General features: G+C 39.7%; 2 non-coding genes across 2 annotated transcripts; both read right to left on the minus strand.

Moving 5' to 3' along the window:
* Positions 1–30,537: 30,537 nt before the first annotated feature.
* TRNAM-CAU lies at positions 30,538–30,622 on the minus strand. Its single transcript is given in 2 exon segments — positions 30,538–30,573; positions 30,585–30,622. It is a non-coding gene; the product is annotated as a tRNA-Met (tRNA).
* Positions 30,623–40,338: 9,716 nt separating this feature from the next.
* TRNAM-CAU lies at positions 40,339–40,423 on the minus strand. Its single transcript is given in 2 exon segments — positions 40,339–40,374; positions 40,386–40,423. It is a non-coding gene; the product is annotated as a tRNA-Met (tRNA).
* Positions 40,424–72,089: the final 31,666 nt, after the last annotated feature.

Consider the following 72,089-nt stretch of genomic DNA (forward strand, 5'->3'; position numbering starts at 1 on the left):
GAAGATTATGTTGACCGAGCTGCCTGTATCAATAAAGATGCGGTGAATAGTGTAGTTAGCTATTACCGCTCGGATGATGAGGGCGTCATCATGCGGGACTTCGATTCCTTTGAGGTCCCTAGGCCTAAAGCTGATCTCTGGCTCATTCGCCTGCTCCTGACTGCATCCCACCATATGGATCATAAGCTGCCTTGCATGCGCCTTCCTCGCCCTGTTGGAATCTCCTCCGGTCGGCCCTCCGACGATGATGTTGATTTCACCCCTCAACGCATTGCCTCTATTCTCCTCCTCCCGAGCGGATGGTCGGGGCCGTTCATACGATGCTCGAGGAATGGCCCTGTGCTGCTGGTTATGTTGCCGCTCGGGAGATCTCCTTTCTGTACGCCGGGCAGGACTTTGGTGTTGATGTTGTCGATTTGGCAAAGGTGATCGACGGCGATAGCTCCTCAGCGTAGGATGAACAATTGGGGGGAGGCTCCGATAGTCGCGGGTGTTGTGAGTTGCTGACTGATGGAGCGAACAAAACATGGGAGTCCATACCTTCCCCTTGGGCTTGGGTCAATCGGTTGCCACCTGCTGGACGGCGTGCAGCCTTGTGTTCTGATGAGGACGGGCTACTTCTGCCCGTGGTCCTCTGGGTGGCTTTCGCTTGGCTGAGGATGGTGGCTCGGAGGGTATTTCTTTTTTCCTTGCCATCTGAGCTTCCTCCACATTGATGTACTCATTGGCTTTGTTCAGCATGTGGTCGTAGCTGCGAGGCAGCTTTCGGATAAGCGATCGGAAGAACTCACCATCCACAAGCCCCTGTGTGAACGCGTTCATCATAGTTTCTGAGGTGACCATCGGGATGTCCAATGCCACCCCGTTGAAGCGTTGGATGTAAGCTCGGAGCGACTCCCTCGATCCTTGCTTGATGGCGAATAGACTGACGCTGGTTTTCTGATAGCGTCTACTGCTTACGAAGTGGTGGAGAAAGGTCGTGCAGAACTCTTTGAAGCTTGTTATTGATCCGTCTAGCAGCCTCCGAAACCACCGTTGCGCCGACCTAGAAAGGGTGGTGAGGAACACTCGACACTTCACCCCATCTGTATATTGATGTAAAGTGGCGGTGTTGTCGAATTTACCCAGATGGTCGTCCGGGTTAGTGGTCCCATTGTATTCCCCGATCGCCGGAGGCGCGTAATGCCTTGGTAGTGGGTCGCGCAGGATGGCCTCGGAGAATTGTCTATTGATCCACTCGAGGGACGAGTCTGTCCGTGGTTCCTTGCCCTTCCTTGCGTCGCGAAGAGGCGCCTCATCGGACGAAGAGCCCCGGTCGAGGTTGGCCTGCACGACTTCTGAGGGCGTTTGGAACAAAGCCTGATGGAACAGTATCGGGGCGGGCGGGGCTTCCACCTGAGTGCCTGTCGGTCCTTTGTTCTTGCCTCATATTGAGAGCTGTTCCGGCCGGTCGTCCGATGCCGCCCGACCGCCTGATGCCGACATTGCCTGTTGCGCTATCCAATCGGCTTGAGCCTTTTGTTGTTGCTCGACTATCTTGGCTGTTCGCGCTTGGATGAGTGCGTCGAGCTCTTCGGGGGAGAGTGTCACCATGAGTTGGCATCCAGCTTCTTCCATCTTCTTTGCTCGGATTCAGGTGCGTTCCCATAGACGGCGCCAATTTGATCCTGTCTGAGCGCTGAGTTGATGGACACTAGGGACGTGGCACTCTCCGCTGTCTTCGACTGGTGATGTGGATCTTCGCCGAACCTGCAAAGAAGCCGAGCCGGGAGGGGTTTCCCGGCAACGACCCTCCGACGCTCAAGTCAGACAGTGAAGAAGAAGGGAAACGAAGTAACGCTAGTGTGGCTACAGTGATCAGAATTGCATACCTCCGTTGAAGTTTGGGGGTCCTTATATAGGACCCCGGGGAGGTGCGGGCATGCTTCTCGATGCGTGCACACTTCCCCAAACATACCTCAGTAGGGTTGTGTCAGAAAAGCATGCCTGACGCCATTCCTCAATCGTCCGAGCATATCCCGGATGTGACGGTGGAAACTTCCACCGTACGATACTCTGTCTACTCCGGCCGCCGACCATGCTGTTTGTCGGCGGCAGGTGTCTCGAGGATGAAGTTATCAGCTGTCCTTTTTGTCTCCTAGCGCTCTTACCTACTCCCGGGCCGAGTGGACCAGCCGCTCGGCGCTCATAGCCTCCGGGAATGTGCCTACCTCGGCCTGGGCGAGGAAGCCCTCCTCATGTGCTCGGATGGAATTGTGCCTTATTGTCATGCGGCTCGGCCGAGCGGTCCGCTCGGCCCATAGACTCTACTTGAGCATCGGAAACCCGGCCCCTGGTCGGGCTGTCTTTCGTCCGGTCCGAGAGACCCCTGGCCGGATGTCCGGTCAGCCCGCTACTCCGCTCGGCACGACCTCTGTCCACTCGGCACGACCTTGGGGTTGACCTTCTTGACCATTGACCTCCACGTGTCGTTGACCTCCCGCCGACGAGGGTCCCCCGTCCTTACCACCGGATCATAGTTCTTGATACTTTTTAAAATTTAAAATAGCAACATTCGAATATGCAGAATTCTTTAGATTTTCTATTTCTACTTTTCATTTTTCATTTTTAGTTTATCGAAATCTTTCAATCGACAAGATATTGCTAAAGTTTCTTTTAACTCATTATTTTCTTTTAATAATTTTTTATTTTCATTTTCTAATTGATAGGAAGTTTTAGACAAGATTTTTATAAACTTGTACAATTTGTCAGGAGGCAGAGACCGTACTTGACTTACCTCATCATTCCCTTTATCTAAAGTTCCCCCTGTAGTGATGCTTCCTTTTGATGTTGCTCCTCCTTCTTCAATGCTTTTGATGCTCATCTTAGATGAGCTCGCTTCATCTTCTTCTTCTTGGTGACTTGCCATTAAAACAAGTCCAGTGTGGGCTTCGATCTCCAACTCTGACAACATTTCATCCCACGTCACCTTTAGGTTTCTGTGCTTTGTCTGGGTCGGCTTCTTGTCCTTTTCTTTATTCTTTAATTTGGGCAGTTGTCTTTGACGTGCCCTTCTTCATTGCATTCATAGAATCTTACTTTTCTTCTCCTTTTCTTGACCTGCACTTGATTGAATTTTTGAGTTTTAATAAACTTTTTAAACTTTCTTACCATAAAAATTATTTCGTCATCGTCGAGAGACGTTTCGGATTCTAGTTCGTCCATTTTGGCCTTCAAGGCAATGTTGTGCTTCGACTCCTTCTTTAGATCTGCGCATTTAGACTCGTGAATTTCAAAAGTGAAGAATAACTCTTCTAAATTACTTACCTCTAAATCTCTAGAGATATAATATACATCTACTAGAGTTGACCATTCAGGAGTTCTAGGGAAAACGTTAAGTGCATATCTTAGCGAATCTCGGTTGGTTACCTTTTCTTCGAGATTCATGAGTTCGGTGACTAGTTCTTTAAGCTTGGCATGTAATTGAAGAACTATTTCACCTTCCTTGAGTCGCAGATTCGTCAGTTGGTTTCGAAGAAGATCTCTTGTGAGCTTGGCTTTAAAAAGTTCCTTCATGAAGCTCCAAAAATTTTTCTCAGAGATCCTTTGTAGACTTGTAGACTCCGATTCAGTTTACCTCTTATGATGGCAGTGTGCTTAGCAGATGGAACTCTGCTTTTCCATTCGTCACAAATTTGGCTTGTTCCTTTTTCGTCTAATAGTATTCTTTCTTTAGCTCGCCGTTGCTATCAGTAGGTACTACAAAACCATTTTTTATGATTAGAAATATATCGAAGTCAATTTTAAATATACCTCCATCTTCTTCTTCTAGTGTACGAAGTCTCCCTCGAACTTCAGCTAGTGGATGCTTATTCCGACCATCCTCTTTTGTACTTTGGTCAGCGGTTAGTCCTTCTAAAATTGTTGGTCTCTGATACCACTTGTTAGTCCCTTACAGCCGGCAAGAGAGGGGTGAATTGCCTGAAAATACAAACGCAAACTTTTCTAGATCTTATAGCTTGATTGAGACAAATACTTATACAAAAGAATTAAGAAGAAAATTAATTAAAGTTAGAGGCACAAAAATTTACTTAGTTTATAATCAGAAGATTGCTAATCCAAGGCAAGTGAAGCTCACTATGAAGATTTTCTTAGGGAAGAGTAGCCTCTTACAACATTGACAGCTCACATAGTAGTAGAACAGACAGAGAACTCATTTACAAGTGTTGTTCTTTAACTACTAAAATTAAGACTATATTTATAGACATGATTCGGGCGCTTAGAAGGGCTCCGGGCTCCTAGGCATGGATAAAAATTTATCCATGTCGCAATGGATCGCGACAGCTTGGCAAATGTTAAGTTTTATGGTCCGGACGCCTAACCAGGTCCAGGCACTCGGACTAGGCTGAACTAGCCCTCGACCAGGGCGCAAGCTCGGGGTGCCCTAGTTGACTCCGGGGGTCCAGGCGCCTGGACCAAAGTCAACAGACTTGTTGACTTTTCTGCTTAGGCTCTCGCTCCGGCTCCACTTGCTTGGGTGATTTTGACCATATGGAATAGGGCTCACCCGAACTCATTTTCCGGCATTCTCGAGCAACCTTCCACTTCGGCTTCTTGCCCCTTAGAAATGTCGCGTGTTTCCCTCTCATCCGCCAGTGTACTCTTTCGTAGTGTCTTGTCCCTCGGACTCACTGAGCCCGTTGGCTCTCTTTCATATTGTCCTTCTCACTAGCTGTATCTTTTGCTTGACCACCTATGCTCCTAAGTTTATGTACACTTAGACACAATGATCAAACCATAACAGGACCTAACTTGACTTGGTTGATCACATCAAAAATTACCATGGGATACTTATAAATTTGACCAGTTTACAACCCCTACAATAATAAATATGAAAACTTTTTAAAGGTCCTAATACTCATGTAAAAGCTAAAAACTACAAACAAGATGCTAAAACATAACCTAAACGAGAGTACCACAAATAAAAATCTGAAAATAAATGACTCAGATAAAAAGACGATAAATTCACACTCGAAGGTATTACTTCTGGTACTTTGAGTTGATCTAAAACATAGAGTCCTCCTTGTAAGACCATAAATACGCTAGAGGAGGGTGAATAGAATTTTTTGAAAATTAACAGTTAAAATGAATTACGCAACGGAATAAAAAAGGAAACCAAAAGGAATAAGACAAGCACACGCTAACACAAATAATTTTTTACTTGGTTTGGAGTCTTCGACAACTCCTATTCCAAGGTCCGCACTCGTTGAGTGCTTTCTTTGGAAAATCCACTAATAGTTCAAAAAGATAAAATAATAAAGTACAAAAACTATATATGAAAGATTACCGACAACAAAGAAAACTAAGTAAAGTTTGATGTCCGATTGTCGGTGGAGTGTTACAGTGTCATCGGAGCCTTTTTGAAGTAGCACGCAGGAAGGAAAGTCGTAGCAGATGATGTCCTAAAGTTGCTGGTTAAAGGCCCTTATATAGGCTCATTCCAGGTGCCTGGACCATTGACGTCGGTTCGGCCAGACGTCGCACTCATAATTTTTCTGGTCCGAACGCCTGAACCAACTCAGGGCGCTTGAACTGCCTGGTGCCTGGTACCCACCGAGCGAGGCTAGTCCAAGCACCCGGACAAGCTCTAGACGCCCAGACTCCCTTTTTTCCAACACTCTTCCCTACAAAAAAAAGGGTTAGTCCAAGAAACCAAAGATATGTTTATCTTGCAAAATAGAGTTAGAACAATACAGCAGGATAGTAGTAGTAATTAGATCATGTCTCCTCGAGACTAGGATCTAGTTAAAGTCTCAACTTAGGTTTCCTAAATGGACCTAAGTTGGACCAATGCCTGCAGTCCCCTCAACCGGGAATGCGTCTGCACTGGATCTCTCTTCTAGTTATTTATCTCTTATTTACCGGCTACAGTCGCTTGACTTGTCTTTGACCCACTAGGTTTTTCCACCAGTTGTCAGGTCCCACGGACCCAACTAGACTTCGGTCGGTTATCAGGTCTCGTGGATCCAACCGGACTTCCCGCCAGATATTGGGTCCCACGGACCTATCTAAACTTTGCACCAGCTATCGGGTCCCACGGACCTAGCTGGATTTCAGCCTAGTGTCAGGTCCTTCAGACTAGTCAACTCCTACACATTTAGTAGAAAGGTTAAACAAACAATACATCTAACTTTAATTCCTTTGTCATTCATCAAAATATAAGTTAGATCATTAGTACAAATTACATCAACAATCTCCCCCTTTTGACGCAATGACAACCTGATTTCAAGCATAATGTGAGAAGTGAAATAAAATAGCCAATAACGAAAGTAAATAACATCAAGTTAGAAAAACAAAGTAGCAACTGGACTACTAAGAAGGCAAGGAAGAGGGATCAGAACCCCAAGATCATAACATGTCCATCAACTCAATATGATGAGTCTGTCCCTCCTCTCAAAGATCGGAGACCTCCTGTCGAAGGCTGGAGACCTCCTGTCGAAGGTTAGAGAACTCCTGTCGAAGGTCGGAGACCTGCTGTCGAAGATCGGAGACCTCCTGTCGAAGATCGGAGACCTCCTGTCGAAGATCGGAGACCTCCTGTCAAAGGCTCGTCATGGATGCCTCAAGTCCAGTAACTCTATCGTCTAAAGGACAAGGCACTGGAGGCGAGGGCAGCCTAAAAAGATTAGCCATGAAATCATCTGCCTCCTCTCCTGGAGTCGGGCTAGGCTAAGGCTGGCCTGCTGGGTCAGGCTGCGGCTGAGTTGCGGGGTTAGGCTAATGCTAGGCCTCTATCCTCCAAGATAGGATACCCTTATCTTATATATGTACACCAGTTAAGGACAGGTTTCTTAGCACCTACTATATCAAACTCATTTAGGACTTTGACATCACTCGTGGTGACATCAATACCCAATGACGTTATGTAGGTAGTTAAAATATGACAATAAAGCATATAGACCTGCTGGCTAGTGGTAATACTTGCTGATTAAATGATGGAATGAAAGATATGCAAACTGATATCTATATCTAACCTCTGACATAATGCATAGAGAAGGAATGAATGAAATGGTCACATTATAGCTACGTCACAGGTAGTCAAAGGCAGAATACATGTGACTAAGACCCTATAAAGGACATAATCCTAAACCCTAAGGGTGATAGATCTAAACTAGGTCACAATCGGTATACGCTAACACCCCCCCCCCCCCAAAAAAAAAACAAATATGAATATATCGTATCGAGTGTGATATGCGAATAGGGATCACCAAATGGTGGATCCCTAGGGCGTATCATTAGAAAGGGCATGCCGAGGGTCATAATCTTAAAAAGTCTCTAATGATAGTGGGAGATAACATAATGTCCATACTGGCAACCCTAGTAGAGTAGCTAATATCATTAACCCTAACTAAGTTGTTATACAGTTCAGCACATAGACTAATGCTTACTGGACTAAAACAATATACTAACATCTACAACCTATAATAGTCAATGACCTCTATACAAGAAATGAATGATCACATGAAAAAATGTCTATCTAGATATCTATAAAGCAATGGAACATATGTAATGGAGGAAAATCTAATCCTAAGTTCATTGGTTGGAAACTTAGGGCCCATACTAGCAATCGAGGGCCCAACATCAGGATTTTGCCTTTTCCTAATTAATAATAAAAAAATCTAAAAATAAAACACTAAATTAAATAGAAAAACAAAAAAAAAATAAGTTAAAATATATTATCGACGCATCGTGAATATTTTTAAAGAAATAACGATCTTGGTTGATCGGCAGCAACGCAAATTGAACACGAGAACTGAACGGGGAAAAGTTTAAGAATTTGAAATTTCTTTTTCCTTTTTTTTGCTTTTGCTTTTAAAGCCTGGTGAGGAGTCTTTGCAAAATAAAAAAAAAAAGGCGAGGTGTGTAGGAAGGGGGCACCCACTAGCCTCCTTATATAGGCTAGTCCGGGCGCCCGGAGCCCTAAACCGTGGGTGCCTTGAGCAAAACTTGGGATGGGTTTTGCATGGGTGGTGGGGGCACCTAGATGGGTGCTCGTGTTTTTCTTTTAAGTTATTTGTAAAAAAAGTGAAAACTTTTACTTAAGTTAAAATTAAGTTGTTCAAAATTTAATTGGAGTTAAGAGATTAATTTGAGTTAAAAATCAATTAAATTAAAAACTAATTAAGTTGTTTACAATTTAATTTAAGTTAAAAATTAATTAAGTGGTTTACAAATTAATTTAAGTTAAAAAGTAATTAAGGTGTCAAGAAATTAATTTAAGTTAAAAATTAATTAAGTTGTTTATAATTAATTTAAGTTAAAAATTAATTAAGTTAAAGATTAATTAATTAAGTTTTTTTACAATTTGATTTAAGTTAAAAAAAATTAATTAAGTTAAAGATTATTTAATTAAGTTGTTTACAATTTAATTTAAAAATTAATTAAGTTAAAGATTAATTAAGTTACTTATAATTTAATTTAAGTTAAACATTAATTAAGTTGTTAAGAAATTAATTTAATAAAAAAATAAAACTCAGTTTAAAAGTACTCATCTAAAATTGATCCTTAAATATCTAACCTTTAGTTGCTAACCGACTACCAAAAAATAGCAGTGTTCATCTCGTTAGTTAAGTTAAGTTTTAATGTCCAATTTGAAATTTACTGAAAAATAACTACTTAACTTGATTAATGTACTGTTGTATTTTCCGCCCAGACTTATGTTGATTCACTGATATAAGCATCTGAAGTTCAGATACAAAGCCTACACATCTCACGCCATTCTATATTGTTGAATACACAATCAAGGTAAACTTAGTGTGTTTATGCGACGCTCGATTCCTAGATCTGTAGGATCATACTTTCTATGGGTAAGATATAGACTAAGGTCAAAACAATTTTGCAATGCTAAGAAAAATTGAATTTTTAGAAAGCATAAATAGTTTTCCTTGAATTTGAAAATTAACCGAATAAATATCCTCCCCTTAATCTGAGATCTTAGTTTTCATACAAAAATAATATGATTATTGAATTTCAGATTGATTAATTAGAATTAATCATAATTTAATTTTATTTTGATTTAATTTAACCTTATTCATCTCACCCATCTAAGTTTTTAAACAAAAGGGATCCTACGATTTTATGAAATGAGTTAAATTAAATTTTAAGATTTGATTTAACTTGTGTTAGATTCAAGTTTAGCTTTGGGTTTAACAAGCAAGTATTCTTTAGATAAACTTCTAAGTTGTGGTGAGTTACTTGGACATCATTAGAGTAACAACACATTCGAAAATTTTTAAATAGTCCTATCCATTGAACTTAATACAAAACTTTAGTTTAACCAGTTAGGATTAGTAAGGAGTAGCTTCAGTTAGCTCCACTAAGCCAAATGCACCAGGTCGAAGCTATATCTTCCTAGACATGCATAGACAGAGTTTCCCTAACCTACTATCATCCAAATCTTCTCCAGTACCATTTATCAAGTTCAACTTTTATCCCTGTTTAAGCTAGTCCTAATTATTCAGTCGGGTAAACTATTAGTTTTGGAGGTGCTAGCTAATTTGGTGTCTCCCCTAAATTTAATTTGGATTTAAGTTTTAGGTTTATATCGATTATTTTCATAGTTATAATAAATTTGATTGTAATTTAAATTCAAATTAATTTTGTAGTTATAAAATTTTATTTTTTTATTTGAATTTGATTTGTTTGATTTCTTTTTATATTTTGGGGTTGTATTAATTGTTTCACTTTGATTTGTTTTTAGGTGATGAATGTTGGTGCGGTTAGCACTAACGATCTAACTCAGCTTTTGATGAATGACAAATCAGGTTAAGTTAGGTTTGTCGTTATCTAACACTCTGATCGAGTGTACAGGCTAAGTCCAGACAGGTCGACGGGCTGACCGGATGTCTGGCACGAAGTCCAAGCGGGTCGACGGGCTGACCGGACGCTTGGCACGAAGTCCAAATGGGTCGACGGGCTGACCGGACATTTATCACGAAGTCCAAGCGAGTCGACGGGCTGACCAGACGCTTGGCACGAAGTCCAGGTAGGTCGACGGGCTGATCGGATAGCTGGCGAGAAGTCCAGACGAGTCGAAGGGTTGACCGGACGTTTGGCAGGTGAGTAAAGGTAAGTCACTAGAGGGGAGTGACTGTGAGGATGCGTTCCCGGGAAGGGAACATTAGACGTCGATCCGGCTTAGATCCATTTCGGATATCTAAGTCGAGATCGTGACTAGATTCCGATCTCGAAAAGACGGAATCTAAGTCATACTCTTTTTGTCAAAACTATAAACTGTGCTAACAATTTATTTTATAGGATATACATTGCCTCGGACTAACCTTGTCTTGCAGGAGAAGAAGTCTCTGGAGAAAGGTGGTCCGGGCGTCCGGAGGGGATTCGGGTGCCCGGAGGTCCGGGCGCTCGGAAGGGATCCAAGTGCCCGAAGGTAAACTTTATCCCCATCGCGTCGTTGACAAGTGAAGCTCGCTGGTTGGACCTGCTACGTCACACCAGGGCGCCCGGAAGGGATCCAGGCGCCCCGAGCATCCTATCAAAGAAGGGTCAAGGCTGGAGCTTCAAAAACAACTTAGAACAAACTGAAACCTACTCTGTTGCGCTCTTGCAACGCTGCGAAAGATCTCCGACAAAGCTCTGTCTGCCTCTTCTTATTTTCTATTGTCGGTATTTCTTGTTCTAGCTTTTCTGTACTTAAACTCTGTAATTGAATCTTCGAATTGCTAGTGGATTGCCCAACGAATAGCACCCTTGTGTGTGAGCCTTGGAGTAGGAGTCGCCAAAGGCTCCGAACAAAGTAAAATTGGTTCTTGTGTTAGCGTTGTTTCAATTTCATCTTTTCTGTTGCGCTTACTCTCGACGAATTTTTATAATTGCTATTCCCCCCCCCCCCCCCCCCCCCCCCCTAGCGAACCTTCACGATCCAACAATGAATTCCATTTTTAGACATATAAAATTGATTGAATTATACTTGCTTGGTTAGACACGCTTTCAAAACCCAGGCTTTTGGTTGATTCTTAGTTTTAGTGACTAGAGATATGAAGGTTTTGTTAATTGAGCTGGACTTGTATCTGAACTTGGATTTATTATATATAGCTAGTTGAGATCCAAGTATCATGTCTAGATATTTAGATCTAATTGTAAATTTTCTAATAATTCTCTTAGATTGGTTATTTCAGTTTTCAATTTTAAGTTTTCTTCTTCAAATCTTTCAACTTGAGTTGAGTTAGTGTTTTCTGTTTGGGAGTTCAATTGTTCCTTAAGGTGTTGGTTTTCCCTAAGGAGTGAATTATTAGATTTTTCAGATCTTATTATTTTTTTATTCAGATATGTAATTATTCTAAAATATTTAGTGGTTAAGATAGAAGATAACTCATTCAAACCTTCTGAAACAAGTACAGACTCGTGGCTTGATTTATCATCGTACTCGTCGTCTTGTTCCAACTCGCTTTTTGATTCTCGTCTGGATGCTATTAATGCGAGGTAGTTGTGATGCTTTTGATCTTTGACATCTGAATCTTCTGAAGACAATTCGTCTCACGTCGCCTTGAGTGCTTTCTTTCTTTTAGTTGTTTGGGTTTACCCTCTTTTATTTTTGGACACTTGTGCTTGTAGTGTCTTTTCTTTTTTACACTTGTAGCATGTTATCTTCGCTTTCATGTCATTTGATTTGATCACCATTTGTAGATCCTTCTTTGTGAAGTTGTTCTTCCTTCTTGTGAACATTTTTCTGACCATGTTCACGAGTTCTTCTTCTTCGTCTTCTAAGTCAAATTCAGATTCTGGCTCTGATTTGTTCTTGTTCTTGGCTTCTTTTGAAGAACTTATAAAAAATGCAATACCTTTCTCGACCGAGTTTAAGTTAGTTTGTTCGTGGAGTTTAAGTTCGTAAAATAACTCATTTAGTTTTAATTTATTTAAGTTTCTCGAAACTTTATAGGCATCTACTATAGATGCCCACAGTGCATTTCGAGAAAACAAGTTTAAGGCATACCTAATTACGTCCCTGTTTTCTAGTTGGTGACCGATAAGATGCAACCCATTCAGAATATTTTTGATTCTTGCGTGTAGCTGAGTAGCCATTTCTTCATCCTACATTTTAATGTTGAACAAATTATTTAATAATAAGTCACGCTTCGTTACCTTTGCATCGCTTGTGTCTTCGTGTAGTTTGATCAGTTTATCCCAGAGCTCCTTGGCGTTTTCGAATGGGTCGATGCGATTCAGTTCTTCCTTAGTAAGTCCGCCCTGGATTGTGTTTGTTGCCTTCAAGTCGATTTGGGCATTTTTCTTATCTTCTGGATTCCATGTTTCTGGGTCAACCGGTACTTTTGTTGCTTTGTCTATCGGCGTCTTGTACCCTTGTCGGATGGGGAACCACTGATCGATGTCGATCTTCAAGTACACCTCCATCTGCTTCTTCCAATATGGAAAGTCATCCTAGTCGAAGAGCGGGGGACGAACAATGATGCATCCTTCATTTTGAGTCATTTAAAGAACCTTGCACACAAGGAAGAAGAAGAAAGAAATCCCAAGACTAGGTCTTGGATTAACAGTGTGAGAGATAATAAATATTTTAAGACTCGATTGGTGTTGCATCAATTCAGAGTAGTTTGCAACGGAAAAATTTTATCCAAAGAAGTAATTCTACCAATTTCGATTATATCGAAAAAGATCAAAATCAAAAAAGAAAAATTAAAAGAGATTTTGAAAATCACCCCTTACCTGATTGGTGATTGCACCAATTTAAAATAGTACCCGCTCTAATACCACTTATAGAACCATAAATATGGTAGAGGGGAGGGGTGAATAATATTTTTCGAAAATTGAGAGTTAAAACGACTAACGTAGCGGAATAGAAAAAAAAGAAACTAGAAGGAAGAAGACAAGCACACATTAACACAAGTAATTTTTTACTTGGTTTGGAGCTTTCGATAACTCTACTCCAATGTCTGCACTTGTCGAGTGCTTTCGTTGGGCAATCCACTAATAGTTCGAAAAGATACAGTAATGAAGTACAAGAAATATATATGAAAGATTACCGATAACAACGAAAACTAAGTAAAGCTTGATGTCCAGATATCGGAGGAGCGTTACAGCATCGTTGGAGCCTTTTTGAAGTAGCGCGCAGGAAGGAAAGTCGAAGCAAATGATGTCCTAATGTTTTGGTCGAATGCCCTGTTAGAGTGTATACTAAAAGCCTAATTTTTTATAAACATTTATTTGTTGAAATAAAAGAATCACATTGGTCAATATCTGTATTTATTTGTTAAATGTAATTGTTCAATTAATTTATATAGTAGACAATATGGAGTGTGGTGTCACACTCAGAAGATCATGTTGTCGGTTCTCTATAAATTATAAACAAGTTGCTCACGACTAAAATAGAAAGGAACAAACCATCAGAATAGTCGTAGTGTAATTAAGTATTAGTTTATCTTGACTAATAAATTACACTAATACACTTTAAGTGTATTGAGTAGGACCATTTAGGTAAGTTCTTTTTTGTACTAACTTAGTAAAAGAACTAGACCTTAGTTATTATGGAAGTGTGCGCTCTTAATCCTAATATAATAACAAACACATATATTTAATATTTATTTCTTTGACTTATCAAAGGGTGAGGTTTAGCTCGATAAATCAATATGCCTGATAAGTTGGGAAATGATATTACTTATAGTGTGTGTTGTTGTTTATAGAAGGAATCTGTGTCCTAGTTATCTAGGTTGAGAATGTCCTCAAGAGGAGCTCATAAGGATTGCCATGTTAAACCCTGTAGGTGGACCTAGTCCGACATGACAATGAATTTGAGTGGTACTACTCTTGGAGCTAGATATTAATTAAGTGAGTTGTCAGTAACTTACTTAATTAGTGGATATTCGTAATCTTAAACATAGGGAGACTAACACACTCATGATAAGAAGGAGACCATAATGTAATTTGGGATTAGTGCGGTAGTGCGGTAATAACTCTCTAGTGGAATGAGTTATTATCGATGAACTTGAGTTGTGTGTTCGGGGCGAACACGGGATACTCAAACTCATCGGAAGGTCAAAACCAATTTCTCCTCTAGGTCCTTGTCGTAGCCTCATTAAAGCCTCAAGTCCATCCAAAGAAAGGCCCGTCTTAGTGTCCAAGAAGGGGGTCGACCCATTGCTTGGTGACCAAGCAATGGCCGGCCACATCTCCTCTTAATAGGGCCGACCCTATTGCTTGGTGACCAAGCATGTAGGGGCCGACCACAATTATTTCAAATAGGAGGGGTGTTTTGAATTTTTTAAAATCTTCTCTTTGTAGAAAACTATAAGTTTTAAAAGAGAGATTTTAATTTTTAAAACTATCCTTATTTGAATTAGGCCACATGTTTTAATAGAGAGTTTTAAAAGTTTTAAAACTTTCCTTTTTTAACCATCCTTATGGTTTAAGAAAAAAAGGGAGATAAGTTTTAAAATTAAAATTTTCTATCATCATGTTAAAAAAGGAAATTTTGTTAGAGAAGTTTTAAATTTTAAAATATGATTTTAATTTTTTAGAACTTTCCTTTTTTAACTCTAGGAAAGAGAGCATGTAAAATTTTATAAGAGTTTTTTCTTCTTATAAAATTTTATAAAAAATTATTTTTCTTTCCTAAATATGGTGGCTGGCCACCTTGCTTGGTGCCCAAGCAAGGGGCCGGCCAAAACACAATCCTAAATCAAATAGGATTGATCACAACCATTGATTGGTGATTAATTCAATCAAGAGGAAAGAAAAAAAAAATAAAAAGGAAAAAGGAAAAACTCTTGGATGATTTTATTTTTTTGTAAAAGGTATTTCCTTATTTGCCTTGGGCAAGTAATATAAAAGAAGGGGTGAGGGGGCTTCATGAGATACAACTCTTATTCTCTTGCTTGGAGATCTTTTGGTGGTCGGCCCTCTCCCTTCTCCCTTTTCCTTTGCTCTCTTCTCCTTGGTGGTGGTGGTGGCCGGATTTTAGAAGAAGAGGAGGAGGCTTTTGGGTGGTGTTCATCTTGGAGGATCGTCGCCCACACGACGTTTAAGGCGAGGCGAGGAATACGGAAAAAGATCTTGAGGTCATTAGCTTACAAAGAGAAGGTATAACTAGTAATTTTCTTCTACATCATACTAATTATTTTCTTTGTAAGAATTCTAAATACAAGAGGCAATTAGATCTAGTTTTTCGAATTTATTTTTCGAGTTTGTGTTTTCTTCTTTTTCGAATTTGTGATTCGATTGTTCTTTTTGGTTAACCTAGAGTTATTTAAGGAAATAAATATTAGCTTTCCTTAAAAGGCTTTGCCTAGGCGGTGGTGGTTACTCCCATATCCAAGAAGGTCATGTGCCTCGCCATGCAATCTTGGAAGCCAATTTTGGAAATTAATATTTATGAAATTAATAACTTAGGTAGATTTGAATCAATAGTGTTAAGTTCCGTTTGTGATTCAAATCTAAACCATTAAGAACAGATAAGTTAAATTTGGAATCAATGATGTTAAGTTCCGTCTGCGATTCCTAATTTAACTTTTAAAGAACACAATAGGTTATTTAAGGAAAGGTTAAACACTTGTACAAAATTTTTATACAGTGAAACCGGTACGTTTTCCTAGGACTAACTAACAATTGGTATCAGAGCTAGGGTTTGCCTCTGTGTGTTTAGAATTCAAATAGATTATGCATGTTAGGATCAATGGTCGCGGCTAGAGAGGGGGGGGTGTGAATAGCCGACCCCAAATCATGTTCGTTTCGTTCTACAAATCAAGGTTAGCGCAGCGGAAATAAAACAACGAAACAAAGACAAGAAATCAAACCTCAATACGCGTCGACGTAACGAGGTTCGGAGATGAAACTCCTACTCCTCGGCGTGTCCGTAAGGTGGACGAAGCCTATCAATCCGTCGGTGGATGAGTCCCCGGAAACCCAGCTAACAATCACTCCTTCTGGGTGGAGAAACCTCGCCACAATGTCTTGCAACAGCAAGATGAACAGGAGTACAAGAATATAGCAAGAAACTAAGTACAATACACAAATGTAATAACCCTAGCTTGCCTTCTTGTCGATTGGTTGAAGCAGCAACTTCACGAGACGCCTACAACAGCAGGAACCCAGTCGAAGAAGCTCACACAAAGCTTCGGAACTTAGCAAAGCTCAAGAGCACACCAGCAGCTCAGTAGAAAAGAGAGAAAAGAAGGAAGAGATATCGCTGTTGAAGCCCTCGATCCTTTTATAACCTCGGATATCCTGAGCCAACCTGCGAACCTGCAAGCAAAAAGGCCAGAACACAGACGCCCGAAATAGCCTAGCCGTTGAGTCACAACGGCTAGGCCTGGACCGATCAGGCTCCACCCTGATCGGTCCAGAGCCTATCTGATCGGTCCCCAGACCGATCAGCTGTTCCTTCCCGAGCCTATTCCTCCTTCTGATCGACCTTCTGATCGGTCTCCAGACCGATCAGATAACACACAGAAGCTCACTGTGTGGTTACTGATCGGTCACCAGACCGATCACTCGTATCGCTGGATAGGTCACCAGACCGATCCAGGTTTAGAGCTCCAGCCCTAAACCCTAAATGGTCCTGAGAACGAGCTACCGAGCCCTCTCTTAACCTAGTCCGGAGAACAAGCTACCGAGCCCTCTCCGACTTCGTCCGGTCCAGAGAACGAGCTACCGAGCCCTCTCTGACCACAGTCCGGAGAACGAGCTACTAAGCCCTCTCCGACTTTTCGTGCCATCTCCGTGCCAAGTCTCCATACTTGGACTTTTCCCATGCCAAGCTCCCTGCTTGGACTTTTCACCAGATGTCTGGTCAACCTTGACCCATCTGGATTTCCCTTGCCTGGCTTCACTCACCAGGACTTCCAAACTGCCTAGCTTCACTCACTAGGTCTTTCCCCTGCCTGGCTTCACTCACCAGGTCTTCCCAACAGCCTAGCTTCACTCAACAGGACTTTCTCCAACTGTCTGGCTTCACTCACCAGGACTTTCACTTTCACCTAGCTTCACTCACTAGGATTTTCACCTGGCTTCACTCACCAAGATTTCTCGACTGCCTGGCTTCACTCACCAGGACTTTCTGAACTGCCTGGCTTCACTCACCAGGACTTTCCGAACTGCCTGGTTTCACTCACCAGGACTTTCTGAACTGCCTAACATCCCAGTTAGGACTTCATAGTCAAGTATCCGGTCAACCTTGATCTACTTGACTCTTCTTCATCCAACCTGATCAGACCCTGATCAGTATCTCTCCGTATAGACAACTGCACCTGCATTGTCCATGTCTACATGTCTTTCTGTATTGTCAAACATCGAAACCATGACCAAGGTTTACGCTTGGTCAACTAGGTCAACCTTGACCTACTGGAAATTGCACCAACAATCTCCCCCTTTTTGATGTTTGACAATACCTTTAAGTTAGGCTAATCCAATAGCCTCAACTTTCTTCATGCCACTAGGTAATGAAACATAAGTTACAACCTTACATTCTCCTTCTAAGAAGGCAACCTCCTTCTTAGATAATGAAGGCCTAACTTAAATCCTTCATTCTCCCCCTATTGGCACACATCAACAAACTCTCCCCCTGAAGAGTAAGTTATTGTTGTTCACAACTTCACTCGTCGTGATCAACAAACTCTCCCACTAACTCCAATGTTCTTCCTTGAACATCCTCTAGACATTCTTCATTCTCCCCCTTTTTGACACACATCAAAAAGAGTGAATCAAGGTCAAGAGTTTCTTCCTAATGAAAGTCTCATACCTTTCATTGAAACCCTTAATTTCCCCCTTGATACTAATGTCAATAGTCAATTTAGTGATAATCCCATATCACTCATGACAACTCCCCCTAAAGGTCAACTCCCCTTGACCAATAGGTAAAACTCCTCCTAAAAGTCAACTCCCCCTTGACCATTGCATCAACAATGTCTTGGAGAGTTTCAAACCTTTAGAACTCTAAAACACCAATTCCCGAGCTGAAATTTCAGACAACCAGTCGAATTTCAGCAATTTGGCACGCCCTGATCGGTCACCAGACCGATCAGATTCCCTCTGGATCGGTCACAGTGACCGATCCAGGATCCCCTGGACCGATCAGAAACCCTTCTGATCGGTCCACAAACCTGATAAAGGTCTGATAAGTTCTGATTTCTCTCCACGAAATTCAGAAACCTCTAGAAATTTACAGAAAATTCCAAAAATTGTGAAATTTTGAGGATACATTCCTCATAACATATACTATCAAGGAAAAATAGTTTTCTATGAAAATAACTTCCATTTTTCAATCTTGATACAAAGTTCACAAGTCTTTGAAATAGCTCAAAGTTAACTTATCTTTGTATCACTTTGCTCAATGATGAATGCTATCACTAGAAAAGCTTCATCAAGGTTTTTCAAATCAATTTTGAAATGATTTTAAACCCTTTAATTTGGGACCACAATCTTAGGGCTAAATGTACATGACTTGTACACAAGCTTTCCCTATGATCCCCAATTAGAATTAGGCTCATCTAGGTACAAGAACTATGTACCTTGACCCTAACTCACAATCCTAATATCTCACACACATCTAAGGTGTATCAAACACATCCAAGTCAATTTTGATGTGAGATATGGGTTTAGGTCATCTTAGGCTAAGTTCTCATGCATTTTCTAAACAACAATTTGATCTCCATATCAAATTGTGTTTTTGTCCTTAAATCAAATTAATTGATTATAAATGCAAAAGATGATGACATGGCATATAATGATATCATAAGTGAAACATGTGGCAATGTCATGATGTCATGGCATAAAGTATGAAACTTAAATAAAGCATGACATTTAACTAACCTAAGCATTATCATGACATTTTAAATGATCATAAAATAAATATGATGTCATGACATGGCATATGGCAAACAATATATGGCAAATAGCACATAAAGGTATAGAAAATACCTAATTCTAGCCTTAGTTGCCATTTTTGATAGTTTTGATCATTTTGTCATAGGTTCTATATTCCTAAGTGTAATAGATCTAAAATCACATACTAAGGATTTTTAGATCACTATGTGCAAATTAGATTGACCCTAGAAAACTCTTCAATTGTGATTGGCACATCCTAAACACCTTAGGAATAATTTTCCATTTCATTTCCAAGGCTTGATTACACCTTGAAAATTCCTAAAGTGCCACCTTTTGCCATGATTAGGTTAACTACCTATTCAAGTAAGGTTGGCACACCCTAACTCATCTAGCGTGATGAAATCACGCTCCTAGGAACCCAATACCTATTGGAGCTCATTGAGTTCACTAAATATTCACTAGGGATGACTTCCCTAGCAACCCTTCTAATGACCCTCCTAGGCTTTGAAGCCTTGGTCATTTGGGACTCATCAAGATCAACTTTAGGGGTGACTCCCCTTGTGACCTTGGTGATGGTCTTCCTTGCCCTAGATTTTGTTCCATAATCGAATGGAACATTATGATAATTGGGCTTGACTACTTGGGACTTAGGTTTGTGACCCAAACCTTTCTTGTCCTTAGACTTGGGTTTTTGACCCCTAGACCCTAGAGTCAAATCCTTAAGAGCTTTTTCTAGAGAGTCAAGTCTTGACCTCAAGACTAGATTTTCTTTCTCTAATACCTCAAGCTTTAATTTATCCTTTTTCTTTGAGGTATTCCTAGGCATGTGTCTAGTTGATTTGGGATTTCTACCTAGGTTCTCCCTAACCTTAGATGAGTTAATCCTAGGATTGACATTTCTAGTGTTGTCCTTACCTAGGCTAACATGTTTAGCACCTAAGCACATATATTGATTCCTATAATTAACATGCTTATCATTCTTGACAATAGCAATAAGGCTACTAGCATGCATCCTACTAGAATTGCAAGAATGTGCCTTAGAGATTACCTTAGGGTTTGCCCTAGCTCCCCCTATATATGTGCTCGATCTCTTGTCCTTGTGAGGTTGCCTCCCCCTCGGACATTGGCTCCTATAGTGTCCCCTTCGCTTGCATTGGAAGCACACCACGTGCTCCTTGCCCTTGCATATCGGGACTCCGGCTTCCTTGACTTTTGGTGCTGGTGGAGTCTTCCTAATCCTCCTTGGACACTTACTCTTGTAATGTCCATACTCCCTACACTCAAAGCACATTATGTGTAATTTATTTGAAATTGAAATGCTTGAGTTACCTAGGGTTGAGGATGGATGAAGACTTTCTTCTTCATCCCTTCCGGAGGTAGAAGCTTCTTCCTCTTGCTCCATTCTTGAAGAAGAACTCTCCTCCTCTTCTTCCTTAGATGTTGAGTAGCCCTCAACTTCTAATTCCTCTCCTCCATGATGTGAGCTACTTGGCTCACTTGACTCCTCTTCATGACTTGAAATGGAGCTTCCCTCATGGAGCTTGGCCAAGTTGTTCTACAACTCCTTGGCATTGTTATATCCACCTACCTTACACAAAATGTCATTAGGTAATGAAAATTCAAGAGTTTTCGTTACCTCATCGTTGATTGTGGATTGGTGGATTTGCTCCTTCGTCCACTTTTTCTTCTCTAGGGTTTTTCCGTCTTTATCCACCAGATGGGTAAACCCTACTTGCACACAACTCCAATGAACTAGGTTAGTCATAAGAAAGTACTTCATCCTTACCTTCCAAAACGCGAAGTCGTCGCGATCGTAGAAGGGTGGAATCGTGACGTCTTCTCCAAGTTGATCCATTCTCTAGCTTGTGCTCCCCCGGGTGTTAATCCGACGAAGAGCAACCCTGCTCTGATACCACTTGTTAGGATCGATGGTCGCGGCTAGAGAGGGGGGGTGTGAATAGCCGACCCCAAATCACGTTCGTTTCGTTCTACAAATCAAGGTTAGCGCAGCGGAAATAAAACAACGAAACAAAGACAAGAAATCAAACCTCAATACGCGTCGACGTAACGAGGTTCGGAGATGAAACTCCTACTCCTCGGCGTGTCCGTAAGGTGGACGAAGCCTATCAATCCGTCGGTGGATGAGTCCCCGGAAACCCGGCTAACAATCACTCCTTCTGGGTGGAGAAACCTCGCCACAATGTCTTGCAACAGCAAGATGAACAGGAGTACAAGAATATAGCAAGAAACTAAGTACAATACACAAATGTAATAACCCTAGCTTGCCTTCTTGCCGACTGGTTGAAGCAGCAACTTCACGAGACGCCTACAACAGCAGGAACCCAGTCGAAGAAGCTCACACGAAGCTTCGGAACTCAGCAAAGCTCAAGAGCACACCAGCAGCTCAGTAGAAAGGAGAGAAAAGAAGGAAGAGATGTCGCTGCAGAAGCCCTCGATCCTTTTATAACCTCGGATATCCTGAGCCAACCTGCGAACCTGCAAGCAAAAAGGCCAGAACACAGACGCCCGAAATAGCCTAGCCGTTGAGTCACAACGGCTAGGCCTGGACCGATCAGGCTCCACCCTGATCGGTCCAGAGCCTATCTGATCGGTCATGGGGACCGATCAGGCCCTAGCCTGATCGGTCCCCAGACCGATCAGCTGTTCCTTCCCGAGCCTATTCCTCCTTCTGATCGACCTTCTGATCGGTCTCCAGACCGATCAGATAACACACAGAAGCTCACTGTGTGGTTACTGATCGGTCACCAGACCGATCACTCGTATCGCTGGATAGGTCACCAGACCGATCCAGGTTTAGAGCTCCAGCCCTAAACCCTAAATAGTCCTGAGAACGAGCTACCAAGCCCTCTCTTGACCTAGTTCGGAGAACAAGCTACCGAGCCCTCTCCGACTTCGTCCGGTCCAGAGAACGAGCTACCGAGCCCTCTCTGACCACAGTCCGGAGAACGAGCTACCGAGCCCTCTCCGACTTTTCGTGCCATCTCCGTGCCAAGTCTTCATACTTGGACTTTTCCCGTGCCAAGCTCCCTGCTTGGACTTTTCACCAGATGTCTGGTCAACCTTGACCCATCTGGATTTCCCTTGCCTGGCTTCACTCACCAGGACTTCCAAACTGCCTAGCTTCACTCACTAGGTCTTTCACCTGCCTGGCTTCACTCACCAGGTCTTCCCAACTGCCTAGCTTCACTCAACAGGACTTTCTCCAACTGCCTGGCTTCACTCACCAGGACTTTCACTTTCACCTAGCTTCACTCACTAGGATTTTCACCTGGCTTCACTCACCAGGATTTCCCGACTGCCTGGCTTCACTCACCAGGACTTTCCGAACTGCCTGGCTTCACTCACCAGGACTTTCCGAACTGCCTGGCTTCACTCACCAGGACTTTCCGAACTGCCTGGTTTCACTCACCAGGACTTTCTGAACTGCCTAACATCCCAGTTAGGACTTCATAGTCAAGTATCCGGTCAACCTTGACCTACTTGACTCTTCTTCATCCAACCTGATCAGACCCTGATCAGTATCTCTCCGCATAGACAACTGCACCTGCATTGTCCATGTCTACATGTCTTTCTGTATTGTCAAACATCGAAACCATGACCAAGGTTTACGCTTGGTCAATTAGGTCAACCTTGACCTACTGGAAATTGCACCAACAATGCACATGTCATACATAATTTAGGCAGGAAAATAGTAGGATGTGCTAACTCTTTGGTCGCAGGCTCCAACTATTATGGCTTATTGATATTGTGTGTGATTAGACCCTTGGACATGTCAAGGACATTATTTGTGTGCATGATTGTATGTATAAAATACAGTAAGAGCTGTATTATTTTTAGAATTTTATTTTTCGATCTAGATTACATGTACATTCCCTCGTGGAATATAGGATCGATATATGTAAAATTCTATTTTTGTCACGGATCGGATTCTTGCAAGGCGTGGTACTTTTGGAGCACCAGAGGCGCAACGGAATAAGAAGCAAGATGGATGCGATGACTCGACCTGATGGCGGTGGCTAAAGATGGCAGCAGCTAAGAGCACATGGAGGACAATAACAGAAAAAAGGTCATAATAGTTGGAAAATAATTTCCATATTTTTATTGCTTTTATTTACTGTGATGTGTGAGTATGCATGTGATGTATGCTAGGATAGTTTAAAATTCCTCACTTTAAATAACTAAGTGGGAGAGGGATTTATTTTAATAAATTCCACGGTCTCCATTACTGGTTTGTAAGTGATGCAAACAAACTTGCACGTTGGTTCTGAGTGTCTTCCTCCATATCGGATGAGTTTGTTTGCGGATCACTAGAACAAACTTCCATTTTGGATGACTATAGGAAATTAATTAAGAGCGTGTGATCTTCCCCATCAGAAGGGGCACAATCTTATTAATGGACTTAGTGTCAAGTAATGGTATACACTTAGACACGTCTAATAGTATCCTCCCCATCGGAGTCACTGCTATTATTTGTGTGACCGAAGGAAACCAACTATTAATTTTATTTGTCAAAAAGTTAGGTTGACAAGATAATAAAATTAATGGGTCATACCCTCCTTTTACAAATGTTGAATTTGTATACGTCCACATTATCGTGGCATAAAAAATTCACGGTGTTTTGAGGTGTTGGTTAATTTAAAATAGTATTGTTTGAGGAATCAATATTATTCTAAATGTAGAGTCCTGACCAAAGTTATTTTTGTGATTCTTAGGATGACTTTCAACCCACTGGCCATTATACTGAAAGAGAACAAACTTACTGGACCCAACTACATAGATTGGAAAAGAAACCTGGACATTATCCTTACTGCTGAAAGCTATAAGTTTGTACTGACTGAGGCTTGCCCTGATACACCTGACGGTGACTCTACCCCAGAGGAGATTGAGTATCATAAGAAATGGGTAAAAGCTGATGAGATAGCGCGGTGTTACATTTTGGCATCAATGTCAAATGTATTGCAACATCAGCATCAAGATTTACCAACAACTTATGATATAATGAACAATCTCAAAGAACTCTTTGGGCACCAAAGTCGGATTGCTAGGCAAGAGGCAATGAGAAAATTAATGACAGCCACCATGTCTGAGGGAACACCCGTAAGGGATCATATCCTCAAAATGATGGCCTATCTAAATGAAATACAAGTTCTTGGAGGAGAAATCGATTGGGAAACTCAGGTAAATATAATTCTCCAAATGCTACCCAGAAGTTTGAGCAGTTCCGCCTGAACTATAACATAAACAAAAGAGAGTATACGTTGGCGAAAGTTCTGACAGAACTACAGGCAGCAGAAGGTATATTTCGTCAAAGTTCTCAGATTCACTATGCTGAAAATGGTTCTACTTCTAAACCGAAAGGCAAGAAGAAGAAGAAACAGGTCTTTCCAGTAAAGAGAGTGAATAAACCTCAAGGACAAAAAGCTGGAATGAAGAAGCCGAAAGGCAAGTGCTTCATTTGCAAGCAGACAGGGCATTGGAAGGCGGACTGTCCTCGTAGGAATCAGAACAATAAAGGTATATCTCATGCTCTAGTAGTTGAAACATGTTTAGCGGTGTTATCTACCAGCACCTGGTGTGTAGATACGGGAGCCACTGATCATGTCTGCAATTCTTTGCAGGGGTTCCAGGAAACCCGACGACTATTTGATGGAGAGATAACTGTCTACATGGGCAATGCTACTAAGGTAGCGGCTATTGTAGTGGGAGACGTCTACTTATCATTTGATAGGAATAGGAAATTGGTTTTAAGAAATTGTCTTTATGTACCCAGTTTTAGAAAGAATTTAATTTCAATTTCTAAACTGTATTTGTATGGATATTCAGTTTCCTTTAGTAACAATGTGGTTATAAAGAGAAATAAATTGATTATCTGTTCTGGTGCATTGGTTGACAATTTATATACTTTAAATCCAATTTCTCCCACAAAGAAAAATATGGAAATTAATAACACATCTTCTAACTCTAATAAGAGAAAAGAACCTTCGGAAATGAACCAAACGCATCTTTGGCATCTAAGGTTTGGTCATATTAACTTAAGTAGGATTCAAAGGCTTGTAGTCGATGGACTCTTGGGTCCATTAGAGTTGGAAAACTTTCTAACATGTGAATCTTGTTTAGAAGGTAAAATGACCAAGAGACATTTTAAGGCCAAGGGGTATAGAGCTAAAGAAGCGTTAGAATTGGTTCATTCTGATTTGTGTGGTCCTATGTCTATCCAGGCTAGAGGTGGTTTTGAATATTTTGTCTCTTTTATAGATGATTATTCAAGATATGGATACATTTACTTAATGCGCCGCAAGTCTGAGTGTTTTGATAAGTTCAAAGAGTACAAGGCTGATGTGGAGAAACGTCTAAGTAAAAGTATCAAGACACTACAGTCTGATCGTGGTGGCGAATACCTCTTAGGAGAGTTTAGGAATTACTTATCAGAGGCCGGGATTCAATCCCAATTGTCCGCACCTGGTACACCCCAACAAAATGGTGTGGCAGAATGAAGGAATAGGACTCTTATGGAGATGGTTAGATCGATGATGAGTTATTCAGAATTACCAAATTTGTTTTGGGGATACGCTCTGGAAACAGCAGTGCACATTCTGAACTTAGTACCTTCTAAATCAGTATCTTCTACTCCCACAGAATTATGGAATGAGCGGAAGCCCAGTCTAAGACATTCGAATTTGGGGTAGTCCAACACATGTGCTGAAACCAGATGCTGATAAGTTAGAATCTCGTACAGAAGTTCATGTGTTTGTGGGTTATCCCAGAGGAACGAAAGGTGGTTTATTTTATAGTCCTAAAGACCAGAAGGTCATTGTTAGCACCAATGCCCAGTTTTTAGAAGAAGACTATATAATGGATCACAAGCCCAGTAGCAAAATTGTTCTAGAAGAACTTAGAGAGGACACGTCTACTTCAGTACCAACAGTACAAGATGAAGTACCACAAGAGACTGCAACACGTGTCACACATGATACACAACCACAGACGGTGCCTCGCCGTAGTGGGAGGGTTGTAAGGCAGCCTGAGAGATTCATGATTTTGGGAGAGTCTTCGGACTTGATCCCAGGTAAACATGAACCTGATCCCCGGATATATGATGAAGCACTCCAAGATATAGATGTAGTATCTTGGCAAAAGGCAATGAATTCCGAAATAGAATCTATGTATTCTAATAAGGTCTGGGAGCTTGTAGAACCACCTGATGGTGTAAAAGTCATTGGATGCAAGTGGAAACATTTATTTGTTTAAATAAAAGAATCACATTGGTCAATATCTGCATTTATTTGTTAAATGTAATTGTTCAATTAATTTATATAGTAGACAACATGGAGTGTGGTGTCACACTCAGAAGATCATGTTGTCGGTTCTCTATAAATTATAAACAAGTTGCTCAAGACTAAAATGGAAAGGAACAAACCATCAGAATAGTCGTAGTGTAATTAAGTATTAGTTTATCTTGACTAATAAATTACACTAATACACTTTAAGTGTATTGAGTAGGACCATTTAGGTAAGTTCTTTTTGTACTGACTTAGTAAAAGTACTAGACTTTAGTTATTATGGAAGTGTGTGCTCTTAATCCTAATATAATAACAAGCACATATATTTAATATTTATTTCTTTAACTTATCAAAGGGTGAGGTTTAGCTCGATAAATCAATATACCCGATAAGTTGGAAAATGATATTACTTATAGTGTGTGATGTTGATTATAGAAGGAATCTGTGTCCTAGTTATCTAGGTTGAGAATGTCCTCAAGAGAAACTTATAAGGATTGCCATGTTAAACCCTGCAGGTGGACCTAGTCCGACATGACAATGAAGTTGAGTGGTACTACTCTTGGAGCTAGATATTAATTAAGTGAGTTGTCAGTAACTTACTTAATTAGTGGGCATTCGTAATCTTAAACACAGGGAGACTAACACACTCATGATAAGAAGGAGCCCATAATGTAATTTGGGATTGGTGTAGTAGTGCGGTAATAACTCTCTAGTGGAATGAGTTATTATCGATGAATTTGAGTTGTGTGTTCGGGGCGAACACGGGATACTCAAACTCATTGGAAGGACAAAACCAATTTCTCCTCTAGGTCCCTGTCGTAGACTCATTAAAGCCTCAAGTCCATCCAAAGAAAGGCCCGTCTTGGTGTCCAAAAAGGGGGTCGGCCACATCTCCTCTTAATAGGGCCGACCCTATTGCTTGGTGACCAAGCATGTAGGGGCCAACCACAATTATTTCAAATAGGAGGGGTGTTTTGAATTTTTTTAAAATTTTCTCTTTGTAGAAAACTATAAGTTTTAAAAGAGAGATTTTAATTTTTAAAATTATCCCTATTTGAATTAGGCCACATGTTTTAATAGAGTTTTAAAAGTTTTAAAACTTTCCTTTTTTAACCATCCTTATGGTTTAAAAAAAAAAGGAAGATAAGTTTTAAAATTAAAATTTTCTATTATCATGTTAAAAAAGGAAATTTTGTTAGAGAAGTTTTAAATTTTAAAACATGGTTTTAATTTTTTAGAACTTTTCTTTTTTTAACTCTAGGAAAGAGAGCATGTAAAATTTTATAAGAGTTTTTTCTTCTTGTAAAATTTTATAAAAAATTATTTTTCTTTCCTAAATATGGTGGTCGGCCACCTTACTTGGTGCCCAAGCAAGGGGTCGGCCAAAACACAATCCTAAATCAAATAAGATTGATCATAACCATTGATTGGTGATTGATTCAATCAAGAGGAAAGAAAAGGAAAAATAAAAAGGAAAAAGGAAAAACTCTTGGATGATTTTATTTTTTGTAAAAGGTTTTTCCTTATTTGCCTTGGCAAGTAATATAAAAGAAGGGGTGAGGGGGCTTCATGAGATACAACTCTTATTCTCTTGCTTGGAGATCTTTTGGTGGTCGGCCCTCTCCCTTCTCCCTTTCCCTTTGCTCTCTTCTCCTTGGTGGTGGTGGTGGACGGATTTTAGAAGAAGAGGAGGAGGCTTTTGGGTGGTGTACATCTTGGAGGATCGTCGCCCACACGACATCCAAGGCGAGGCGAGGAATACGACAGAAGATCTTGAGGTCATTAGCTTACAAAGAGAAGATATAACTAGTAATTTTCTTCTGCGTCATATTAGTTATTTTATTTATAAGAATTCTAAATACAAGAGGCAATTAGATCTAGTTTTTCGAATTTATTTTTTGAGTTTGTGTTTTCTTCTTTTTCGAATTTGTGATTCGATTGTTCTTTTTGGTTAACCTAGAGTTATTTAAGGAAATAAATATTAGCTTTCCTTAAAAGGCTTTGCCTAGGCGATGGTGGTTGCTCCCATATCCAAGAAGGTCATGTGCCTCGCCATGCAGTCCTGGAAGCCAATTTTGGAAATTAATATTTATGGAATTAATAACTTAGGTAGATTTGAATCAATAGTATTAAGTTCCGCTTGCGATTCAAATCTAAACAATTAAGAACAGATAAGTTAAATTTGTAGTCAATGATGTTAAATTCCGTCTGCGATTCTTAATTTAACTTCTAAAGAACACAATAGGTTATTTAAGGAAAGGTTCGACACTTGTACAAAATTTTTGTACAGTGGAACCGGTACGTTTTCCTAGGACTAACCAACAGGCCCTTATATAGGCCCATTCTGGGCACCTAGAACCCCTTCGGGCGCCTGGACCGTTGACGTGGGTTCGGCCAGTCGCCGCGCTCCAACTCAGCTTCGGGATAACTTTTCTAGTTCGGGCGTCTAGACCAGTTCTGGGCACTCGGACTGCCCAGGTGCTTGGCACCTGCCCGGGCATGGCTGGTCCGGGCGCTCAAAGCAACTCTAGGAGCCTGGAGTCCGGGCGCTCGGACTCCCTTTTTTCTAGCATTCTTCACTGCAAAAAAGGATTAGTCCAGGAAACCAAAAATATGTTTATCCTGTAAAACAAAGTTAACATAATACAACAGGATAATAGTTGTAATTAGATCATATTTCCTCGAGACCAAGATCTAGTTAAGGTCTTAACTTAGATTTTCCTAATGGACCTAAGTTGGATCGACGCCTATAGTTCCCTCAACTGGGAATGCGTCCTCACTAGATCTCTCCTTCAGTTGCTTACCTCTTACTTACCAATTGCAGTCACTTGACTTGTCTTTGACCTATCAAGTCTTCCCATTAGTTGCCAGGTCCCGCGAACCCAACTGGACTTTCCGCTAGATATCGGATCCCATGGATCTATCTGGACTTCACACTAGCTATCGGGTCCCGCGAACCTAGCTGGATTTGAGCCTGGTGTCAGGTCTTTCAGATCAGCCAACTCCTCTATACTTGGTAGAAAGGTTAGACAAACAACATATCTAACTTTAATTCCCTTATCATTTATCAAAATATGAGTTAGATCATTAGTGCAAATTGCACCAACACTTCTTGCCTATGACCTGTCCCAATCAGGCTCTAAGATTGCGGGTCTTGAACATAACAATTGGATGAAGAAAAATAGACTAGATACCCAGACTCACATAATTGACTATCATAAACAAGATTTAAAATAAGACTTAATATAATAAATATTAGTAAGAGATAAAAAAAGATGTAACAATTGAACCAATACCTATTAATGTCATAGAAGTATCATCACCAGTCACAATATATATAGATGAACGGAAGAAAACGAAATCTTTAAATTAGATGATATATGATGGGAGATATCAGAGTCCAAAATCCACAAGGATGAAGATATACCTAAAATACCAGATGATGACAAACTTATATGAGAGAAAGCTGACATGACAGAGGGTTGACTGTTGAAACTGCTCTAATATATATGACTTAGATTTACATGAAACATCTGTACGACCAAGCACAATGACAAAACAAATAATGCTCAGAATAATTAAACTGTAAGAACACGTATTTGTACGATCCGTAAAAATTGGTATCAGGATGATTCGTAATCACACGAAGAATCTGAGATAGAGAAGGATGTCGGCGTAAAATCAATAGAACAGGGCGTCGATATCGAAATCAACAGAAAAGGATGTTGGTGTTGAAATCGGCAGCACAGAGCACCGATATCAAAATCGGCAGAAAAGAGTGTCAGCGTCAAAATCAGTAACACAGGACATTGGCACCAAAATCGACAGCACAAGACGCCGAGGCTGAAATCGACAGAAAATGATGTCGGCGCTAAAATCGACAAAAAAGGATATCGGCGTCGAAATTGATAATAGCGGTAGAAGATGATAGCGACAATAAAAAATAATAATATGGGATATAAAAAAAATTAGGTCTGATATTATATAAAAAATAGGAAAATAAAGTTAATCATATTATTGAATCTAAAACAAACCTTAAACGGTAAAAAGATGCTATTGTCCCAAAAACTATAAATATATATAATCGAACCGGGTTTAATTTAGATAAAATGATAAGTATTTATCACAAATATATATAATCGAACCGGTTTAATTTAGATAAAATGATAAGTATTTATCACAAATATATATAATCGAACCGGTTTAATTTAGATAAAATGATAAGTATTTATCACCGTATCGACAGGAAAGTTGGATATTTAAAAAATAATTGTTGTAAAAACTGTCTAAAATTATGTTATGCTTAAAAGGAACAGATGTGCTTAAAATTATGTTGTTTTGAGCTTTTAAATCAAAATTGAATAATATTATATAATAAAATCCAAGGAAATACAAAAAAACACATTGGGGTGAGAGAGGCTCGAACTCTCGACCTCAGGATTTCTCAGGAGCTATGAGACCTACGCGCTAGCCAACTGCGCCACCACCCCAATGATTTGAGTTCTATTTTAATTAATACAAATAAAATAATTATACATAAGATTCTATTGGGCATTTTATAACAAATCGGCCGCAATCTGGTCTTCATAAAGATGACAGGTCGTCATTTTTTTTTACTGGTAGTTAATACTTAATTACCTTTGCAAGAGGCTGGATGTTTCGGGGCAGGGATCCGTCCAGGATCCCTGGAGACAGGATCTTTTTTTGGTCCAGAATTTTTTGGATCAGATGATTTGGCCTCGATGTTTTGATCCTATTTTTGCAATATAGAGAATGGAGGATGGTCCTTTTTACATAAAGTAGATGGTTTTTATTTATTTTATAAGTGGAGATTATTTATCCCATTAATATATACAAAAAAAAGTTATTATCTGTATTGTAAAAAGTGATCCAAAGAATTTTCCCTTTGTAATTCATAAAGATGGTAAGTCATCATTTTTTATAGTTAATACTTAATTACCTTTGTAATTAGGGCCTTAAATGAGATATTTTCTTTTATCGTTTGAAATTTTTATATTTTAAAATTTGTTTAGGTGAGTATTAAGTTTAATAAAAGAAATTTATTTGTTATTTAATTATTTTTTATTTATCAGGGTGATAAGAATTTTTTTAATAATTAAAATTGTTCATAAATTTTGCTCATGAATAATGAAAAGTTCATAATTTCTATTCATTTTTATTTTTTTTAATATCATGTATTCAGATTTTATAATTGACTATAGACGGTCCTGCCTCATATTAGTAAATCTAAGAAGTACACTTGACATGTCACTCCCAACTTTTCTAGTAATTTAATCACTATAGGATTACGATGCATGAGATTATTTAGAAAAATGCACTTGGCTTCCTACCACTATAGTAAACTCTGATGGACTAACACAATTTTTATTAATGAATATTAACGAGATAATATATATATGTTTAACTTTATTTATTTAATTTAATGAGTTATTCAAATTTCTTTACTTTGTATTTATTAAACTAATCGAATATAAAGAAATTCTTACTAAAATTGGGCATCAAAATTATTTATGAATATTAGATTTGTTTAAATCTTGATATTTCCTGATGTGGAGAAGTGGCTAAAGGATAATTCAAATCAACTAGGATAATCAGTTGAGATTGCCTTTTGTTCATCAAACAACTCGATAAAAACCAGTGTCTTGAAGATAAGATGCTAATAACTGTGTTGGTTCTTTGTGTCGACATCTTAGAATTATAATTATGTTCCCTCTTGAGTAATAGTTATTTTGGCATCGTCAAATAATAATATTTACGTTGTAATAATTATGATTTCATAATCGCTACAACACAGATTTATTTTGTTTAATAATATTTTTATTATAGCAGTTATGAAATTGTAATTACTATAAAATTTTAAATATTGAACCGGGTATAATTAGGTGTGCAAATGAATTGAATCGAACTGAATAATATGAAAATATTGATATTTGAGTTCGAACTCAAAAAAATATATGAGATATTTGAATTTGATTCAAAACTTGAAAAAGACCATTAATTTTGGCTTGAGTTCGGTTTGAAACAAAATTCAAGCTGGAGTTCGGTTCGAATTGTTTGAACCTTGACTCGTGTAGAATCAAATTATACTTCGAAATAATTTAAATTTGAGTTCAGTTTTAATTATTCAAATATTAATGTGAACATATTTAAATTAAAATTATATAAAAATAATCAAAGTTCTATTTGAGTTCAGCCCGCGAGCAACATGTGGGTAATCAAATAAAATATTATGAGTTCGAATTCGATTAAAAAAATTATCGAACATGTTCGAATTTAACTTGAATTCGATATTTTCGAATATGAATCAAATATTTTTTGAACCGGTTCGAAAAGCTCATGAGCATGTTCAATTTGCTTGCACCCTTAGTTATAATTATGATAACAACTACGATTTAGTAGTTATTATGATGCGGAGTTGTTTTATTTATACAATGACTTGTTCATTTAACATTCATGACTACAATTTTATAGTTACTACCATATAAATTTATTTTGTTTAATAATATTTATATTGTAATAATTATGAAAATACGATCTTGTATTGTTTATATAAATCATTCATCAATTCAGGATTTAATGCGCATGGAAGAAAATAATAATGTCAAACAGAGTATAAGGATATCGGTGTCAATTTACATGATTGGATGTGATAGGATGTTTTTTAAAAAAAAATTAAAAAAGAGTGAAAAAACAAAGGCTCTTTTGACTTTTTTGCTAAAAAAACACCTATATATAGGGGATACCAATAATCTCGGACATATAACACGGGAAGAAGTTGTGAAGACCATAACGTTTAACTAATTTATGGCTCATTAAAAGATAACATCTCCAAACAACTTGTTAAACATGATTTGTTAAAGTTGATCAATTTTATATTTATATGTAGAAACCTTCACACTTGCCCATATGAGACTAGAAACTAGCAGAGGAGATCCTCTTGTCAGTTTTTGGGATCCGGCCCAGAAACTAGAATGGCAGGTAGGATTCTAAGTTAGGGCTTCTGCAACGCACGTTAAAGTGAAGCGTTAATGCCAACGTGTCATCCCTTTATTGTCACTGTAGCATTAACACGTTCAGTTCTTTGAACGCGTTAATACTTACAGATTTGGAAAAAAATAATAAAAATCAACATTAATACGTTCAAGTGTTAAAGGCATTGTGGATGCCATTATAGAACTCTTGCTTTAATAGGATTAGGAAGAGTTTAGATTGGAAAAAATCTCTTTCACTTTTTAGTCATTTAGCAATTGTCTATAAATTGATTATATAATTTATCTGTTTTTATATAATTTAGGGACCGAATGTGAACAACATCAACGTAATCATCTTTTTATTATAAAAAAATAACCTAAATTTGATGTTTTCTAATAAGAAAAATTAGAACGTGAAGAGAGGCCTGATCTCGATGATCGTATTCACTAATTTCCTTCTCAAAGTGTCAACAGCAACAGGTGCATCTGCATATTAAAAAACTGGTGACGACACCTTTTAGGTCTTGCAGTGTTATGACTTGCGAAAAGGATCCATTATGATTCTCGAGACAAGGCCAAAAGCTTCAACCTGTCTCAAAGGGAAAATCTCTGGACCAGTCAAGCAAAGCTGCATTTATTGCATACCATTTCAATTAAAAAAATAAAAAACTGAGAAAACTGGCAGGCGACTTGGGAAGTCTACGGGACTCTATCGATGTAACGGAGACTCGCCAGACAGAAAATGTCTCTTTGGTCAATTAACTTTTTAAATAATGTCACGAGTCAACATCCTGCTTGCATCGGTAAGGGTCAAGAATACGACATTTTCGTAAATCACATTATTGACTTTTATTAATACTCAAATCATCACACATCTCTATTTTAAACTATCTCCGCATATAGTACATATTAGTATTTTGCTAATTCTTTCGGATGAATATAGTGATTAGCATATAAAATATTATCATCATATGATCTAAAATTCGAATCTCGACAAAGTCAAGATAAATATCTCTCTTATGAACTAGTCACTATTCCAAAGATTAATAACCGCCCGTTATTTATTTCCTCCGTGTTAGTTCTAGGATGGATTGATGGGAGTATTGGGATGAACGTATTCATTTTTTATCATCATATTAATATTTTATTATATCTCGAGATGATTTAGTGATTAATATATAAAGTATTATTATTATTTGATCTTAGATCAGATTAACAAGGAGGTTAAAGATGAGCATCTTTTATCACTATATTAGTGCCTCTTATTATTATTCATGTTAAGATGAGAAACTATAAGGTTAATTTATAGTCTGTTTAGTGGTTAGAGTTTGATAAAGATTTTTTTTCTCATGGATATATCGGAATTAATCCTTTATTTTATTATAATAAATTAATCATCCTCTAAATAAACGGATATCTCGTGGGACTACACATAGTACATGTACATTAAAGAATTATGTTTCAATTTCGACAAATTAACTAATAATTTTTTTTTTTAATAAATGATTAATTTAAGAATGTTGGATTGATGAATCACTCATTGTTAGTATTTTTCGATTTATTCTGATCTATGCATGATGCATGGGTGACTGAGTACGATTTCGGATGTCTGAATCACTTCTGGGCACCTCGAGTCAATTTCGAGGACTTGAAGAGTCTGGAAGTGATCTAGGAGTCTAAAATTGGACTCAGCCATCCACTGTCGCGTACAAATCGGGTGTTCAGGTTAACACATATATATAGAGAAAAATGATACCCTGTACACATGGATGACTCTGTGGTCCGGACACTCGGAAGCACTCTCAGGTGCTCCGATTCACTTTTAAGAATCGAGTCGCCCGGGAATGCTTCCAGACACCCGGATCAGAGAGGGTCGTCTATGAATGTATATATATATATACTCAAGAGAGTTTTAAATATTGATACATTTAAGGTCAGCAGCCCACTAATATCTACTGATGACTTTACAGGCAATCAATTTAAATCATAATCAATCTCTTGTCTAGATAACCTACTATGGATTTATGAAATTTAGATAATTTAATATAATTTTAACATAGCTATTTAGGATTTTTTATATTTAATCAATAACGTTATTAATGTGTTCTTGCATATAAAAAAATAGCATTACCGATGGCTGATTCGATGGAATTACTATTCCGTTGGAAAAAGTACAAATAAGATATTCCATCGGTAATCTTAACTTAATTTGTCGATGATCACATTTAACGATTGCCGATGGAATAGAATTCTATCGATAATTACCAACGGAATACCTAATTTCGTCTTAGGGTATCAACGGAATATCTAATTCCGTCGGTAATTACTAAATGTCATTAATGACGGAATACTCAATTCCGTTGTTAATCATCGACGGAATTAGGTAGTCTGTCGAAAAATATCGTTTGATATTTACTGACGAAATATAATTCCGTTGGTATTCTGACAGAAATAAAAAAAAATTACATATTGCCTTCCTATTTAGGTCATAACATGTATATAATTTTTATACATAAAGAACCATCACAAACGATGACATTTTCATACATACAAATGATATAAAGTGTTTACAATCCATAATTACATTTCCAATTCATACATCCATACATTTTACAATCTAAATAGTATCTAAAATAATAATAGAAAACTCATATCTATAATAGAAACATTCTTATAAAAAAAATAATATAAAAAGCTACAATATCCATTCATAATCCAAATAGTACATCCATATCTAAAATTATAATAAAAATCCTGCAGAGAGTCAAATATGATAGATTTATATATAACTAAAAATATTTATATATATATATATATATAGCAATACAAAATTTAAATATTAGTATAGTAAATTATCAAAACATAATAAATATAATTTGCATGAGTTATGTATGATAAAAAATTTTAAGTTATGGTTGAACAAACCTCAAAAAAAAATAATGATCATGATCTGATAGATCCTGAGTCTCTTATGGCGGCAAAGGCAAATGACCTACGAACGCTCGTATATGAACCATAAGAGCATCATGATCTTGTTTTCGCTTTTGATCATCCTCGGCTCACTGCCGCTCAGCTGTCATCCACTCATTCATCTTCTGATCTATTGAGACAACTTGAGTACGTAGTTCTTGATTTTCTCTTATTAAAAACTGCATCTAGTAGTAGAAGAAGAAGAGGAGGAACCATCACGACCCCTAGGAGTCCTCAAACGATCAAATACGACTTTGGTTTGGGAGCCAAGGCCGTAGAGGGTGGAGTTTTTTGTCCGTCCACCAACAACATCATAATAAATATCATTTAGCGTCTTGGTGGATAGAGGTTGTGACTCCCCTCCATCCTCTGTTGGTGGCTGAGATGTCTGAGCCAGTCTATCTGTCATTTGATCCTGTATGAAAAAAATATAATATGAATATTATTCAATCTAATCATAATTACAAAAGTTAATAAAGATATAAAGTTAAATGTAATCAAGTAAATAATCTTATATTTATGACCTTCGATCTGAGATCGACAAATGTGTCATCTTTCTGCTTGTGGGTCTTAAGAAAGACCTCCATACAAGTAGGTTGGCGGGCTAGTTTGTGTTCTTGCATACACAAATAAGTCTGGGCGTTAAATACCAAACAGATATTAATCAAATTAAGTCATTCAGTGTAGTCAAACACTAACTGATGCTTAGACTTAACTTGACTAACCAAGTAAAAGCTGTTATCATCTGAATAATCAGTAAGTAACTAACTGATTAGACAGATTTTGTAATGTCAGGTTCAGGGGGAGATTAATTATTCTTCTACTTAGTTTAAATTATTTTTTACAAAATACCTCTTTTTAAAACAGGTCAAAACTAAGTGTTTAAAAATTTTAAAATTAGTTTTCAAAATTAGTTTTGAAAGTTAAATTTTTTTTTTAAATGTGCTTTATTGTTCAAATTTTAAACTTTTCAAATTTAATCTTGAAAATGACACCTTCTAGACTTGATTTCTGATTTAAACTTGCCAAACTCAATTTTGAAAATTGATTTTAAAACATTCGATCTTACTTAGTCTTGAAAATTGATTTTGAAAGTTCGATCTTACCTAGTTTTGGAAATTGATTTTGAAAATTAGATGTTGCTTAATTTTAAAAATTGGTTTCTTTGAAAAATTAAATTAATTTACACTTATGTTTGAAAATTTGAATTTCTGAACTTGGCTTTTATAAAGTTAGCTTTAATAAATTTATACTTGAAATTAGCTCTTATAAATTTATGTTTTCTAAAATTATCTTCTGAAAATTAATCTGCAAACTTATTACTAAGTTATTTTGCTAAATCAGCTAATTTTAAATGAAAATTATCTATTTTTAAACTCCCCCAAGCTAATCTGACTTACATTTCTAAATTTCTTTTACCTTGCATTCTTCATAAAGTTACCTTGCTATTCTATGTTATTTTTTTTTATGAATGTCAAAGGGGGAGGGTTAGGTGGTTAAGTTAGTTAAACAAAACAAACAAAACTTAAAAGCTAACTTAACAACTTTAAGGTTAAAGTACCTTATGCTTGTTTCTTACTTACATATTTATCACTAACTTAACTAGGTTGTCATTGCATCAAAAAGAGAGAGATTGTTGGTGCGGTTAGCACTAACGGTCTAACTCAAATTTTGATGAATGACAAAATAAGTTAAGTTAGTTTCGTTGTTATCTAACACTCTGATCGATTGTGCAGGAGAAGTCCAGACAGGTCGACGGGCTGACCTGATGTCTGGCACGAAGCCCAGCTAGGTCGACGGGCCGACCGGATAGCTGGCACGAAGTCCAAACGGGTCGACGGGCTGACCGGACGTTTGGCACGAAGCCCAGACGGGTCGAAGGGTTGATCGGACATCTGGCAAGTAAGTAAAGGTACGTCACTAGAGGGGAGTGACTGCGAGGTTCCCGAGAAGGGGACTTAGGCGCCGATCCGACTTAGAACCATTTCGGAACTCTAAGTCGAGATCTTGACTAGATTCCGGTCTCGGAAAGACGGAATCTAAGTCATACTTTATTTCTATTTATCTATAAATTGTGCTAACACTTTGTTTTGCAGGATATACATTGTATATTTGCCTCCGGACTAACATTTTCTTGCAATAAGGAATCTGCTGGAAAATCAAGGTCCAGGTGCCGGGAATGGATCCGAGTGCCCGGAGGTAAATTTTATCCCCAATGTCGCTGTGTCACGTGGAGTTCGCTGGTTGGCTCGGCTACGTCACTTCAGGGTGCCCCAAAGGGCTGCGGGCGCCTCAAAGCTCCTATATAAGGAGGGTCAAGGCTGGAGCTAAAATAACAACTCAGAACTCACAATCTGCTCTCTTGTGCTCCTGCAACACTGCGAAGCTTCTCCGACCACGCGCTCTTCTTTTCTTTATTTTGTCGATATTGTTGTTATTTTCATTAGCATTCCTGTAATTAATTTGTAATCAAGTTTTTCGAATTGCTAGTGAATTGCCTATCGAAAGCACCCTTGTGTGCGGGCCTTGGAGTAGGAGTCGACATAGGCTCCGAACCAAGTAAAAATAACTTGTGTTAGCCTTGCTCTTCTTTTGCTTATTCTTTTTCCGCTGCTTAACTCTTTACGAAAGTTTTCATGATTCAACACACAGAAGATGATGAATTTATAGATATAGAAGAATTGGCATTAGGCGATATATGATATGAAGCTCTAGAATCAAGGATCCAGATAGGGGAATGTATACCTGAGGTACCACTAGAGGGTAAACCTATGTGAGAAGAGATAGACATGGAATGTAGCTGAGATGCAAGGAGCTTCTGAAAATATTTGGTAAGGGCAGCACCACCCCCGCCACCATAACCATCACCACCACCACGAAATCTATCCGTTCAATCAGTAGCATAATTAACTCTAACCATTCAGCCATGAACATCCTTTCCATCTATACCACTAATGGCAGCAGAGGCTTCTTCGCTAGAAGTAAATGTCATAAATCTAAACCCCCTGGACCGTCCAGTTTCCTTTCCATGATAACTCGAGCTTCAACCACTTCACCAAAACTAGTAAATACTTCTCTCAGACTTTCATCATCTGTGCCATATGAAAGTCCTCCAATAAAATTTTTTGAGGATGACATCTACCTTGCTGCTTGAAATAATGGGCTGGAAGTTACAGATTTCTTCAAGAGGTTATCAATTCTATTTGCAAAAGGCATCCTTGCGTCGAGGATTCGTAGAGGTCGATAGCTCCACGCAGCTAAAACTCAATAGTCACATTTTTTGGTCGTCAGATAGATTCAAAGAACTCAAAATCTGATCTCCACCGTTCAAAATGTAGCTCTAGTTGTGAGGAACATTCTCAAAGTTTCAAGGCGATCCAACAGTTGAAACTCAAGAAAATACAATTCTTTTACAACCACCTCAAAGAATTCCAAAAATAAAACTATTCCATGATTCACTAAGAGAGGAGATGAGGAGATGGATTGGTTCTGATATCATGTGAACAAAGCAAAGAATGCAAATAGAATGTAAAAGACAACAAAGCGAAGGAGAGAAAGAGGTAGCCGCAAAAGGAGACTAGCAAATTGTATTGCAAACACTTAGATTTACAAAGGAAAAGTAAATATAAATAGACAATAAAAATAATAATAAAAGACTAATCTATCCTTATATAATAATAATTTATCATATACTAACATATTTGACTTGTTTAATCAGGTTTGACATTTGAGGGATTTAGGTTATCAAAGTCTGATTTATATATTTTGATACATTTTATTTATGAACTATCGAGTTACCCAATTAATTTTGAAAATTGATGGCCTTCTCTTAGGTTGTTCATCATATAAATTTGAAAGTGACTTCTTGCCCAACAATCTACTTAACACTTAGCTACTTATTCTTGAAACTATAATTATTATTATTATTTTCGGAGATATCAAAATATACATTTCAAGTTAGATAAAATGATTAGTATTAATCCATAGAAAAGATGGATATTTATCAATCAAAATGTAGATATAGTAGTGGGTATGATTATTTATAATATTTTTTTTTAAAAAAAAATATTATATAAAAAATATACTTGTAAGTAATGGCATAAAAATAATTGGGGTAAAAAGTGTTTAAAATTATGTTATGATTGAAAGGGAAAAAAGACGTAGTATTTCGTTTGTTGTTTTAAGCTTTTAAATTTAAAAAAAAAAAGCAATAATATTATAACAAAATCCACGAAAAAGGCAATTGGGGTGAGAGAGGCTCGAACTCTCGACCTCAGGATTTCTCAGAAGCTATGAGACCTACGCGCTAGCCAACTGCGCCACCACCCCACTGTTGACATGTTTGATCTTTTAAACTATAATAATATACAACTTTTATCCTCATGCTTCATTCGCGGAAGGAAAAATAATTGTACAGTCTTAGGGTTTAGATTTTTCATAACAGACCGGCTCCAATCTGTCCCCAGAAAGATGACACGTCATCATTTTAAAAACCGGTAGTTAATATTGCAATCCAGACAGATGACACGTCAGCATTTTTAACCTACAGGTGGTTTATCATTTGTAATCCACAAACATGATTGTTTGAAACTTTAATTTTGTCTAGGTGGGTATTAAGTTTAATAATATTTTCTTTTCATTTTTATCTATTTATATTTATTTGATAAAAGTATCTTGATAATTAAATTGATTCACAGGTTTTGTTTATGTATATTCATAAGATGTTGACCATCTCTATTCAATTTTTGTTTTCAAATAAGGTATTCAGATTTCACAATCACTAGTAGATGGTTTGACCTAATATTCTATCTATTAAGTAAATTCAGAAAGCACGGTAACTCTTGATATGACGCCCCAACTTCATTAGATGTTTAATCATCGTAGGTGTGCCCTGCGTGAAAATTAAATTCTGATTACTTAGAAAATGCACTCTGTTTCTTAGCATCCTATTAAGCCGGCGAGTTAAATAAGCATGTGTTTAATTTTATTTATTTATTTATTTTAACAGGCTATTGAAACTTCTTTATTAATTGATTTTATGTATATTGAACGAATATAAATAAATTTTTATCAAAGTCCACATTAAATTTATTTATCAACGTTTGATTTGTTTAAGTCTTGATATTTTCTTAATGTGGAGAGGTGATGAAAAGATAATTCACATCAGCTAGGAGCGGTCGCATTTTCTCTTTTCTAACCTTGACTAGTTAGATATGTATTATGATTGTTTTTCCTTCTTATCCATGGAAATTAGTTATATGCCAGTTACTTGTAGAGTTGTAGTTATGTTAGTTACTTGCTTCCTCTTTTCTTTTTTATCAATTTCTTTTAGAGAGCTTGGATAATTATGGTTATGTTAATTGTTAACTTTGTACAATTATTTTTATACAATATATCTACTTTGGTTGGAATCACTTTGCCGATTATTTCCTTTTATTTTGAATCGATCATTAAAATTTTGTTTTCCAAGTCAATAGAAATCAAGAAATTAATGGTAATGATGACTTTCATGAATCATAATTTTTCTGTTAATTTTATCTAAATTATATAAGGGAGAGATATACACTTATTTCCATAGGATATTGTTGGCAGTAACACCCACGTCGGCACGTTGTGACTTAGTTACAGTTACCTCTCACTTCTGCACTTTGTGCAGAAGTTTTAGGGACTGCACACGCACCTATATATGCGTGTGCGTCCAAGAGAAAAGGGTTGCTAGGTTGCTAAGTTGCTGAGAGATTGTATCTGTTGAGATTGTGTGTCTGGTGAAGAAGAAGAATATCCGAAGCAAGCATGAGAGAGATTTGGTTTGTGGAACATTAAAATTTTTTTCGATATTGTATCATGATTGTCCTTCCGACAATAAGGAAGAAGATCAATATATACCATAATTAAGATTTGAATTTTAGATGTCTAATTAACTACTATAATATTTTACCGCTGTACCATTGCCTAGGAGAAAGGCACCATGATAGTAACTTTCATTAATACATAAGTCTATTAAAAGAAATAAAAGAGAATTATCAGAATTGACCGGATCAAATCATCAAATTAAATCAAATTAGTTTTAGAATTATTCTAATAATTCTGTTAAAAGAGATAAAAGAGAATTATCAGAATTGATCGGATCAAATCATTAAATCAAATCAAATTAGTTTTAGGATTATTCTAATAATTCTGTTATAATTATTAGAATAATTCTCAGAATAATTTTTAGAATTATTCTGTTATTTATTAATTGGTTAATTGACCGAGTATTTGTTTAAACCCTATATATTGTATTATCTTGAGGGTAAGTATCAACAAACAATAAGATTAATTATTACTCTCCTATTTTATCTTCTTTCTATTCTTCTTTTAATATGGTATCAGAGCCATGATCCTTCGTTCCTTCTCTTTCTCTTAATTCTCCCTCACAAATCCTCTTCCCTTCCTTTTTCTGCCGCCGCCCAAGACAAAAGAGGAGTTTTTTTTTAAACCGCAAAACAAGACGACAAAAGGACTTCTCCTTTTGTACTACCGCCGCTGTCCACCAAATGCCGACCAAACCTCGATGTCGACAACAAGTGGTTGCTCCAGCCAAGGCTTCTATTTCCTCCAAAGGGAGTTTCTCCAGGCGAAAGGCCCCCTTTCCGGCGATCCAGTCTCTCTACAAGATAAGTTATTTTACTTTAGATGTCAAATACTCAACACTATCAAGGAGGCCAAAAACAAAATTCAGTCCGATGTCAAATTTGTCGCATCATTGGCCATACTGGAAATTTATGCCCTAAAAGATTTGATTACTCTCAGGTAAAATGTCAAATTTGTCACATCATTGGTCATCCTGGAAATCTATGCCCTCAAAGATTTGCCTCAAATTTCATTGGTGGTTCTACCGTCTCAAGACAACCGTCTATTTCACAAGCATATCCTAAAGTTCTCTCATCTGTGCCTACTTGTGGTAAAACCCCAGAGTTTTCATCTACTGATTGGTATATTGACACTGGAGCAACTCATCATGTCACATCGGATTATAATATCCTTACAAACGTAATGTCATATTATGGCTCAGATACGGTTCAAGTAGGCGATGGCTCAGGTTTGCAAATTGCTAATCTTGGAAATACATATATTCATTTATCTAATCGAACTTTTCACATGCGCAATATCTTTCATGTTCCATCTATCACTAAAAATTTACTTTCTACCCGTCAGTTTTGTCTTGATAACAATGTCATTTTTGAGTTTCATCATAATCATTATCTTATAAAAGATAAAGGAACAAATGCTATTGTGTTTCATGGGAGAATCAAAAATGGCCTCTACTATCTTCAAAGTTCTTCAATCAAAGCTTTTGTTGGTGAATGCACAAATAAACCAGCTTAGCATGCTCGACTTGGTCATCCTTCTCTTCATATTGTCCAGTCAATCATCAATAGGTATGGTTTACCTACTTCCATCACCTCCTCTCCATCTCATTCATGTAGGGCCTGCATGGAATCTAAAAGTCATAAGCTACATTTCTATTCATCCGATTATGTTTCTAATTTCCCACTTGAATTAATTCATTCTGATGTTTGGGGCCCTGCACCTATTTTATCTAACCAGGGTTTCCAATATTATGTTACCTTTATTGATCATTTTAGTAAATATACTTGGCTCTATCCTATAAAAAAAAAAATCTAATTTATTGGATATATTATGTAAATTTCAAAATCAAGTTGAACGATATTTTAATCGTAAAATACTTTCTTTTCATTCTGATTGGGGAGGCGAATATCAAGCTCTCCATCGTCATCTTGTCTCTTGTGGAATTGTTCATCGAGTCTCTTGTCCTCACACTCCATAACAAAATGGCTCTGCTGAGAGAAAACATAGACACATAGTCGAAACTACCTTAGCTCTTCTTCATCATGCATCAGTTCCACGTAAATTTTGGGATGAAGCTGTTACCGCTGCTGTATATCTCATAAATCGACTCCCTACTCCATTGCTCAATCATAAATGTCCTTTTGAAACGCTTTATAATCAAACTCCTAATTACACTTTCCTTCAAATTTTTGGTTGCGCATGTTATACATGGTTCGCCCCTACTCTAAACACAAACTTAACTCTCGTTCACTACAATGTGTTTTCCTTGGTTATAGCAATTTGCACCATGGTTATCGTTGCTTACATATACCAACTGGTCGAATTTATATTTCACGACATGTTACTTTTGATGAGACTCTATTCCCTATTTTAGTATCTTCTTTGATCTCTCCTCCAGATATAGGTGGCACCTTCTTAATACCACCTAATATTGTCAGAAATGATGGCATCCTAGGTCCTGCTCCGCTCTCCAATAACTCCCCTATACCATCAAAATCACCTCAGGATGCTGCCCTAATCTTGGAAGCCTCGTCGGTCAAAGATAATATGCTCTCTAGTTCTGAATCCTCGGATAATGCAAGTCCGTCATCTACATCACCATGTCAGCCTACTTCCTCATCACCATCAACAAGTGATTCAGATGATAATGCTCCTCATCGCATGCTTCCCATTAGTGACATTTATGAACGTTGCCCACCAAATGCGACTCAATATCCTCTTCCACGGGCTCTAGTGGTTTCTTCAAAATCTATTGAACCAACTTGTTTTACGTAAGCAAACAAGGATCCAAATTGGCGTAGTGCAATGGCTACAGAATTTGATGCACTTCTTCGCAATGGAACATGGAATCTAGTTCCACGCACTTCCTCAATGAATGTTGTGGGCTCTAAATGGGTATTCCGTCTTAAGTATCGAGTTGATGGCTCTCTTGAACGATACAAAGCTCGACTTGTAGCTAAAGGTTTTAGTCAGCAACCAGGTATTGACTTCAATGACACTTTTAGTCCAGTCATCAAGATTACGTCTGTCAGACTATTATTATCGATAGCTGTTAGTTCCAATTGGCTTGTACGCCAATTGGGCATCTCAAATGCATTTCTCCATGGTCATCTTGAGGAAACTGTATTTATGGAGCAACCACCTGGGTTCATTCATCCACAATTTTCATCTCATGTTTGCCAACTTAAGAAATCCTTATATGGTCTTCAACAAGCTCCTCGTGCATGGTTTTATCGACTATCCAATTGGTTACAATCTCAAGGATTTTCTGGATCAAAGACTGACTCGTCTCTATTTCACAAATATAATGATGGGTCTATGATATTTTTTCTTATTTATGTGGATGACATCCTGATAACCGGTAATGATCACAAGGGCATCATAACTTTATTAAGTCTTCTCAATCAAGAATTTCCTACCCGAGATTTGGGCATTGCTCGTTTTTTTCTTAGTATTGAGCTTATTCCACATGAGGATGACTATCTTCTCTCTCAGAGCAAATACATTACTGGACTTCTTCAAAGAGCCAAAATGGATGGAGCACGTCCGATCTCTACACCAATTGCTATAAACAACTCTCCATCTTCATCCTCTCCTGCTCTGTCTGATCCACAGATTTATCAAAGCATTGTTGGAGCCTTACAATATGTCACTATTACACGCCCTGATATTACTTTTGCAGTAATCGTGCTTGTCAATTCATGCATGCTCCAACTGAACAAAATTGGGATAATGTAAAAAGAATACTTCGCTATCTCAAAGGTACTATTTTGCATGATCTTCTTTTATATCGTCAATCGTCTCGAGATTTACATGCCTATAGTGATGCGGATTGGGCAAGTTCTCCTGAAGATAGACGCTCTACTAGTGGATATGCAATATTTCTTGGACGAAATCTTATCTCATGGAATTCGAAGAAGCAACCTACGATATCTCGTTCAAGTACTGAGGCAGAATATAAAGCTATAGCAAATACAACGTCTGAAATTATTTGGCTTCAATCACTTATCTCTGAACTTCATCTTGCATCAAATATTGCACCAAAAATTTGGTGCGACAATATTGGAGCAACATATCTCACAACAAATCCAATCCTTAATGCTCGTACTTGTTAGGACCAAAAGTAGCTAGAGGGGGGGTGAATAGCTCGTCGCGTTCGCTCGGTGCTCGGCGTTGCTTGTTCCTTCAAAGATGTGCAGCGGAAAATACAGAAACGAACACACAACGCTAACACGGTTGGTTTTACTTGGTATCCACCTCACAAGAGGTGACTAATCCAAGGATCCACACCAACACACACACCCTCTACTAAATAAAAATCTCCTTTGTGGTAACTACCAAGGGCGGAGAAGCCCTACAATACTCAATACAAGAAGAGAGGGAAAGGATACAAGAAATACAAGCTTACAAGCTTACAATGAGTACAAAACCCTAACCCTAGCTTCTCTTCTTGGCTTTGATCCGCCTCTTGACTTGGAGAGCTTCCAAGATCCTTCAAGAACTGGCGATCTGAGCTTTGTGAGCGCTGTGGAGGAGTTGGCGAGAGCTCTGGAGTGAATCGGAGAAGTTCTTACCGCAGCCATCGAACGCCTGCAGCTATAAACGACGCCAACGGTCGGATCCCGATCGATTCGAATGTTCCCAATCGATCGGGGAGGCTTTGGATCGATCCACGGATCGATCCAGAGCGCCTCTGTGCTCTGGAAGCGCGCCCGGATGATCGTGACATTTGGTCATAATCGATCGGACGATCGATTAGGCCACTGCTTTCACAATACTCTCCCGATCGATCGATTGGGCTTCGGTCGATCGATCCGCTGATCGATTCCCAACCTTGATTTGCCAAAACCAAGTCCTAAACCTCCCAAATCCAACATCCGGTCAACCTTGACCTGTTGGGACTCCTTCTGCCTAGCATTCGGTCAATCTTGACCTGCTGGGACTTCTTTACCAAGTGTCCGGTCAATTATTTGACCTGCTTGAACTTTTCTCCTCGTACCAAGTGTCCAGTCAATCCTTTGACCTACTTGGGCTTCCCAACACCAGGTGTTCGGTCAACCTTGACCCACCTAGATTTCCACATGCCTGGCTTCACTCACCAGGTCTTTTCTTCTGCCTAGCTTCACTCACTAGGACTTTCCATCTGCCTGACTTCACTCACCAGGACTTTCCATCTGCTTAGATTCACTCACTAGGACTTTCACCTAGCTTTACTCACTAGGTCTTTCACCTGGTTTCACTCACCAGGACTTTCCCACTGCCCAGCTTCACTCACTCGGACTTTCACCTTCCTGGCTTCACTCACTAGGACTTTCACCTGGTTTCATTCCCAGTTAGGACTTCCCAGTCAAGTATCCAGTCAACCTTGACCTACTTGACTCTTCTTCAATCAATATCTTATTGTCAAACATCTAAACCCAAACCAAGACTCAGCTTGGTTACCCAGGTCAACCTTGACCTGAGGGATATTGCACCAACAATCTCCCCCTTTTTGATGTTTGACAATACCACAATAACACTTACAATCCCATATATAAGTTAGGCTAATCCCATAGCCTCCTTCTTCATGCCACTAGGTAATGAAAGCATAAATTAAGCTCTTCATTCTCCCCCTCAGAGGGAAAACTCCCTCTAGGTACTGAAAGCCTAACTTACTCCCTTTCATGAGTCCTTTCATTCTCCCCCTATGACCTTCCCATAGGTAATGAAGGACTAAGTTTAACCATACATTCTCCCTCTATTGGCACACATCAACCCATCGTTGGACACACATCAACCTATGTTCCAATTCTGGGCACACTTCAACAAATCCATTTGTTGAAGACTCTCCCCCTGAAGAGTTGCTCATCGTTGTTCACAACATCACTCGTTGTGATCAACACGATAATGAAGGTCCCACACCCTTCATTTATCCTTAACTTCTCCCTCAATGTAGACAACTACCCAACCTTGAGCATTATCTACCACTTGAGTGTCCACTTGAAATAATGAGGATATCCACTCCCCATTTCTCCCCATTTCAAGTTTAAATGCTCAACCTTGAGCAAGTCCACAACAGAAGGTTAACCACCTTCCAAGGTTCATGAAAAATAATTTTCATGTCTTTAAAGAGTCCCTCCCCCTAAAGACATGGTGGTAACTTCTGTCATTGCACCAACAATGACTTGGAATCCCTAAAACATTAGGAAACCCAAATTTGGAAGTTTTGAGGTTCAAATATTCAAAATTTGAAACAACCTCAACCTAAACTTCTACTTAGTCTTCGTTAACCAATCCATCCTTGTTTTCAACATGAAAACACCCTTTGTATGTATACAAATGTATTTAAGGGGTTTGGAATGGTTACCTAGACTCAAAGAGGTTCAAAGATGCTGAAATCAGGCCTTCCCAGCCAAAATCAGCAACTTGGATCGATTGGAGTTGGGTTCCAATCGATTGAACCTTTCTGAATCGATCCACTGATCGATTCAGACTCCCTGGATCGATCGGATGATCGATCCAGCGAGCTTCTGCTCGCGGGAATTGCCGTTTGAATCGATCCATGGATCGATTCATGGAACTCCAATCGATCCATGGATCGATCGGAGCTCTGATAGTTGCTGAAATTCCATTTCAGTCAACTTCAGAAACCCCTAGAAAATTCTACAAAAATCCAAAAATTATGAAATTTCGTGTAGACATTATTTAGGGCATACTTAATCATGGAAAAATAGCTTTCTATGAAAATACATCATATTTTCAAAGATTGACACAAACTTGAAAACTTGCAAAAACTTTAGTGTTTTCTTCAAGTTTGTGTCTAACTATTCAATGGTGATTACTATCAAAAGATAGCCTTCACCAAGGTTTTCCAAAAACATTTTAAAAACATTTTCAAAACCAATATCCCATCATGTTCCTTGGGCATAATGCACATGACTTGTACATTAGCTTTCCCAATGATGGGAAAACACATAACTATGTGTTTTGATGAATTTAAAACTCAAAGGAATGCACTAAATCAACATCTTGAGCTTTGTTCATCATCCTAACATCTCACTTGTATATAATATGCACTAAAACACATACAAGTCACCTTAGAGGTCTTTGTGAGATGTAAAATTTGGTTTTGCCCTATTCTAGGGATCATGCATATCTATCTAGGCATTTTAGAGATATTAGACATCCACCCAGGATGTCACTTGTCAATAAGTGTCGTTAGATGCCATTTGTCCTTAATTACAAGGAATTAAACTTAATGCATGATTATGTTATGGCATACATCAACAGAAAATAATTTTCAAAAGAAAATATCCTATTGCTATATGATGTATGAATGTCATGACATGGTATTTTTTTTTGGATTTTTCATAATAAAACATGAATGTAAAAATAGACATGATGTCATGGCATATGATGGGCAAACAATCATGGCAAGATTTAGCATAAATAAAATATACCTAGATTAACTATCTAAGTATCCTTAAAGTCTTAGCTAAACTTACACCTTAAACCTAGATTGCCCTAAAGTGCTTCAAGAAAATGCCAAAGCCTAAGTTTGCATTTCTTATTCCCTTGATTAATTTATGCCAATTAAAATAAACATGTCCTCAAATGTTGGCATATTCCATTTTTCCTCAAGAGTAGCACTTTTAAATTTAGGCTCAGTTTGCCTTTAATTTCCTAAGAACATACCAAAATCCCAACTTGGTAGTTCTTGTGTTTTCTCAAATTTGTGCCACTTTAAAATAAAATCAATACTTCTCCAGTTTGGCACATTTACTCTTTCAAGGAGTAATAAAAAGGTCCATTTCATTTTCAAAGGTTAACTAAAACCTTGAAAATGCTCCTTGAGTGTCAATTTCCTCAAAGTTGGGTTAACTACCCTTCTAATCGGAGTTGACACTCTCTAACCCATCTATGGGGTAGAGAAGATGCTCCTAGGAACCCAACACCTATTGGTGCTCCTTGGATGCTCTAGGTACTCACTAGGGATAACTTCCCTAGATACCTTCCTAGTGACCTTGTTGGGCTTCTTAGAAGCCTTGGTCACATTTTCTAGGTCAACTCTAGGGATAACCTCCCTTGTGACCTTGTTTGTGACTTTCTTAGACTTCTTAGAAGTCTTAGTCACATTTATTGCAAAAATACTCTTAGGGATGACTTCCCTAGCATTTTTGGCTTGACCTCTAGACTTAGGGTTCGTTCCATAACTATATGGAACTCTATGGTAAGAGGACACATCCTTCTTAGCCTTTGGTTTGTATCCCAAACCTCTATGGCCATTGGATGGCTTTTGTACCCCTAAACCTAGGTTATGCTCATTTTGCCCTAATAGGATATTTTCCATCCTTTTTAGGGTCTTTTCCATTTTATCAAGTCTTGACCTCAAGACTTGATTTTCTATCACTAAGTCCTTAGTTTTAGGTTTTTCATTTGATCCATGAGCATTTTTGTTTCTAGGCTTGTATCTTACATCCTTAGGGTTATTGCCTAGGTTTTTACCTACATTCCTAGCCTTAAGGATAGTAGTTTTGGCATGTAGGGCCACATGCTTTTCCTTAAAGCCCTCATGCTTCCTATTCTTATGGTAAATCGCATTAAAATGATAAAAATTTGACTTAGCATGCTTTTTACCATTTTGCAAGGGAATAGGCTCAATGAAAGTTACCTTCCTTTTTACCTTGGAGGCTCCCCCTTGACTAGTGCCTCCTTGAGCCTTGACCATCTTCTTCCCCTTGGGGCATTGACTTCGGTAATGCCCTTTTTGTTGACACAAAAAGCACACAATGTGCTCCTTGCTCTTCTTTGTCCCGGGGGTGGTCTCCTTGGGCTTCTCCTTGCCCTTTTGTGCCACTTGGCCCTTCTTCTTGGCCAAGTTGGGACACTTGCTCTTATAGTGCCCATGTTCCCTACACTCAAAACATATTATATGATTTTTATTATTAATTGAAATATTTATACCTTTGCTTGTAGGGGTGGCATCTTTTCTTTGGATCCGGAGGTAGAAGCTTCCTCTTGATCGGACCTTGATTCTCCTCCATTTGATTTTTCTTGACTTGTGGAGGTAGAATCTACTTCCTCCTCTTCGTCTCTTGACCCGGATGTAGAAGCTTCTCCTTCCTCTTGATCCGGCGTCACCAAGGATTGCTCCCCCTCAATCCTAGAGGTGGAGGCTTCATCATCTTGAATATGAAACAAGGAGTATGCTCCCTCCTTGTTCCCTTCGTTGCATTCCCTTGAGGATGAAGCTTCTTGGATTTCCTCTTCTTGGGAGGTTGAGCATCTATCAACCTCGGAATCCTCCTTTTGGTCTTGCTCCAAAGAGTCACCCTCTTTGGATTCTTCATGATCTTGTACAGTGGAGGGGATCTCTTCATGAAGCTTGGCCAATTTGCTCCAAAGCTCCTTGGCATCTTCGAATTCTCTAACTCGAGCCAAGATGTGGCTAGGCAATAAGTTGACCAGAAGCTTGGTCACTTTGTCATTTGCCTCGCCCCTTTGAATTTGCTCTAAGCTCCATCTGCTTTTCTTTAGAAGCTTGCCCTTGGAGTTCGTTGGAGCTTTGAAGCCTTCCATTAGAGCAAACCATTGCTCTATCTCCATCATAAGAAAGTTTTCGATTCTTGATCTCCAAGAATCGAAGCTTGCCGATGTGTACGGTGGAGCCACCCTTGTGTCAAATCCAAGTCCATCTTGGAATTGCATCTTGAAGTTGAGCTTGATAGAATCTTGAACTTGAAGAATTTGCTCCAACTTCTTCACCCTCTAGCTTTTCTTGATATGCTTGACCCTTCCGGCGATGATTCCGGTGAAGAGCGGCCTTGCCTTGATAGGACTGGTTAGGACCAAAAGTAGCTAGAGGGGGGGGGGGGTGAATAGCTCGTCGCGTTCGCTCGGTGCTCGGCGTTGCTTGTTCCTTCAAAGATGTGCAGCGGAAAATACAGAAACGAACACACAACGCTAACACGGTTGGTTTTACTTGGTATCCACCTCACAAGAGGTGACTAATCCAAGGATCCACACCAACACACACACCCTCCACTAAATAAAACTCTCCTTTGTGGTAACTACCAAGGGCGGAGAAGCCCTACAATACTCAATACAAGAAGAGAGGGAAAGGATACAAGAAATACAAGCTTACAAGCTTACAATGAGTACAAAACCCTAACCCTAGCTTCTCTTCTTGGCTTTGATCCGCCTCTTGACTTGGAGAGCTTCCAAGATCCTTCAAGAACTGGCGATCTGAGCTTTGTGAGCGCTGTGGAGGAGTTGGCGAGAGCTCTGGAGTGAATCGGAGAAGTTCTTACCGCAGCCATCGAACGCCTGCAGCTATAAACGACGCCAACGGTCGGATCCCGATCGATTCGAATGTTCCCAATCGATCAAGGAGGCTTTGGATCGATCCACGGATCGATCCAGAGTGCCTCTGTGCTCTGGAAACGCGCCTGGATCGATCCACGGATCAGCCGCGTCCCAATCGATCCACTGATCGATTGGGACATCTGGATCGATCCACGGATCGATCCAGAAGCTCTCTGTTCGCTGGGACAGGTCTGGATCAATCCACTGATCGATCCAGAGCCTGGATCGATCCACTGATCGATCCAGCACTTGGTTTTTGTCCAAAACCAAGTCCTAAACCTCCCAAACCAACATCCGGTCAACCTTGACCTGTTGGTATGTCATGCCTAGCATCTAGTCACTCCCTTGACCTGCTAGGACTCCCTTACCAAGTGTCCGGTCAATCCCTTTGACCCACTTGGACTTTTCTCTGTGCCAAGTATCCGGTCAATCACTTTGACCTACTTGAACTTTTCTTTCATGCCAAGTATCCAGGCAATCCTTTGACCTACTTGGACTTCCCAACACCAGATGTCCGATCATCCTTGATCCATCTGGATTTTCCCTTGCCTGGCTTCACTCACCAGGACTTTCACCTAGCTTCACTCACTAGGGTTTTCCATCTGCCTAGCTTCACTCACTAGGACTTTCACCTGGCTTCACTCACCAGGGTTTTCCATCTGCCTAGCTTCACTCACTAGGACTTTCACCTGGCTTCACTCACCAGGATTTCCATCTGCCTAGCTTCACTCACTAGGACTTCCTTCTGGCTTCACTCACCAGGATTTCCATCTGCCTAGCTTCACTCACTAGGACTTTCATTTTGCCTAACATCCCAGTTAGGACTTCCCAGTCAAGTATCCAGTCAACCTTGACCTACTTGACTCTTCTTCAATCAATATCTTATTGTCAAACATCTAAACCCAAACCAAGACTCAGCTTGGTTACCCAGGTCAACCTTGACCTGAGGGATATTGCACCAACAATCTCCCCCTTTTTGATGTTTGACAATACCACAATAACACTTACAATCCCATATATAAGTTAGGCTAATCCCATAGCCTCCTTCTTCATGCCACTAGGTAATGAAAGCATAAATTAAGCTCTTCATTCTCCCCCTCAGAGGGCAAACTCCCTCTAGGTACTAAAAGCCTAACTTACTCCCTTTCATGAGTCCTTTCATTCTCCCCCTATGACCTTCCCATAGGTAATGAAGGACTAAGCTTAACCATACATTCTCCCCCTATTGGCACACATCAACCCATCGTTGGACACACATCAACCTATGCTCCAATTCTGGGCACACTTCAACAAATCCATTTGTTGAAGACTCTCCCCCTGAAGAGTTGCTCATCGTTGTTCACAACATCACTCGTTGTGATCAACACGATAATGAAGGTCCCACACCCTTCATTTATCCTTAACTTCTCCCTCAATGTAGACAACTACCCAACCTTGAGCATTATCTACCACTTGAGTGTCCACTTGAAATAATGAGGATATCCACTCCCCATTTCTCCCCATTTCAAGTTTAAATGCTCAACCTTGAGCAAGTCCACAACAGAAGGTTAACCACCTTCCAAGGTTCATGAAAAATAATTTTCATGTCTTTAAAGAGTCCCTCCCCCTAAAGACATGGTGGTAACTTCTGTCATTGCACCAACAATGACTTGGAATCCCTAAAACATTAGGAAACCCAAATTTGGAAGTTTTGAGGTTCAAATATTCAAAATTTGAAACAACCTCAACCTAAACTTCTACTTAGTCTTCGTTAACCAATCCATCCTTGTTTTCAACATGAAAACACCCTTTGTATGTATACAAATGTATTTAAGGGGTTTGGAATGGTTACCTAGACTCAAAGAGGTTCAAAGATGCTGAAATCAGGCCTTCCCAGCCAAAATCAGCAACTTGGATCGATTGGAGTTGGGTTCCAATCGATTGAACCTTTCTGAATCGATCCACGGATCGATTCAGACTCCCTGGATCGATCGGATGATCGATCCAGCGAGCTTCTGCTCGCGGGAATTGCCGTTTGAATCGATCCATGGATCGATTCATGGAACTCCAATCGATCCATGGATCGATCGGAGCTCTGATAGTTGCTGAAATTCCATTTCAGTCAACTTCAGAAACCCCTAGAAAATTCTACAAAAATCCAAAAATTATGAAATTTCATGTAGACATTATTTAGGGCATACTTAATCATGGAAAAATAGCTTTCTATGAAAATACATCATATTTTCAAAGATTGACACAAACTTGAAAACTTGCAAAAACTTTAGTGTTTTTCTTCAAGTTTGTGTCTAACTATTCAATGGTGATTACTATCAAAAGATAGCCTTCACCAAGGTTTTCCAAAAACATTTTAAAAACATTTTCAAAACCAATATCCCATCATGTTCCTTGGGCATAATGCACATGACTTGTACATTAGCTTTCCCAATGATGGGAAAACACATAACTATGTGTTTTGATGAATTTAAAACTCAAAGGAATGCACTAAATCAACATCTTGAGCTTTGTTCATCATCCTAACATCTCACTTGTATATAATATGCACTAAAACACATACAAGTCACCTTAGAGGTCTTTGTGAGATGTAAAATTTGGTTTTGCCCTATTCTAGGGATCATGCATATCTATCTAGGCATTTTAGAGATATTAGACATCCACCCAGGATGTCACTTGTCAATAAGTGTCGTTAGATGCCATTTGTCCTTAATTACAAGGAATTAAACTTAATGCATGATTATGTTATGGCATACATCAACAGAAAATAATTTTCAAAAGAAAATATCCTATTGCTACATGATGTATGAATGTCATGACATGATATTTTTTTTTGGATTTTTCATAATAAAACATGAATGTAAAAATAGACATGATGTCATGGCATATGATGGGCAAACAATCATGGCAAGATTTAGCATAAATAAAATATACCTAGATTAACTATCTAAGTATCCTTAAAGTCTTAGCTAAACTTACACCTTAAACCTAGATTGCCCTAAAGTGCTTCAAGAAAATGCCAAAGCCTAAGTTTGCATTTCTTATTCCCTTGATTAATTTATGCCAATTAAAATAAACATGTCCTCAAATGTTGGCATATTCCATTTTTCCTCAAGAGTAGCACTTTTAAATTTAGGCTCAGTTTGCCTTTAATTTCCTAAGAACATACCAAAATCCCAACTTGGTAGTTCTTGTGTTTTCTCAAATTTGTGCCACTTTAAAATAAAATCAATACTTCTCCAGTTTGGCACATTTACTCTTTCAAGGAGTAATAAAAAGGTCCATTTCATTTTCAAAGGTTAACTAAAACCTTGAAAATGCTCCTTGAGTGTCAATTTCCTCAAAGTTGGGTTAACTACCCTTCTAATCGGAGTTGACACTCTCTAACCCATCTATGGGGTAGAGAAGATGCTCCTAGGAACCCAACACCTATTGGTGCTCCTTGGATGCTCTAGGTACTCACTAGGGATAACTTCCCTAGATACCTTCCTAGTGACCTTGTTGGGCTTCTTAGAAGCCTTGGTCACATTTTCTAGGTCAACTCTAGGGATAACCTCCCTTGTGACCTTGTTTGTGACTTTCTTAGACTTCTTAGAAGTCTTAGTCACATTTATTGCAAAAATACTCTTAGGGATGACTTCCCTAGCATTTTTGGCTTGACCTCTAGACTTAGGGTTCGTTCCATAACTATATGGAACTCTATGGTAAGAGGACACATCCTTCTTAGCCTTTGGTTTGTATCCCAAACCTCTATGGCCATTGGATGGCTTTTGTACCCCTAAATCTAGGTTATGCTCATTTTTCCCTAATAGGATATTTTCCATCCTTTTTAGGGTCTTTTCCATTTTATCAAGTCTTGACCTCAAGACTTGATTTTCTATCACTAAGTCCTTAGTTTTAGGTTTTTCATTTGATCCATGAGCATTTTTGTTTCTAGGCTTGTATCTTACATCCTTAGGGTTATTGCCTAGGTTTTTACCTACATTCCTAGCCTTAAGGATAGTAGTTTTGGCATGTAGGGCCACATGCTTTTCCTTAAAGCCCTCATGCTTCCTATTCTTATGGTAAATCGCATTAAAATGATAAAAATTTGACCTAGCATGCTTTTTACCATTTTGCAAGGGAATAGGCTCAATGAAAGTTACCTTCCTTTTTACCTTGGAGGCTCCCCCTTGACTAGTGCCTCCTTGAGCCTTGACCATCTTCTTCCCCTTGGGGCATTGACTTCGATAATGCCCTTTTTGTTGACACAAGAAGCACACAATGTGCTCCTTGCTCTTCTTTGTCCCGGGGGTGGTCTCCTTGGGCTTCTCCTTGCCCTTTTGTGCCACTTGGCCCTTCTTCTTGGCCAAGTTGGGACACTTGCTCTTATAGTGCCCATGTTCCCTACACTCAAAACATATTATATGATTTTTATTATTAATTGAAATATTTATACCTTTGCTTGTAGGGGTGGCATCTTTTTCTTTGGATCCGGAGGTAGAAGCTTCCTCTTGATCGGACCTTGATTCTCCTCCATTTGATTTTTCTTGACTTGTGGAGGTAGAATCTACTTCCTCCTCTTCGTCTCTTGACCCGGATGTAGAAGCTTCTCCTTCCTCTTGATCCGGCGTCACCAAGGATTGCTCCCCCTCAATCCTAGAGGTGGAGGCTTCATCATCTTGAATATGAAACAAGGAGTATGCTCCCTCCTTGTTCCCTTCGTTGCATTCCCTTGAGGATGAAGCTTCTTGGATTTCCTCTTCTTGGGAGGTTGAGCATCTATCAACCTCGGAATCCTCCTTTTGGTCTTGCTCCAAAGAGTCACCCTCTTTGGATTCTTCATGATCTTGTACAGTGGAGGGGATCTCTTCATGAAGCTTGGCCAATTTGCTCCAAAGCTCCTTGGCATCTTCGAATTCTCTAACTCGAGCCAAGATGTGGCTAGGCAATAAGTTGACCAGAAGCTTGGTCACTTTGTTATTTGCCTCGCCCCTTTGAATTTGCTCTAAGCTCCATCTGCTTTTCTTTAGAAGCTTGCCCTTGGAGTTCGTTGGAGCTTTGAAGCCTTCCATTAGAGCAAACCATTGCTCTATCTCCATCATAAGAAAGTTTTCGATTCTTGATCTCCAAGAATCGAAGCTTGCCGATGTGTACGGTGGAGCCACCCTTGTGTCAAATCCAAGTCCATCTTGGAATTGCATCTTGAAGTTGAGCTTGATAGAATCTTGAACTTGAAGAATTTGCTCCAACTTCTTCACCCTCTAGCTTTTCTTGATATGCTTGACCCTTCCGGCGATGATTCCGGTGAAGAGCGGCCTTGCTCTGATACCACTTGTTAGGACCAAAAGTAGCTAGAGGGGGGGTGAATAGCTCGTCGCGTTCGCTCGGTGCTCAGCGTTGCTTGTTCCTTCAAAGATGTGCAGCGGAAAATACAGAAACGAACACACAACGCTAACACGGTTGGTTTTACTTGGTATCCACCTCACAAGAGGTGACTAATCCAAGGATCCACACCAACACACACACCCTCCACTAAATAAAACTCTCCTTTGTGGTAACTACCAAGGGCGGAGAAGCCCTACAATACTCAATACAAGAAGAGAGGGAAAGGATACAAGAAATACAAGCTTACAAGCTTACAATGAGTACAAAACCCTAACCCTAGCTTCTCTTCTTGGCTTTGATCCGCCTCTTGACTTGGAGAGCTTCCAAGATCCTTCAAGAACTGGCGATCTGAGCTTTGTGAGCGCTGTGGAGGAGTTGGCGAGAGCTCTGGAGTGAATCGGAGAAGTTCTTACCGCAGCCATCGAACGCCTGCAGCTATAAACGACGCCAACAGTCGGATCCCGATCGATTTGAATGTTCCCAATCGATCAAGGAGGCTTTGGATCGATCCACGGATCGATCCAGAGTGCCTCTGTGCTCTGGAAACGCGCCTGGATCGATCCACGGATCGATCCAGCGCTTATCGCGCGAAGCAGCCACGTCCCAATCGATCCACTGATCGATTGGGACATCTGGATCGATCCACGGATCGATCCAGAAGCTCTCTGTTCGCTGGAACAGGTCTGGATCGATCCACTGATCGATCCAGAGCCTGGATCGATCCACTGATCGATCCAGAGCCTGGATCGATCCACTGATCGATCCAGCACTTGGTTTTTGTCCAAAACCAAGTCCTAAACCTCCCAAACCAACATCCGGTCAACCTTGACCTGTTGGTATGTCATGCCTAGCATCTAGTCACTCCCTTGACCTGCTAGGACTCCCTTACCAAGTGTCCGGTCAATCCCTTTGACCCACTTGGACTTTTCTCTGTGCCAAGTATCCGGTCAATCACTTTGACCTACTTGAACTTTTCTTTCATGCCAAGTATCCAGGCAATCCTTTGACCTACTTGGACTTCCCAACACCAGATGTCCGATCATCCTTGATCCATCTGGATTTTCCCTTGCCTGGCTTCACTCACCAGGACTTTCACCTAGCTTCACTCACTAGGGTTTTCCATCTGCCTAGCTTCACTCACTAGGACTTTCACCTAGCTTCACTCACCAGGGTTTTCCATCTGCCTAGCTTCACTCACTAGGACTTTCACCTGGCTTCACTCACCAGGATTTCCATCTGCCTAGCTTCACTCACTAGGACTTCCTTCTGCCTGGCTTCACTCACCAGGACTTTTCTTCTGCCTGGCTTCACTCACCAGGACTTTCATTTTGCCTAACATCCCAGTTAGGACTTCCCAGTCAAGTATCCAGTCAACCTTGACCTACTTGACTCTTCTTCAATCAATATCTTATTGTCAAACATCTAAACCCAAACCAAGACTCAGCTTGGTTACCCAGGTCAACCTTGACCTGAGGGATATTGCACCAACAGTACAAAACATGTGGAAATTGATTTTCATTTTGTTCGTGAACGTGTGGCAACTCAACAATTATCCGTCTCTTATATCTCTGCTGAGGATCAAATTGCTGATATCTTTACTAAGCCATTATCCAGATAACGTTTCAACAAGTTAGCAAGCAAACTCAACGTCAAAGATCTGCCGTTAAGTTTGTCGGGGGGTAAAAGAGATAAAAGAGAATTACCAGAATTAACCGGATCAAATCATCAAATCAAATCAAATTAGTTTTAGGATTATTCTAATAATTCTGTTATAATTATTAGAATAATTTTCAGAATAATTTTTAGAATTATTCTGTTATTTATTAATTGGTTAATTGACCGAGTACTTGTTTAAACCCTATATATTGTATTATCTTGAGGGCAAGTATCAACAAACAATAAGATTAATTATTACTCTCCTATTTTATCTTCTTTCTATTCTTCTTTTAACATCTACTATTTAGGTACCAACTCAGTCACAACCCGGGAGAGTAACGGTGACTTTCATGAATCATATATCTTGTGTTTTTTGTTACAAATTAAATAAGGGAGAGAGAGGGGGAGAAAATATTAATTGTCGAAGTTTTTGTTAATCTGGCTTCGTGCAACATCCCATCTCACGGCTGCCGCTGCTGCTGCAGCCAAGCTTCTTCTTTATCTTGATCTTTTGGATTTCTCTCTTATTTTTCCCTAAATCTTTGCAACTGTGAATAGAGGAGGAGAGGAAGGCTCTGCTGAACGTGAGAAGTGGATTCCCTGACGTCAGTAAGCAGCTATCTCCATGGAAGGGCAATGAGTGTTGCAGTTGGGATTTGGGAAGGTGTAGAATGCAACAACTGTTGGATGTGTGCACACGTTATTGAGAGAGCTAGCGAGCGTTACTTGCCCATTTCTCTTCCAGAATAATGTGCAGTTAGTGCACACGTTGCCGAGAGAGTGGGAGTAACGTCCGCTCCCCTTTGCATATATTTGTACAAAGGAAATCAGAAAAGGGATAGGCAAGATCGGCTATGCGAAAGGTTTGCTATGGCTACGTGTCATGGAGAACACGCGATTTCTGCCATCGTCCACCCCACTGTAAATATTTACTGTTTACAGATTTTTTTTATGTATTTCCTGCCTAGAAAGCCAACAACAATATCACAGATCATGTTATCAAACTAGCAATATGATGTCATTTTCACCATAAGCGAGTTTCATCCTTCATTGTTTCATTTGAAGCATTTGAAGTATTTATATATGATATGGTGCATAATGGTAGGACTCGATCGTCAAGAATGAAGGGGATATGACAATTAGAATTCAAAGAGATGTGATCGTCAGAAATTAAGGGTACGTGACAGTCAGAAGTCAAGCGGACGTGACAGTCAGTAGTTGAGGAAAGAAGGGATAGGACCGTCCGATATCGTCAGACGTATAATGTTAGGTCGGATGCTTACAGATCAGGAGCTCAGCTCTGAATCATGGTGCGCAATAGGAGTAATGCCTGACCTGCTCGCACCAGTCGGGTTTCCTTGGCCCAGTGACAACGGGAAAGATTAGGCTCTCATCATAGCCCATCTTTTTATCATCAAGCCTTTTCATCAGACTTCAACGGATCATCCCGAGCTGCCCTAGTCATACTCGGGCGGGACAGAAGGTGCTACGCGATAATAAGGTCAGGGAATCGTAACCGTCTGTCAGAGAATAACTGTTATATGTCAGGAAATATTCCAACGGTCTATGGTCATTTACGAATGGAACCTTCCTCCAGTCTACAGGAGGATGTCATGCGTCCTCCATCACCAAACAAATCCTAACACTCGACATTCTCTGGCACCGATCAATCTCTAGAGGTACGCACTGTCATATAAAAAGGGAGGTTCTCTCCCTTGCGCAGGTACGCTCTCTCGCACATTCGCACTTATCTTCTACTTTTCTTTCTCTTTCGTACACTGTTCTTCTGGAAAAAAATACCCGACTTGAGCGTCGGAGGGCCTACGTCAGAGACTTTTTCCCTGGTGCCTGGTCTCTAACGTTGAGGGTGCTAGTCTGGGTGTGTGCAGTGCCAAAGTACCATAGATTTCCGTCACCGTCGTCCTTTTGCCGCACGAGGAGGGAGGTGTCCTTTTTCTGTTGTTCGGGTGCTACCTACGTCTTTGTTGCCTCTCCGTAAACACCAGTAACAGCTCATCCGACCTTCGTCTGACTCAGATTCTGGACAGGATCAGTTTGGCGCCGTCTGTGGGAACTTCCTTCACCTGTTATGGAGCGTGAAGATGGAGGAGACTGGAAAAATCAACGTCACCATGACGGCAGGAGAATACGAACTGTTCAAGGAGGCCAAGAGGCGGGCGACTTTCGAAAAACAGACCACCACTTCACGGCCATACAAGATGTCTGTCATCTTCAAGGATCCTACGCACGTCTCGGACAGAGGGTCTAAGAGAAAACAACTCGAGGAGTTCCCTCCAGCTTTCTATCTGAAGCCTAGCCCTGACTATTACCACAAGGGCTCGGACTGTTACAATAAGAAAGAGTAGTCGCAGGCCTCCATGGTAGAAAACTCCCCGCCCAGAGATTCAAAGAAGGGGAAAGTCATAGTCCTCAGGGAGGAGCCCCGAGTGGAGCCTGAGGATCAAGTGTCCTTCTCTCCCCGGGTGCTCGAAGAGAAGCTACCTAAGGGGTATAAGCCCTAGCTATCGGGGAGTATCATGGTAGCAAGGATCTAGAGGATCATCTTTGGAAGTTCCGGAACGCTACGATGTTGCACCAATACAGTGACGCCATCAAGTGTCGAGTGTTCCTGAATACTCTGTCCGGCTCGGCACAAAAATGGTTTGATAGATTGCCGAATGGGTCCATCACTTGCTTCCAGGACTTCAAGACTGTCTTCCTGCGCCATTTTTCCAGTAGAAGGAAGTATCAGAAGACAAACCACTGTCTCTTCACCCTCAAGCAAGGGTCTGCCGAGCCTTTGAGAAGTTATATCAAACGCTTCAACTAGGTAGCTCAGGATGTCCCGTCTGCTACCTCTGAAATATTGATAAGCGCCTTCTCCCATGGACCGATAGAAGGGGAGTTCTTCCGAGACCTCGTCCAATAGCCCGTGAAGATCTTCGATGAGATGCTAGGGAAGGCCGCCAATTACATCAACATAGAAGAAGCTCAGGCGGATGGGCAAAAAGCAGACAAGGCACCTGCTCCTACCAACAAATCAGAGAAGAGGTCACCCTAACGGCCAATTCAGCCTCTTCCACGCGCACGGGATGCCCGACCGCACTTCCCGCCCGGTCAGGAGCCCAGGCTGACCCAACGTGTGGCAGCTGTCCAGGCCCCACGGCCTGGTCAGTGGGGGCCCCGCTATTACACTTACCACCAGTCTCACACTCACTCCACTGGAAATTGCGTCCAGTTCTCTTGTGACTCTTAGCGCATAGCCGAACTTGGCCTACCTCCACCCGAGATCATGCCCAAGCTTCAAAGGCTGCTGGCCAACTAGCCTGCTGCGACAACAGGCCAGTCAGGTAGGCCTCTGCTAAAAAATGTAACATTAAATTGGCTAGTCAAGATAGACACCCGGTCGGGTAAAGGGGTTTGCCTAGTCGCATGTCTTAGCACCTACATAGATGTTAAGTACTAAGTGGTTGGTCAGGATAGATGCCTGGTCAGGTAAGGGGATCTGCCCGGTCACATGCCTTGACGCCTACATGGATGCTAAGTACTAAGCGCCTGGAAGAAGGATGAACACTTAACAAATTACTTGAGCATATCAAGTGGAAAATAGCATGGACCATAGGAGAATGTACTAAGTGAACGATACATTACAAGGATAGTCCGGCCAAACACATGCCCTCCACAATTTTTAAGTCAAAGTCATAGAAGGAGGGGAAGCCTTACATCCCTGGAAGAGAAGGATAGATTAATCATCAAAAGTGGGAAAAGTTTCATCTGGCAGCACTCATAGAACGCGATCATGGTCCAAGAAGTCGTCAGGAGGAGATGACTAGAGGTAACCTTTCTCACAGAGCTGCAACAAAGCCCCCACCCCACCATAGCATACCATCCGATCAATGAGACTGCCTATCTTAGCTCCAAATTCCTTGGAGGCAACGATGGCGGCCTTGTGAGCTTTTAGGCGAGCAACCTTGCTAGCTTGATAGTCTTTCAGCTTATCCTTGGCCTTGTCTGCATCAACTCGGACCATGGCCATCTCTTGATGTGTGGTGGCAGCCTCATCCTTGGCCTTAGAGAGGTTCGCCTGTAGAGACTTGAGGGTAGCCTTAGCTACCTCCCACTGCTTTTGAAAGGCGGTTTCCCGATCGGTGCTAGCAGATAGATCTACCTTTTTAGCCGCCAGATCCCTCTCCAAAGCAGTGTGGGCCTCTTGTAGCTCCCGTAGCCGCAGAGAGAGGGTAGTCATCTCAGCTTCCTTCTCTTCTAGATCGGCCAAAATCTGGGCACGCCTCAGTCCCTTAGACTTGAGCTTGGACTCGCTCGTCTTCATGGCGGTCTGCAAGGTCTGTACCATCTCTGACTCCACCTGAGTCATACCCCTGGTGACTTGGGTCTTCTCCTCGGCAGTCTGAAGATAGGATTGCATCGGCGTGTCGAGGGCGGTTAGATCAAAAACGCGGCTAGTGGTCATGGGAGATTCCAGCTCCCGAAGGTGAGCCCTTAGAGATTCATTCTCTCGCTGCAGACCGACCACATATTGTGATATGCTAAGTCCCAGGGCACAGGTCTATCAAGAGTAGGGGAGGATTAGCATTAGCATTTTCTCAGGGGTATGAAAAAGAAATAAAAAAAACTCACTGATACTAGCGGTTGCGAGAACAGGTTGGCTAACTCCAATTGCTGGCCTTCTAAAATTTGGTCAATAGTAGTTTTCCATGAGTCAACCAGGGCCCTATGGAATTGCACATGACCACAGAGGGGAGAGGCGCTGGCAGAAGGAATGGGGCCCAACACTTGCAGAGATGGCATCTGGAAGGAGGAGGTGAAGGCATACTTGCTCTTGAGGCGCTCCTTATGGCGTGAAGAAGAAGAAAGTGCCGAAGTTAGAGTAGGAGGTGAAAGAGAGGGGGTTGTGGAGTCTCCGAGCTGGTCTCCCGCTCGGGAGCTGGTCTGCTTTAGAACATAGATAAGGACAGGAGAAGAGGTCATAGCCTCTGTTGCCAGAGAAGGGGTCACCCGGGCCGGGGTTTTGGCCTTGGAAGAGGCTTTTGAAAGGGAAGGCCTGGATGAAGAAGCTTGGACTGATGGGATAACTCACTTCCTTTTGCTCTGGAGGCGCAAACGCTTCTCTGGAGGCAAAGAAGGGGCCCTCTCACCGACGGTCACCTCAGTGGGAAGGGATTCAGTTCCAGGGGCTTCAGGGTCCCTAGATTATTATGAATAAACCTCTACAAAGGCGCTGGCCTGAGGGGCCTGAGGAACCTCCTAGCCCGCCAAAATCTCTTGGCCCCGCTTCTTCAGAATATCACTGGGCAACTTAGAAGAGTCGAGGGCATAAACACGAAACATGGCGGCTTCTTCAAAACAGAAAGAAGATACCTCAGTTAGCGAAGACATGGTATGGGGGACATTGAATCTTACCAAAGGGAGCACCTATAGACGTCTGAATAGGGCTAAGCCCGAAAGTTCGTAGCATGCTTTCTCGGAATATCAAGGAAAGCCGAAGCTGCACTCCCTCCAGTTTCTCTGAAGTTGTGAGGTAGTCCAGTTGATGCTGGTAGTCACGCAGCTCGGAGGGAGGTGGAAGAGTGTAACACCACTTAACGGGCCAAGACACGGACTCGGGTAACTGGACATAGAAGAATCGAGACTTCCAACCCGTGTTGGAAGAAGGCATTCCCTCAAAAAATTTATACCCGGTCCAGGATTACACCATAAAAACCTCTGGCTCAGAGTGTTTGAGTGCATAAAAATGGTGAAAAAGCTATGGAGTCAAGGGGATCTAATGCAGGCGGCAAAGGATCACCATTCCACACATAGCGCGGAAGGCATTGGAAGCGAACTGAGATAGTGGAATGTCGAAGTACAAGCTCACAAAAGAGAAGAAAGGATGGACGGGAAAATGAAGACCGTCGAGAAGTTGATCCTTGAAAAAGGTCACAAAATCGGCAGGAGGAGAAGAAGGATGGTCATCGGGGCCCAGAGGGCGGAGCTTGTAAGCTTCGGAAAGTTGCAAACTAGAATGAATTGGCTTAGGATCACTTCTATCCAAGTCGGAACGAAAGTATGAGTAGCAGGGTACTTCTATCTCGCCATCCATTATAGGATCGAGAAAAGGAGCGAAAGATGAAGAAGGAAGAGCACTTACAGAGGAAAGGCATGAAGAAGAAGGCGAGCGGGTGAAAGCAAGAAGAGGAAGAAAGGTTGAAGGGAAACGAAACGATAAGGAACAACGGCGGATAACCTTTAGGGTTTTTAAATCAAAACCCTTAGGAAACATTGGGAAGCGGGCTGGACAACTGAAATGGCATAGGTCGGCAACAACCTACTCCTTGAAGAAAGTTGCATACCCTATCTGAGGTGAAGAGATCCGGTGGATCTCAGAAGGTATGATGATGTGCATGGCCCTAGGAATCTCATAGGTGAAGCGAAGATCATCCAGATCCACTCCTGGTCAGGTCTAGAGAGATTTTCCTGGTCAGACCTCCAGATCCATTCCTAGTCAGATCTCTAGATCCACTCCTGGTCAGTGTTGGTGCAGCGGGGCCGGCAAGAGGGGAGAGTTGTATTACCTGCAAATAAAGAATACTCTTCTCAAGACTTTTCAACTCAAAAATTAATAGCAACAATAAAATGTAAAATAACAGTAATAAAAGAGAGACAGGAAATTTAATTTGGTTACAACCCAGGGGGTTATTAATCCAAGGCAGTCAAACAACTCCACAAGAATGTCTCCTTCACTATAGGCGGAGAAGCCTTTTTTACATACTAAGAACGCTCATAAGTTGCTAGGAACTTAATACAGAGTTGATTAATTAATTCCTAGGTCCAGGGACCTTTATATAGCTCCTGGAAACTCTATCTCGAGCCTTGAGGGTGCCTCCATAGGGGTTTTAGGGCGCCTCCAAGGGGTTTGATCGGATAAAACTCTATCCGATTACAAACGACCACTTTGGCCAGGTCGAAGGAGCCTCCAATGGCCTTGAAGGCGCCCTGGACCAGGTTGAAGGCGCCTTCAAGGCAATGAAGACGCCTCCAAGCCTGCAGGCAGCGCAAGCGCCTTCAGCACTTCGTTGAAGGCGCCTCCAGCTAGCTTTTCCATCTCCTTTTGACTTGTTTTCTTCTTCCGAGGCTCTGAATGTTTGGGTGATTGCGGCCAACCGAAATAGAGCTCACCTGAACCCAATTTTCGGCCTTCTCCTCTAGCAGGCTTCCGACCCGGCTTCTCGTCCCTCGAACGCCGCGCATATTCTTCTCGTCCACCGGTGTACTCTTCAGCAACTCTCTCGTCCCTCGGACGCACCGAGCCCGTCGGTTCCCTTCCCGTGTTGCCCTTCTCGCTAGCTGCGTCTTCCGCTCGACTTCCTACGCTCCTAAGCTCCTGCACACTTAGACACAGAGATCAAATAACAAACAGGACCTAACCTAACTTGGTTGATCACATCAAAACAACCACGGGATCCAACAATCTTCCTTTTTGATGTGTATTAACCCAAGTTCAAGTTAGGAAAAAAATAGACAAACAGTAATTTATAGAAATTACTAAACTAATAGTTTAAGCATAAAGATTGCAATAATAGAATTTGCAATACTAATAAAAAGAAATTTTTAATTTTTAACTCTCCCTAAACTTGTTCCTATCTCTCCCCCTTTGATCACAACAAAAAATGGGGTCATAATTTTCAAGTAGAAGTTTTCTAAGGAAAAGTTCAAGTTTTAAAAGAAATCATTTTCAAAATAATTTCTAAGTTAAAAAAAATTAAAGATTTTACAAACATAAATGTTTTTGAAATTTTTCTAAGTAGAAAAAATTTTAACTTAGGTCATTTTTAAACAATTTTGAGAATTTCTTTTGAAAATTTTCTAAGTGAACTTAGGTAAGATAATTTTCTGAAAAAATTTAAACAAAAATTTCTAATTTCAGAAGAAATTTTAACTTAGGAAAAAATATTATTTGAGAATTTTTTTAAGTAAAAAATTTTATGCATGAAACATTTTTCTAAATATAAAAATATTTTTGAATTTTTTTAAAAAATTGTTTGAAAATATTTTTAAAGCATTATTTAATTATAATTTTAATGCTTTATCAGAAATTTAATTAAACATTTTATTTTAATATTTTGACTTCCAGGTCGTGGCGAGGCACTAGACCTTCTTGGTTATTGGAGCAACAACCACTTCCTTAGACAAAGTCTCATAAAGAAATTTTAACGTTTAATTTTCTCGCTGAAAGCTTTAACTCAAAAAAAATTTAATCTAGAAAAGATTTTGCAACCCAGTAAAGGTTCCTTCCTACTGGATTAATCAAGAACTTAGGGGGTACATAACTTTTGGAAACTTTCATAAGTTGTCCTTGATGTTTTCTAATGTACTAGTTTAATTTTCCATATAACTTGAGTTTTGATTTTGGAAATTTATTTAAACATGCATAATCATTTTTCAATGTTTTAATTTCATTTTTCAATTTCTCATTTCCTAATTTTAAATTATCGTATATTTCTAGTGGGCATGCTTTTGCTAAGTTTAACTTCAACTCATTATTCTTCTTTTCTAATTTAACTAAGTCTTTAGTGAGAACTTTTATGAATTGAAAGGACTACTTGGGAGTCAGATTACGTACCTCACTTACCTCTATTTCTGATGCTCCCCCTTCATCGCAGCTTTCTTCTTCTGATGATCCTCCCCCTTCATCTATGCTCATCTCTGAGCTGGTTTCTTCGAAAAGATGGTTGACCATCAGTGCTAATCCCGAGAATGTTTTGACTTCTGATTCTGAGGATGACGATTCATCCCATGTAACCTTCAGACTCTTGCGCTTCGAGGATATCGGCCTTTGAGACTTCTTCTTGTCCCTTTTCTTTAGTTTTGGGCAGTTGTCTTTAATGTGCCCTTCTTTGTTGCAGTTGTAGCATCGGTCCGTCCTTCTGTTATGTTGTTGTTTCCTCGACTGCGATCTAAATTTATTAGTTTTAATAAATTTATTTAACTTCCTTACCAATAGCGCTGCTTCAGTTTCATCGATCGACGCTTCGAAGTCTGGATCGCCCTTTTCGACTTGTAGGGCAATATTGAGATTTGACTTGTCTATTTGTTTAGGCTCTGTAATTCTAGACTCATGAAGTTCAAATGTAGAAAATAAATTTTCTAAAGTACTTACCTCAAAGTCCTTAGAGATGTAGTATGCATCTACTAAGGATGCCCATTCTGGAGACCTTGGGAAGGCGTTGAGCACGTATCGGATCGAGTCTCGGTTTGTTACCGATTCTCCGAGGTTATTTAGCTGAGTTATCAGCTCTTTGATTCTCTCTTGGAGTTGCACTACTTTCTCGTCATTGTTCATCCGGAGATTCGTCAGTTGAGTCCGGAGGATGTCCCACCTTGCTAACTTCGCTTCTGAAGTACCTTCGTGGAGCTCCAGAAATTTTTCCCAGAGGTCTTTGGCGGAGTCGTAGCTTCTAATCCGACTTACCTCCTGGGGTGGCAGAACGCTGAGTAGGTGAAATTCCGCCTTTCCGTTGGCCACGAAATCGGCTTGCTTCTTGTTCATCCAGTTGTATTCTTCCTTGTCTTTGCGGGCTGAAAAACCATATTTCTGTAACGCCCCGCCCCTCCTGCTAAGGCGACGGGGGTTACTTACACATACATATACATACTTATTACAGCGGAAGTCTTATTTATAGAAGTTAAAAACTACTTTTCTTTTCTTTAAAATCAACATGACTAATCACCTGGACATATAACACCACATAGTGTACTTCATATGATTTTTAATTCAAAATGCCCAAACACAAAATTAAATGTCATGGAGTCATAAAGCAGTAACATAACTAGGCATAGTTCTTATTAAACAAAAGCAGGTCTTTCTCCTTTAGCCAAGGCACTACCACACACACATCCTTCTAGCCCCTCCTGCTGCTCCCCTAGTTCATCCATTCCTTGCCTTTATCTGTGGTACAAGAAAGTAAGTTGTGAGCACTCATGGCTCAGTAAGTTCCTTTCCTACTCACAAAACCGTATATCATATCAAAAATCACAAGACATAACACATGGAGGAAATTCATTATATCATGCAACATATCATGGCATATCATAACATAAGCGTAAGGTATCATGGCATAACATAACATAATCATCAATTGCACCTTGACATATCATAACATCATCATAAATATCATGGCATAATCATAAGGTACATGCAAGGTGAATTCATAAACATGTATCATGAAAACATATGCAATATGTCCTTTGAAAACTTATAATATACATACTTAAACATAATCTTAACATGATTAGGGCCCCGACTTGTACCACATACATAAATGCGCGCGTCCTATGTAGGTCCAAGGTAGCAAGTCTTGAACCCTACAAGACATACATACTAGGCCCGTTTCTTAGTCCATCGACCTAGGGGCACTTAGGAGCCCATCCCTAACGAGGCCCGTTTCTTAGTCCATCGACCCCGGGGCGCTTATGGAGCCCACCCTTGGTACAAGCCATACATAAAGTAAAATAGCATGTTTTTACATATCATGGTTCTTATCTTTTCTTGTACATCGTGTCACTTACCATATCATACCATATAGACTTTTGGGCACACAGCTCATCATGATGGTATGTAAAGATTTGGGCACACAGCACATCATATATTTTATGCATAAAATTGGGCACACAGCACATCATATATTTCATGCATAAATTGGGCACACATCTCATCACATATATCATGGATAAATTTGCACATAGCTTCATCATAAATAATACACACCATAGCATAAGGGTTTCCATCATGCTTAGATCATAAGTGTGCATAATTAAACATAGAAGCATAGAAATCTCAAAATCATGGCATATAAGATACTTGGAACACATAATTCGATCTCTAACCCTAATGTCTTTTAGTGGCCGAATCATATAGGTTGGGTTTTTGGTAAAACTTCATCCCAACATGTGAACCCTAAGTAAGCACCATTTCTTATACCATAAGAAGTATCATGAGAAAGTTTAGGTAGAGTTCTAGTTTACTTAAACTTACAACTTATCATGGCTGAAACTTATCAAGCATACATTGGGTTAAAAACTATCATTCAAGCTTGTGAACCCTAAACAACTTTCATAGCAAAAATATCAAGGAATAACATGAGCATAGTTGAGTTAGGTTCTAAGTTTCCTAAGCCCTAAATCATGAAGTGGCCGAAACTTGTAGGGCTTAAAATTAGGGTTTAAGTGTCCTAAAAGCATAAGAACCTTAAACAACTTTCATAGCAAAAATATCAAGGAATAACATGAGCATAGTTGAGTTAGGTTCTAAATTTCCTAAGCCCTAAATCATGAAGTGGCCGAAACTTGTAGGGCTTAAAATTAGGGTTTAAGTGTCTTAAAATCATAAGAACCTTAAACAACTTTCATAGCAAAAATATCAAGGAATAACATGAGCATAGTTGAGTTAGGTTCTAAGTTTCCTAAGCCCTAAATCATGAAGTGGCCGAAACTTGTAGGGCTTAAAATTAGGGTTTAAGTGCCCTAAAAGCATGAGAACTTTAAACAACTTTCATAGCAAAAATATCAAGGAATAACATGAGCATAGTTGAGTTAGGTTCTAAGTTTCCTAAGTCCTAAATCATGAAGTGGCTGAAACTTGTAGGGCTTAAAATTAGGGTTTAAGTGCCCTAAAAGCATGAGAACCTTAAACAACTTTCATAGCAAAAATATCAAGGAATAACATGAGCATAGTTGAGTTAGGTTCTAAGTTTCCTAAGCCCTAAATCATGAAGTGGCCGAAACTTGTAGGGCTTAAAATTAGGGTTTAAGTGTCCTAAAAGCATGAGAACCTTAAACACTTTCATAGCAAAAATATCAAGGAATAACATGAGCATGATTGAGTTAGGTTCTAGGTTCCCTAAGCCCTAAATCATGAAGTGGCCGAATGATATAGAGCATGAATTTAATTTCCATACATCAATAAACATAAGCACATTGGATTAGCTACATAACATTTCATCAAGGAGATCATAAGCATCTTAGATTTGCTTTAAATTCTCCTAGGCTTTAAAAAAAATCCAAACCTAACCGAAACTTCATGGATATGAAATAGAGTTTAACTTAACATATAATCATGGGCATATCATAATAGTTTCATGTCTTATCTTAAGGAGATCTTGGCATACTTAGTTTTAAATTAAAGCCCTCCTAGGCCCTTAGTTATACCATGACCGAATACTCATGAATCTAAGTTCTACCAAACATTTTAACATAGATAAATCCTTACCATAAAATACATGCTACAAGAGAAATATCAAGCATATTAATTTTAGATCCTTTCATTCTCTAGGTCCTTCCTTTGGTCTTATCTTGTTTAGAATTTCTTCTTGATGTTTTCTTAACTTTTTCATGTGACCGAATCTTCATAGAAAAATAAGAGCTATTGTACCACAGGTGAGGGGAACTTACATCCTTTTGCTTGTGGTTTTCCTTAGAGAGAAAAGTGTTCTAGGTGATAAAGAAGGTGGAAGCTTCTTCTTCTTGTACCTCCTTTTGTTTCCTTTGCTTGTAAGGGCTAGAACTTGAAGTTTTCTTCTCGGAAATTAGCTTTCTTGGAGAAGAACTTAACTTAGAAATTGGTATGAGGAGAGGAAAGGGGTTCCTTGGTTCGGTGAGAATGAAGAAAGGAGAAGGAGGAAGAAGAAAATGAATTAAATCCTTTGTTTTTCTTCTCTAACCCTTTTTATCCCTTTGCCAAATGAAACATGTCCCCATTCATTCCCTCAACTCCTCTTTTCCCTCACTC

Source organism: Zingiber officinale, chromosome 7A, assembly GCF_018446385.1.
Source record: "Zingiber officinale cultivar Zhangliang chromosome 7A, Zo_v1.1, whole genome shotgun sequence".
NCBI lineage: Eukaryota > Viridiplantae > Streptophyta > Magnoliopsida > Zingiberales > Zingiberaceae > Zingiber > Zingiber officinale.